Here is a 72089-nt window from a genome sequence, read left to right on the forward strand (position 1 = left end):
GAAGCTCTGATTGCTACCCCACTCCCATCTTCCCCATCCTTCACACTCCACCTTCTTCCACAACACCGCTCCAAGCTCCTAAGACTGCTGACCTATATCAGGACAGCCTGTCCATAGTAAAAGTCCCAAATGTTTACTTCCTCAGGAGAAGGAACATCAGGAGATTTTATTACAGTGCCCACTCCAGGCATTTCTCCACCAGGAAGAACAGCAGATCACATAGTCTCAGTCCCAGATCTGGCTGAGAAGCAGCAACATTCAGAGCTACTTCCAGCAGAAGAGGATGTCTCCCCAAAGGACGACGTGCCTATTGTGATTAATGGTGGAGCAAATCCTTGCAACAGCGCAAAGGAATCAGTCCAATCCCTCCAGAGCAGACACCAAGGAAAAAACAGGGACGGACCATTAGTGTCAACCCCTTCCCACAGCAGATCCAGAAAAACACTCCCATCCCAACTGCTGTTTCCCACGGTTACAGGTTCTCATCTCTAGGTTACCACCAAAACAGATCGTCCAGACTGAGCACAGGGCACTGGCATCCATTCCCTCTCCACACTGAAGGATGTTTCGCAGTAGTAAGTCATGCCAGTAAAGGCCCTTCTCCCAATAAGCTAAGTACAGATACGGGCAACAATGCATGTCTTCAGACTAAAACAATGCCTCACCACAAAAGCATCTGAGAATTTAGCCTCACCTGCTCCCAGGCTGGTGCCTACAATTCAGCACGGGTCACCCAGCAGCAGGTTGATCGTCAAAACGTTGCAAACAAGAGAAGAAGGAACAACAGAAAAACAGATTGCATCATGGGCTGCATTCAGAGGAAGGTCATGGGTACCAAGAAAAGAGCATGTTTTGGTCATGTTTTCTAATCTGAGCCTCCAACCCCAGAAGACCCCACGGCAAGATACTTCTCTGGCCCCAGAGGAAGAGCAGGTGTCCGGGAAACAGCTGCCCCGGCAGAGGCCAAGTGGGCTGCCACCAAGACAGTTGGCAATCTCTTCCCAGTCTCCTCGCCACACACAGGCTGGCTGGATCCTTACCAAAACTGTAAAAATAAATCTTAAAAAACTGTTTGTTTGTGTTTTGCTGAGAGCCTCTTCTAGCTCCTACTCCTTTCCCAAACAGCAAGCTTTTTGCCAAGAAGGCAGCCCACATAGAAGGGCTGATGCAGAAATCGAGGCTGCTAGACAGGAGAGGTATTATGGAGGAACACTTTAATCTCCATAGGTAAAAGGCTGGCAGCAGTAAAGAGAAATGCCCAGAAGCCCGTAGAGGTTTGGTGGTGGCTAAAGAGCAGCTTTCCAGGCCTGTAGAACAGGGGTGACCTTTATGAGGATTAAATGGTCTGGATAAAAAGCAACACACTGCTTATGCCTTGTATTCTACAAGTGTCCTTATAAGCGCCCTTATACACTACAGGATATTTTGTGCATACAGCGTGCTTTCACCATGGAGAAAAGATCGGTGCATTAGGCAGGGAGACAGAAACAATACAGATGAGTGCAACGTCTCGTTGTGCTAGAAGCGAGGCAGGGACGTTTGGAGAAAGGCAGCCTCGGGCAGGGCTGAGCCTGCTGACCCCTACCAAAGAATTCACTGGGGTAAACCACAGCTCTCTGCTCCCTACAGTGATTTCAAGCACTTTGCACTGCTGGCAGAAAGGCTGTCCCACAGCATCCTCCTCCTGAGTGAGATGACAGAAAACACACAGCATGTCAACACTGAGGAGTCAGGACCCTCTCAAAGCAAGTGCATGAGCCTCTTGGTTTCCTGGTAGAGCTGAATGGTAACGAAGAGCACGGATTCACACGCTAGTACCCTGGAGGATGAAGTTTTCTTTGAGGAGCAGAAAGGCATCTTCAGTGGAAAATGGCTGAGGTATAAAAGCTAATTTGTGATGCAAGCTGTTGCTGCAGAGACACACAGCAATGATCTTCCACAATGGTTCACAGGGCCTGTAAAGTGACAGAATGATAATTATTAGTTAACACAATTGTATTATGAAAGCTGCATACAGGGACGTGCACTCCTTTTCAATTGTTATCCCCATTATGGACCAAACTACACTGAAAGTGAAATATGGCATCACAAGCTCAGGCCACAAGCAGACGGTGGTCTGTCTTTGAATCGATTCCTCACTGACCAGTGCAAGTGAAGGATTTCCAAGATCCAGAGGGCAATGCCAATGCTCTCTTCCAGAGGAATGAGTTCCCAGGAGACCGTATGCCCCTTCAGCAGAAATAAGAGCACTGAGCATGGTAATTGTAGACAGGTTGCTACCTGCTTCTACACCAGGGATACACAGTGGCTGAGCATCTGTGCATAGGCTCTTTATATAGAGAGAGTGAATAGCACAAGGCATGTCTACATTAGATTTAGTTTTGATCAGGAACGTGCTTCCAAAGCAAATTTCCCAGTCATCATCACTGGTTCCCACTGTGGGCAAGTCCTGCAACATCTGGACCAGGAGCGTACCTACCACCTTCCAGCTGCTAAGGAGCACTCGGTCCAAAAGAGCAGATTAGAACTGGGTTAGGGCAAAATCCCCCGAAACACAGAGAGCTTGGGCGCTGCTTCCTTAGCAAAAGGCACTTCAACAAATCTGCTTCTCATGGTCTGCACTGCTTGCTAACAGGTACAGCCCAGGTGAGTGTGAAACAAGTGGTCCATGAGCACAGGTAACAGCAGAGCCACACTGCAGGAAAAGCAACAGTTTGTGCTGCAGTTGAACCATGGTACAGCCCAGGCAAGCCACTGCAGAGCACAGCAAAACAGAACAGCACGGTCACAAGCCAGTCTGCAACGCTTGGAAGGACTTAAATGCACTCCCTGATAATGCCTATTAAAGGTAGCATAGACAAAACTTTCCTCAGCTTCTTTCTATACTCAAGGTGTGTTTGTGGTGTTCTGTTTTTCTTTAATGGATATAAAAAGCAAATCAGGCTGGAACAGGTCTGGCAATTTCAGTTTCAGCTACAAACTGTTTTTAGTATCAGTTTTTATGAATCCTTGAAAAGAGGTTCAGTTTTACTTTAATAGGATTGCTGACAGATCATATTGTAAACAGTGTTAGTACATAAGATTTACTATCTTACAAATGGGTTTGAGAAGCACACAAAATGTGAAGAGAAGATAGGGACTATATTTCCAAGAAGTTAATCCTGCTCTTAAGTCAGCTATTTTTTATGGCAGAGAAAAACATGATAAAACAGACTAATCTAAGATAAGGTTCAGGTAAACATGCTTTCTAAACAGACATAAACATAACTTTACCAAGAAAAAGGTTATATACCTAATTTCTAAAGTAGTGCTTTATCCTGTCTCTTTGGAGAGTTTAGACTACTTTTCTAACCTATGCCTTTAGAGAAAGACTCAGTACCTTTCCAGGCCATAAGGATAATTAAGTACTAAATAAATTTTCTGTATTACATCGCTGCAGCCCAGAGAACCAGATCTCAGAAATGGCTGAGGGATAATAGTGCAATTTTGGAGGCATCCTAAAGAGTAAGGCTGAATGTGATTATCTCATATTTACTTGTTCTGCCACAGACTTCACGTGCAACTCAGAGCAAGAAATTTACTATAATGAATTAGGTATGCTAGGAAATGGTCTTTGAGTGATTCTACTAAGTCGGTTTTGGCCTTTGTTTTCCATAATAGAGTAATATGCCATGTCATTTCCATTAGTGGAAAAGAACTTCCAGCTTGTTCTTACAGAAAATATCTTAAACACAAGACAGAACATTACAACGTGCAAAGGGTCTGTTTTACAGGTACAAGAACCATCCTCGCCTGTACTGAACAAAGTATTGTTTATATACTCATACACAATAAATAAAAAGCAATTGAACTCAGAATAAAAGTGGGATTTTAAAGTATATAGTATTACTAAATAGGTTTCATTAAAACATAGTATTAATACAGGAAGTCTTGTTGCAAGTTATTATATGATACTCTTGTTTATGGCAGAATTTGGATCTAATTGCATCGGACTAAATAGAGACCATCTTAGATGCCTCCCAGGTACCAAATGTCTTGCTAAGTACCACTACTAAACCATTATGCATTCAGACAACATCCATTAAAAGCACTGCCACGTTAGAGGGCGATGGTTCGCCTGCCTTACTAGCCTGCGTGGGGCTTTGTGGTCATCCCAGGTAAGTCAGCATTATGTTAGCTGGTCATCCTCTAACCTTAGTGGAAGCAGAATTCAGTTGCGTGGGACAGACAACATTGAACAGAAAACTCCCATCTATGTTGGCAGCAAAGCAATGAGCAGGACTGTCAGGTACATTTTTCTGTTGTATTCTAGTACCAGTAACTTTTGCTAGTGTCTTGAGAGAAATTCCCTACCTCTGATGCTGGTTTTTGACAAATGAAGTGTGGTCAGTGTTCTGATGTTTGTGGGTTTTTTTTTTCTAAAGAGGATTCGTATCCCCCTCAAGATCAGGCTAATCTCTCAAGCTTATTTACTGCAGTAAAATCCTACCCGAGCAGTAAATCATGATGTCATCTGCACATGCTGCAGACTCCTTTGGCTGCAGTTCACTTTGTGGAATGACTTCTTACGTGTCCCGACTAACTGTGGGGAATTGAATCTTAGCCATGTCTTACTTCCATGAAATGCTATTCCAGATAGTTCACCTCAAATGATCATCTATGGAAACAAAGCCAAAAGGACTCTGCATTCTTGGTTACAGCGGGTAATTTGTCTCAGAAATAAGGCAACTTCCAATTCAGGATGAGTTTGTTCACTTTAAATGGGAAACATTTAGAAAGTCTTGGTTTGTCAGTCCTCTAAATCCTCTTGTACCATCACTGCTTCATCCCCAATTCAGCGTGGTTTCATACTGCCTGCATCAGACTGACCAGCTGTGACCACCCCCACTAAAACAGCAGCCAGTCAGTTCCCTTTTTCCACCAGCAGGCTATCAGTGACCGAAAACTGCACTTCTAAGAAGTACCAACCCTAATAAAGACACACGATACAGTTGATAGTCATGCGCAAAGCACTTACAAACACAACACAGCAAGTGCTCAGAAACACATGCCTAAACCTTCTTTGATCATACATACAGCATAGAGTTCAGGAGGTGCATGGAAGACAGCCAGAGGCTGCGTGTATGCCCATATGATCATCATATGGAGACTTACAGAAGAGAGATCTACCCGTTAGGATTATATATTGCTTTAAAAGGGCTTATTCTTTATCTTTCCATGTTGTGCAGATCTGATAGCCTCTTTCCATCTGCTTCCTCTCCAGAACATTAAAAATAGCATTCACAACAGAGACGTTAGTCTTATTTTTCAGCTATAACAAATCCCACAGCCACTGGCATCCCCAGCTGCTTCCTCTTCCCCAAGATCCATTCACTGCCTTTCCTGTTACCTCCCTCTGCTAATAAAAAAATCCCCCTAAATCAATGCACTACTTGGCAAGTGCATTTATTGTAGCCGTAGAGGATGGAAAAAACCCACCTGTAAATATGTAGAAAGGTACACTGGCTCACAGCTTCCCAAAGTCTGTTTCACGAGCCGTCGCGAATGAGTGGTTTGGACAGCTTTAAGAATCGCCATCAAAGGTATTGGCAAAAGTGATTTTAATAGGAATTTATAAAAGCGTCACTTCACAAAGTTCGATGGCAAGGTTCACTCTGTTACTTTCAAAAATTCCCCTGGAGTTCAGGGAAATATTCACATCAAATGTCTCGACGCTTTCTGAACGGGCGAAGGGTTAAGCCTCAAGGAGAGAAGGATATCAGCCCTGGTCCCGTCGTCAACTTTCAGCGACGGTCCTCCGATTTTCACAAACTGGAGCGTTTGTGAGCTCTGAGGCGCGTCCCCCTCAGAGGGAGACGCTGGTCGCAGGCTGCTGCGGTCCAGGAGAGCTCAAAGGGCCTCACTTAGGACCGCTGTTTACAGGTTTGCGAGATGATCGGCTTTAGTCATCAGCAAATTACTGGAATTCCGGTAGCACTGGTACCATTTTCACATGAGCTACTACTATTCAGATAAGGGAGGGCTCCAAGGACGGCGGGGATCAACAAAAACCAGATAAGGGGTGCTCCAAGGCTGTCAGGAGATGACTAATGCTCCCGCTTCATATCACCGCCTCCACCAGGCAACAAGAGTCCTTGGTACGGCCAGCGCTGCTCCCCGCCTTAGCCGTGCAGGAGTTCCTGGTACAGTCAAGGGACACTTAACCGCCCAACTCGTGACACAAAAGCTTAAGGCCTAACGGGAGTTCCTGAGGTCGTAGGGCGGCCCAGGAGGCGGAATGCACCACCACATGAGCTAATGGCCCAATTAGGCTACAAAGAGATTTCAGGCAGCCTACACTAAAAAGTAATTTGAAAAAGCACTCAAACGTTCAAGTGGAGTCCCAAAACAGAAAAAGAAAACACGCATAACGTCTCTAAACTGTGGAGGAAACATTTAATCATTGTGTTCCACAATAATCACTGTAGCACCAAGACTGTAAGTACCTGTGGGGTTTTCTTGCTCAATACCTTTAGCATAGCTGTAGTGCTACAGAACATGGAAAAGAGAGCAATGACAAAGAACGAAAAAAACCCAAACCTCTAAATTCGACCCATAAAATATTTAAACCCATAATAGGGCAATGAGAATAGAGCTGTAGAAGGACAGTTATTTGAGGCATTTTCCATATATTGCATAAGATCATAGCTCTGGAAGACAGGCAGAGTTGTGATGGAACACTTTGCAACAAAGACAGCATGAAATTTTTTCAAAGCATTACAAACTACCACGGCTGCAAAACTAACCACCTGCCTCTTGAGCTAAAGAGCCTCCAATGAGCAGCAGCCAGCCAAGATCTAAACCAAAGATCCATTGAGCAAAACTATTCAAATACCACACAGAAGTATTGAGTTCTGTCATTTGGCTCTTACGCCTCCATTATCTACAGTCTTTGGCATTAGAAGCAAATTCATCTCTGTGACTCAAAATACTTTTTAATTATGCTGTTTCATGATTATCATGCCCCACAGCATGCCCTCTGTGTTGTTTGACATCAATAAAAAAACAAACAAACAAACAGATTTTAAAGATTAATATATACAGGACAGTAAATTATGGTAGCTTCTCACCATATGTCTCATGTCATCTATCTTTCAAAGGATTCAGTGCAGAGAGGCAGAATGCAGCACCACTGGGCACCTACTTAGAATCCAAGTGAAGAGCTGTGCTGATATGATGGCCAAGTACCTTATTTTGGTATAACGAAATTCTATAAACATCAATTTGCTGTACTTAAAGTACAGAAGCCTGTATAGACCTGTTAACACCACTGTTTTGCCTTCCAGAACACAGCTTATAATAAATATCTGCCCTAAACATCCAGCTTATATTTCCTGGGCCACCTGAGAACACAGAAGTCCCCTAAGGAGTTAAGTAGTCAAAGACCAGTGGCTCCAGGGCAGAATTCTGGTTGACAAGGAGGCAAAGAAATGCTTTAGCAGCAGCCTTTAGTCAAAATCACATCAGGAAAGGGACAAATACCTTGCAAGGAAGCTGCATGCCTTCATTCAGAAATTTAAAGTGTTCTGCTGTCCAGTTAAACTCCTGCAGTCCTGTTTCACTGACGGCCTTTCTTCAATATGCTACCTGAATTCTTCCAGAATGAACACAGTATTCTGATTTTTATCTATCTTTCCCTGGTCTAATAACATGATGACTTAAAAGGAAGTCATTCATTAATGATGGATGACCAGAAAAAGCATGGAGGCAGAAAGAGTTTTTGGTATTTCAGCCTATGATAATGTATTTTTCTGCCTTCCAATCTGCTTTTTTAAAAAAAAAAAAAAAAAAGTGTATTAAATTGTTTAGTAATCTGCAGACTTCTCAAGTAACAGTTAAGCTTTGGGAATGGAAAATTTTGAAGCTTGTTGAGATGATTCAAACATATTTTTCAGTAAAACACTCATTTTGTATTCTTTCCCCATCCATCCTACCAAGAGGAAAATTAAAAAAAAAAAAAAAAAAAAAGCTTTCCACTTTTAAACCCTTTTCACTTATAAATAGCTTTGCAATTCAAGATACACAAGGAGAAATGGAAACTGATGCAGGAAGGAATTGTAAGAATGAATGGACTAAAAACTATGCATTGTACAGAAAGTCTCAGCAGGTTGAATCCATCCAGCTCCACAAAGAAACAGCTAAAGGATGACTAGATTAGTCTTAAGTGAGCTCTAAGTTTTTCCTGTTTGCTGGTCATTCAAAAAATAATTGATAAATTAATTTCAAACTGAATTAGACATTGTAAACTATTATAAACAGGAAGGTATCTGGAAAAAAGGTCTACAAGGATGATTTTGTTACTGTTCAAAGGCAAAGATGAGGGACATGGCTCACAAAGCATAAAACAGCTGGCTAGGGTACTCCTTCAGGATCCAGGCAAATGAGTTCACCATCTGCTTTGGTTCAGAGCAAGGATCTGAGTAAAGGTCTAACTCTGAGATCTTCTATTGAGCTTATTTATTTTGTACAAGATACACACATTTGTTGCAAAAGAATGAATGACTAGGATTGGCAACTGCGATACATACAGATTGTAGCCCTCGCAGAAATGAGAAGTCAGTATTATGTAAAGTGAAATCAATTTAACAGGACAATGTGAAAATAAGCTTTTCGGAGTATTTACTAGCCCATTCATCAGGGTACTTTTCTCAGATTTGAGCAGGGCAAATGTATTTCCAGAATCAGACTGAGTTCGAATCTTAGCATCCCAGTTGCCAGCTGAATAAATAGCCTTGCAACTGGAATACGGAAAATACTATTAGTGCCATCATCCTCTCAGTTCTGCATATAGTATGACAATGAGAAGTCCTATCTCCAATAACCTGGCATAGATCTACTTCATAAATGAGTTTCTGAAATGCTGACATAACGTGATTATGGGTCTAAGTGTTATTGGAAGAATGCAAGCCTTGGTTACCTAATATGCAATTTTAATTTTGCAAATTATTTCCTTAGTGATCATGTCTTCCTTCTTAGATGTACAAGTTTCATTGTGTTTTAAATAAACTGAACTACGTTGCATTTGTCAAAGGCTAAGAAAACATACTCATTACCACATGCCAGCTGATAGGCGATCACTTGACAAACTGTTTTAACTCACTTGAGATGCCGAACATTAAAGTGAGGCAAATTATCCCATTTCTAACAGAACTGCTCATCGCTTTCTGAAGTCCTTTTGAAAGTGATGAAAGAGCTAACTCCTTTTACAGCTTTCACTTAAAGTCAGTTTATGTGAACAACCCTCCTACAGCAGACATCACAGTTTGGCCTCAAAGGACCTTAACACTTGTACTCTGGTAGTTTAGGGTCCTGTATCATTGATACTACTATAGTACTTCTTTCCTTGTCATCAAGGATGTAAACTGTCAATGTACTGGATTAAAAACACTAGAGCTATCAGGAAGCGCTATCAGTTCTTTGCCGCAGTTCCACGGAAGATAAAAATGCTTCATTCTTTCTCTCTTACAGCCTATGGAAGCACTGTATTTCAGCACTGGTCTCAGGAAGACTCACAGCGTGCCTTAAGTGCTCTATTAATCTTCCTTTCACAGATTTACCGGGGGGGATGAAGTTAAATGAATCTCTGCACTTTAATATTTAAAAGACTATAAAACTCATTTAACAGCCTCAGGATTTATCTTTTAGAACATCTTTGAGACTCTACACTAAAAATTCTGGTTTCGAAGAGAAAACTCATTCAAGACTAGCAAACTTACTCTGCAGCTATATTAGCATTTTATTTTTTCTGGCACGGCTTTTAACTAGAGAAAGAGAGAACTTCAACGGCTGAGAATCTGGATAGGACAAGATTTTTCAAGATTAAGTGTACAATATACTTTCTTCTAGCAGCACCCAAATACATCACCTCTTCTTGTAAAATTGTATTAAACCCTGAGAGCATTCAAATACAAACTTAAGAGACATTAGAAGAGCAGCCGGCTCCCTCGCCCTCCATCTCTATTCACTGCTCTGGTCTCTCCTCTCCAGGACAGTCAGCGTGCCTCTTAACTATTTCTTTTTGCCGAGTAGCTCACAACCCCTGTCCTCAATATTTGTAAGATCAGGCTGCCTGGGCCTTTAATATGCAAACATCTAACAGCCTCACCTGGGAAAGGGGCAAGTAGCTGAGCAACTGCACGTACCTCACTCTACCTCCGGAGAATTAGAGCCCCAGACAACAAAACCATACAAGAACATACCAAAAACCAGCTTTATGCCAAAGCACTCTCCCAAAGTTGCTTTCTTCAAATGTTGGACACAGCTGTGAAGTTCATCATGGAGTAACTTTAAAGCTTTCCCAGAACATCAGTCTCATATGCCTGACTGACTACAAACATCTTGAAAATGTTCTTTTTGTCTCAGTAGATGATATAGTTTATGACTTTCTTCCATGCCTTAAATAAAATCAGAAAGCCAAAGACTGAGAATTTTATGAAGAATTAAGTTATAAGTAGAAAAACAAGGCAAACTAATGACATTTAAGCCAAACCAACATAACTTGGCTATGAAAGATACTATAAGCAACTTCAGAATTTGATCAAATGTACTCATCTCCATGTGCAGTATCTAACAAATTAGACCTTTTTTTATAATAACATTTCTAGAAGTATGAAGGATTAAAACCATATTTTCATTAAAGATTAAAAATAGTAGAAAGATTGTCATTAGAAACTGGATGTGAAGAACTATGCTTGCTGACTTACAGGTATCTTAAGACATAATATACAGGACCAAAATCACATCCTGAACACATGTTCAAATATGTTTGGTACAATAAAGTCACTGAATATAATTTGGATATGCCTTTTCTGGTTGTTGTTGTTGTTGTTCAGTTTTATATTCTAAATTATGCAGTTGGTAACTTCTGATTTTTATTTATTTTAATATATCCACCAATAATTGCTATTAAAGAAATATTAGTTTTGGCAATTTACACCAGGTGAAATTTAATACTATTCTCATTGGAAAATTATCTTTGTTTTAATAAGAAAGTTCTCAATGAAAGTTAGACAAATAATTTTAAGTTTGTGTTTAATGGAATCAAAACAAAAATAGCTGCATCTTTGTTTTAATCTACCAAAAAAAATCCTGGCACACAGGATAAGTATTAGACTTTTTCCATCAAAACTATGTAACATTCTCAGGATGACTTAGTTTCACAGAATTTTTAGAATCGATTTCATGGGGGCTTTTTATCACTTCATAAGAGTATCACTACATTGGAACAGAGGAAAAGTGAGAATTTGTGACTATACCTCAGCATATTTTTTTCAGAGTAAGACATTATGGTTCCTGAAGTAAATTATTACACCTTTGAGTTTATGTGCAAAACTGATGGATTATTCATTTGTTTTAGTTTAGATAACTGCCACTTTATATTGACAAATGGCCAAACCCTTCTGGAAGTATCTTGGCGTCTATTTGAAATGTGTCTCCCACTCAGCCATGTGCATTCTGATTTTGTAGAAACAAGGACACTTACTTTTAAGAGGTATTTGAGATGTGCTCTGTGTCATACTGTAAGGACTTCTGATCAGACTGTGTGTCACTCTCGAATTATAAGCTACATAACTGAAAAGCTTTATCTGCTCAAGTTCCTAGTTTCCCAGACTTTTCTTCATGTGTTTCAGTAAAAACACACGCAGTTTTAAGTACACTTATTTATTCTCTAATCAGTCTGCATATTCTTACATTACTGTATCAGTAATAATCTTACATTACATACAGACACCTGTATGTTCTTTATCTGCAAAAGAAATTAAAGATCAGCATATTTCACAGGATTCAAGGTACCTATTCCTTAGAGGTCTACACAATAGCACAACCTGTGAGTGGGAAAGCACAGTGACACCACCTCTTCCCAAACTTTTCTATTAGTGGAAGGACAGAAAAAGAGGGAGAATAAAGAAGTTAGCCAGAAACAGCTAGTTCTGTCAAGCAGCAGTGACTTCCATTGACAACATATTTGGTCTTAAACATCTTTTGTTCCACTGCAGTTGAAGCCAGTCAAATTTCAGACAGCACATTCTGATCAGCATATATTTATCTTTCTTCTGTAACAGCTGCTCTGAAATTCCTTTTAGAATTGAGGCATTACACTACAGAAATATAGTTCTACTATAGAACTGTATTTCTACACTGTGGGATAAACTCCCTTCTTAAAATCCAGGAAGCAGCATGACCAAAAATGGTTAGGATTACACTATTCCATATGGATCTCAACCCATTGACTGCACTTTAAAAAATAATCTGAATTATGCCTTAGTTCAAGCAAATTATTACTAAAACTGCTCAGTGACCCTGATCACTGCTGTGTCACGCAACAGTCATAAAGCCTTTCCCCTACCACAAAAAAGAAAAACACATGCAGAGCAAACCAACCAGAAACACCTTGTCTGGAACCATAACCAACTGAAAAGCACTGGGCTCCTAAATATGCTATGGATAAAAAGCTTGATAAATGCATTTTAACTCAGTCATTTTTCAATACAGCATATTTTAATTACTTGGAAATATAACTGATTGAAATTCTGCTCCTAGCTTCCTCTATGTCAAGGCAGCAAAAACTCCAAGCACTGATACAGCTAATGAGTGGTAAGTTACTCTTTCACCAGTCTCATCTTCCTCATTCAAGTGCACTCTCTCACAGGCTATGAATTATTCAAAGATGAGCTGCTTTCAGCCTCTTGTTGCACCTTCTACACTTTTTGCAAAATGAAATAGCCAAGGATTTGAAGTTTACAACCTTGGCATTACTCTTTAACCCACTGCCTCTTAGTTATTAATATGAAGTACAACAACTTCAGGAGACATCCACATAGCCAGTATCTTGGTAGGGTTTCCTTTTGCTTGATTTGGAACAGAAACTTATCCATTCATTTTCCCCAATTCCAAATGCATACTAGCCATCATGCTGTTCAACATGCTGCAGATAGATCTTTTTTGCTCCCTATGGTTTTATGTAGAATTTAAATCATGAAGCTGCTAATTGCGTACATGGAAACAGAAATTGCAATCCAGAAAATGCTATGCTGTTCCCATGCTATGATGCTGGGCCTTGTTTTAGTTACTAAGAAGTTACTACGTTTAACATCAAACTTCCTCCAAATTCAATAGGTAGCATCATGAAGCCAAATACCAAATTTTCCAAACCACACTTCCTCACAGTTAAGCCCCTTAAAAATAACTACGTTTAATGATGGCTGCATTTTCCTGAGAGACTTCAGCCACAGACAACATGCTCACAAGACCACAGGGGCTGGAGAAGCCTCCATAAGGTTATTATTCCCTACATATACTAAATATAGAATATTTTAAAAAATCTGAAGCAATATCTAAGCTAGTAGAGGGAGCTTCCTTGCGTAAGGCTAGAAAAAGCAGTTTGTCTGGATACTTTGTATGAAGAAATTAGGTGAATGGAGAACTGGAAAAGAAACAGAGGCTCAGATTGCTGAGGGACAGGACTGTCTTTCTCAGACAGTGGCAGACCTGCAGGATTTCCTCCATTTTCTGCAGTGCTCCGACTGAGAAGCAGCCTCCTGACAGAACAGAGATGGAGTGAAGCCTTATTACAACTGCAGTGAAAACTGTGTGGCTCCCACCACTATTGCACATAAATCCTCTTGTAGCTTTTTCTAGAGCAGTGGCCTAGGCTGACAACTTCCATCTCAAGACAAAGATTGATCAACTAGTACACAGCATCTATAAGGAAACACACCTGCTGTCCGCTCAACAAGTCAGAAAAGACAAGCTTATTTGCCTTGAGTAGCAAGCAAAGTTATGTAAATACTTCAAAAAACACCAGTTTTGAAATTCTAAAATTCTCCAATTGAAGGTGTTTGGAACAATGGTAAAGGAAGAATATTTAGAGATTAATCAATAATCGATTTATGCTCATTTTCATTTTACTGTTTCTTGCACAAAGTTTTTTTATTTACTCTTGACTTCGTATCCTCTCATTTTTACTACCTAGTTTTCTCCATAGGATGGATCCAAAAAGATTTCCATCGGCACATTTAATGAAAAACATGTCTTTCAAGCAAGGCACAAAATTTAGATTTATTTATGTAATTTGATTGATCCCAATTTTTGTTTTACATTAAGTACAAAACCCAACTTGAACATAGGTGTAAATACAATTTCCACAAGGTAGTTCAATGAGATTTAAAATCAGAACCATAAAGCACAATTAAAAGCAGCCCAGGATATACAGATTGCTTACCGTAACTGTTGAAAGAGCTCATAATGTGTGAATATATTTAACAACCTCCAGTAATAAGTTATCTCCTTTCTAACCTTTCATTTGAAACACATTTAGCAATTCTGTACCTAACACAGGAAGCATTAAAGAATAAGAAGTACAGATAAGTTTTACTCAAGCTATCTGAGGCCTAAATGAAACACATACACAATCAAAAATTAAATAACAGAACAATGACTTAAATATTTTGGTTGAACTTTTTTACGAACATAAATGCTAAGATAATATAGGAAAAAAGCAACAGGTTCAAAGGCTTATTTACTTCTCTAAGAACTTATGGTGTACTGTAGCTGCCTGAAATATTTTAACAATTGTAGAAAATCATATTTCCAAGTTTGGTACGTTTGTATTTTCTAGATGACGTACATTTAAGACAACCATCCATGAACTTATTTACAAATAGAAGCTTATTTATTTTAAAATCTGTATAAAAAAATCAGTTTTGGCACTACCCATAAGGCAATGGATGATATGTACCTAAGATAGCAAATCACATAATGAAAGCATAACCACAAGAAAATCATATTCTTTAACTTATTATTTAAAGAAACTGTGATACTTTAATTATAATTAAAGAGGAAATTAAAAAAATCAGCATTTGCAAGTAACTAAAGCACCCTATCCAAAATACTGCAGATTCTTTTTATTTGCAACAGGAAATTACTTTAATCTGTGAAGCTACTGTGCCATGTCTTGTGGGAGAACCTGATATTTCTATGGTTATTAAATTATCAAACTAGTTTTATCAGAAAATAGCAAAAAGTTTAAGGAGAACATGATTTTACTTCTTAAGTAAGCAGAAAAAATACTACTCTGAAGTCCAGCCTTTCTTAACGATCTATAAAAAAAACCCCAAAGGTGATTTTGCCGTTCACTCCACTGAGTAAAGACCACAGTTTCAAACTTTTTTATTGATATGGTTTTAACAACTTCCTTTTTGCATTTCCATCAGCTTCAATGATAGTTGAACCTTAAAATTCAATTTCTCAGTGTTGCCACATTTGTACTGCAAAGACTGCAAGCCCAGATTTCATAAACTGTGGATTTCATTTAAATTTAAAAAATAATCTTTGCATTTATCTTAAATTTATAAAAAGATTGTTTTTCAAAACTTAAGGCAAAAAACAAGTTTTATTGGTTATGTTTCTTTTAAGTCTGAGCAGGTGTATGAGGCTGTTTAAATATCAAAAAAGCTAATGCCATATACAGTATTACCAACAAAAGAAAAAGGCAGCATGCACCCTTAAGATGAAAAGAAAATTTAATTTTACAAGATGTTTAAATAATCCAAAGGCAAAAAGTGTCTGTCTCCTCTAAGAGTATCTTCATAAAACATGGAAATTTTAGAGGACATTGAGTTACTAAAATATTCCGTTCAACGTTTATACAAATACATTACTACAATTATAAGTTTACATACAATCAACTGACATCTCAGTGTTAACTAATTACTTAAATTTACAAGACAAACATAAATAAAGCTGTTAAAACAGGCAAGTACAGTACTGATCTATCATTCAGCACAATGTATTTTGTATTTCTTTCACCTTGAAAATAATCAGATTAGAATTGTGCGAAGTCGTTCTCCAAACCTAGAAATAAAATAAAAGAGAATTAAGTATATCTATGTAGGTCTTACACAGCATGGGCATATTCCAAATGCCTAAGTCCTGTTTTCAAGCATGTAATTTACCATTTAACAACCTTTTGTCTGTTCTCAGAAGAGGCCACAGTCTTTAAGGTTATTTTTAATAATGACATCAGTTACAGCATCAAAAACAAACTGCACATTTTTTGTGTCTGTGGCACATGTGAAGTGAGTGTAGATTTCTTTTGTGTCTTTTCTCTTGTTCAGATCTTCAAACTGACATTGAATGTAAGCAGCTGCTTCTTCATAAGTGTTTGATCCTAGAAGGAGAAAATTGCTCAGTAAGGAGGTTTCAAACTGAGAAAGAACAAGATGCATACTATATCTTTGAAGGAAGTGGTTCTTTGGAAATAGTTAACCTAAATGTGAAGAAGAGTAATTCCACAGCCATTGCTTTAAGATACCATAAATAAATCTTGAAGGAAACCTTTTGGACACATTTTTAAGAATAAAAGCTAAGGACTCAAATCAATTCCAGCTGCAGGAAGAGTCTTGGCATTTACTTCAAGTGAAAGATGGAGTAAGTCATTAATGATCCACCACTGTTCCCTAGATTTTGTTTCCTTCATGCAAGTTACTTGCTTTCAATTTTTATGTTTTAAAAAGTTTGGGGTTTTCCCAAACTCAGAGACATTTGGCATATATATTTCTCCTAAGCTTTTTACCTCCAACGTGCTATTTTCTGTACAAGGAAGTTATACAGTGAAAATGATACATAAAAAAGATAAGACTTGTTAAATGAAATCATCCTCTTTTGCTATGTATTTCCTGAGTAAGCCACCTACTTCTAACATGTATGTACACTCCCTGTTCAAATAAACTCTCATGTATCCTCAGGGATTCCTGCTAGTGAGAAAAATTACATCTAAGTACAAAACCAGGAGGACATCAGAAAAAAGAATGGGCTGAATAAATTAGGCTTAAAGGAGTTGCAGCAGTAACATGTAAATGCTATCAGTGGACCAGCATTATTTCACTTGGTTAGAAAGATGAATCTGACTTAGCACTATTTTATTTGTGATCCATAAAAACACCCCCCCCCATCTTAAACTTTCCTTCATTTAAATATTTTAGATACCTAAACTTCTTATGATTTGCACATCAAAAATGAGGTAATTTAACCAAAAATTACTTGACACCTGCAACCCCCTCCAATACCTGCATATTCAGGGTAGCAAATAGTGAGAGGACTCCTTTTGATTTTTTCTTCAAAGAGATCTTTCTTGTTCAGGAAAAGAATAATAGAAGTGTCTGTGAACCATTTGTTGTTGCAGATACTGTCAAACAATTTCATGCTTTCATGCATCCGATTCTGTAATTGGAAAAAACACCTTGTATTTTAGCAGACCTTAGTAGTAAAATCAGGATACATATTTTTTTATATAGTTACAAGTTAACCAGATAAGTTACAAAACTAAGTTTCTAGCATACAGAATCACATTTTACCACAGGGAAATACAGAGAAGCCAAGACCACCACAAAGAGCACTTTCATGAGTAGAGTTTAAGCAACTACTTCCCCCCCCCCCCCCCCCCCCTCATTTCCAGGTTTAAGCTGTTTAATATTTTAGAAATTTTTGGTGGTTTGACATTTTAAAGTACAGATATTCTACAAGAGTTGCTGAGTAACCTGAATTTATCTTATACTGATTAGATCTTCTGGAAATTGAAAATTAAATTTTCCATCTAGCTAAAATCCCAGCATAAGAACGAGAAAAAAAAAAGGTACATAGAACTAGAGAATCAAGGGAGCAGGTTTTTTTTTCCTCTTGCCCTAATTTTTAACTCTGTAGAAAAATTATCCAACATGTAAGTACTTTGGCCAAGTTCCAGTCATTTAAGTAGCAGGATGTTAGCTATGACCTTCTTTGACTATATTTGACTTGATAGGGTTTTTTTAATTTCTCTTTCCTCCCTCAACTGTATTTTATAAGAAGTTGCGGAACATGAGGAAAAGCACAGAAGTTTGTTAATGAGTCTCACACAATAGATAAGCATCCTTTTAGACCACTCAGTAAAAAGCATGTACTCTGTGCATACTGATATGGGAAGGAGTCACACCATGAAAGAGGAGAAAGGAGTGGAGGGAGTTAGAAGGGAGTTGGAAGGGAGAAGGAAGGAAAAACTTTCTACAACTAAGGAAAGAGATCAGAGAAACACATTTAGAAAGAAACAAAAACTGAAGACTGAGGAAGGAAAGGAAAACATGTGGTAAAGTAGGAACTAATAAGTCAAGCAATTTCTTATTATATACTTCTAACGTCCATAAAGAGACTAAAATGTATATTACTGACAATCTAGCCTCAATTTACGTGTCCTTTAAAACATGAAAGGGTGTAGCTGAAAAGAATACTTGTCTCACAGTATTCCTTCTGAGAATACGACAAAATACTTTGAAACCTGAAAACATGAATTCTATCACCATTTCTTTGAGACCTTTTACACAAAACCCATAAATCTTATAAAGCAGTAATAGTCTAAAAGATGTATTTATAGCTTTCTTTTCAAACTTATTTAGTTCTATCCAACAACTATTCCCTTCTCCAGCATTAAGGTACTTGCCATTTCCTCATCTTCAGCCAAGACCAAGTCATAATCACTTAATGCCACACAAAAAATAATTGCTGTAACACCCTCAAAACAATGAATCCACTTCTTCCGCTCTGATCTTTGGCCTCCAACATCAAACATTCTGCAAAACAGAAGTGCAAAGCAGAGAATGAACTTTGGAATTTCTAGCTTTCTGAATGTTAACCAATAAAATCTGAAAGTATCAGCTGCGTAAGTCTGATCAAAAAATTTTCAAAAAGGCATTAAAATCTGCAACATTTATTACTATTTAATGTCTCAGTATATGAAAAAACCCCCAATTTTAATAAAGCCTGAGAAGTTTTCCTATACATTTTACAAAAACTATTTACAATACTATATTTCATTAACTAAGTTAACTGTAATCTATAAAAAATAAAAATAGTTAGCTTTACTACATGTAAACTAGATGAAAGTGTTATTCAACCTTTAGCCCAAATGAATAAAAAGTCTAAAATAATTAAAAGTATTGATCAACAGTGTAAGATTCCTTAAGAACAGAGTGGTATCTGTTTTAATATTTGGAAATAATGCAATACTATGGAAGTTGGATACAAGTAACACTGACTTTATTAGTGTTGTTTTAGTATTCTGAATATAAATATATACAATCTAAGTTTCCCTTTTGCAAATTTAATCTGGAATCTCCAAATCCTGGCAGGTTTCAGCTCTTCTCTCTCCTAAACCAAAATGCAACTTGATCTATTTTTCAATTATCCATGTTTAAGTGGGATTTTTTTTTTTAAGAGATGCTAAAATTATTTTCAAAATTCTCTTAAAAAACAAAATAAGCATTACATAATAAGAAACAATTTTCCTCTCAAATGCATTTTTTGAAAATGCAGTTAAGTGGGAAAACTGAGTTATAAAGATGAGTCTTGTTTCTTTGGCATTCTTAGCTTAGCAGAAATAGAGCAATAGGAAAAGACCACATTCCAGAATTTAACAGCAGATGATCAGCAAATTAGCATGATATGAATGAATTTGCCTTTCTCTGCTATCTAAATGCTTTAAATGGCCATTTACTATTATGGGCTACAGCCACTCTGAAAGACAGAACTTTCATTAGACTTCATTAGGAACTTCAAGTATTTTGCAAGCCAAATAAACAGCATCCCGATACAATGAACAGTAAATCATGGTGTGGGGGGACAGGACCAACACCAAAAAAAACCCCAAACCAGACAGAGTGGTATCCTGAAATTAAGTGACAGATACATCATAGGATCTTCTCAGAGAAAACACAGACTTTTTTTCTACCTGTCTTCTTCCTATCACAGAAAAAGAATACTGTTGTCTCAAATTTTTGCCATGACTTATGGCTTCAAAACAATGCACGTGTCACATATTACTTTCCTCACTATGTCAGTCAATATTCTATCATGCACAAATTTAGTTTTTCCTCCTACTTACAAGCAAATGCAATTATTCCTTTTTTTTTTTAAAGAGGCTTGACTTGTCTTCAGGGGTTTTCACAAATAATTTTAAATTTTTCTACATTGTCACAAAAAAAGAGCTTAGAATTCTGTAGATCTATAAATGTTCAAATGGGAGGAGGAAAAGAGAAGAGAAAGAACAGAGGACAGACCAGTTCTTACATCACCATCCTCTTTGCTCTAAGTAGTAGAATGGCCAGCTCTACCATGAAAGCCTTATTTGGGTAAAAATGTCATACAAAACGGAAGAGAAATCCAGACTGGAACAACAATTGTTAAGATGCATAGTTAAAATTCTTGTAAAGGTATTCCAGCATGGCCTAAAATAATTCAGAATTATATTAGTAATAAGATTATCACACTGAGGGCTTTTGATAGACAGTAGGGCATATAGGGTTGAACAACAACAAATCTCATACTTTATAGACCAGAACAGAATAAAAGACAGAAATTTACTCAGAAACTTAACAACAAAATTGCTCCTTTTATTTTTTTGTGGACACCAGCTTCTAAGGAACATGAGAAACTACATGCTTTATACTGATGGCAGTACCGTAATATCAATCTGCATGGGTCTCACCTAGTTCAATAATATCATCTTATGACACTGCTCAATGCAAAAACATTATTACTAAGATGATAACTGAGAGGTACTAGAAAACATGGCACAACTTCCTGTATTAATAAAAAACTGTAGTAAAAAGTATTCTTTCAAAGAATAGCAAAAATACGTAAAGAAAATAGGTCTGCACAAGAGGCACTGTATAGTTTTGGCTCGTTCAGACTATGTTGCTAGCATGCATCCTGGGAAGGGAGGGAAAATGCAGAAGACAGACAACTGCTAGAACATAGAAGAAATGTAATTTCCAGTCTGTACTCGCAGATACTGATTTTAGCCAGAAATGTTTGCTTCAGTTCAGAATAGCCTCTCTCCCAGTGGTGTATTTCACCAGTGATGCTTGTCTCTTTTGGGGGTTGTCTTTCTAACTGTGCACCTGAACTCCCAGTTCTTTATGCAAACCATCTTTTTGCACTCATCTTTGAAATTTTTATATACTAAAATCTAGTACTGGATGAAGTTTTGGCATCACAGTCTCACAGTGAACACCTCAACAGCAAGTAATAAGAACCTGATGGATTGTTTTATGTAATGAAGCTTCTTCTCCATATGGCATCTGTACAGAGAAATACAGGCATACAGAAAAAAATAAACAAACAATTATTTGGCACACAAAATTCTTAAAAAAAGATAAGGCTGCAAGTATCTTTAAGAAAAATCAGCCATTCTGAACAAAGTGGTCTTAAAGTTCTCAGGCTTTCCATCTGCCCTGTTAGAAGTCATACTGAGACCTGTTAGGTCACAGTCCCAAAAGACTGAAACACTCAAATAAGCTGCTTAATCTGCAGATAAATTTTAAAAAGTTTTATAAGAACAATTTACAGATTCAACCTTCCAATATGGGAGAGTAACCTGGTTTTGGCTGGGATAGAGTTAGTTTTCTCTCTAGTGGCTGGTATAGTGTTATGTCTTGGACTTAGTATGAGAAGAATGTTGATAACACACTAATGTTTTCAGTTGTTGCTAAGTAGTGTTTATACCAAGTCAAGGATTTTTTCACCTTCTCATGCCCAGCCAGCAAGAAGGCTGGAGGGGCACCAGAAGCTGGGAGGGGACACAGCCAGGGCAGCTCACCCAAACTGGCCAAAGGGGTATTCTGTACCATGTGACATCATGCCCAGTATGTAAACTGGGGGGAATTGGCCAGGGGCAGGGGGGGTGGGGGTGGGGGGTGTGTGGTGTTGCTGCTCTGGAACGAGCTGGGCATCGGTCAAGTGAGTAGTGAGCAACTGCATTGTGCATCACTTGTTTTGTATATTCCAATCCTTTTGTTATTATTATTGTAATTTTATTATTGTTATTAATATCATTACTAGTTTATTCCTTTCTGTTCTATTAAACTGTTCTTATCTCAACCCGTTTTACCTTTTTCCTTCCGATTCTCTCCCCCATCCCACTGAGTGGGAGGGGGGAAGTGAGTGAATGGCTGCGTGGTGCTTAGTTGCTGACTGGGGTTAAACCATGACAGAAGGTGTGCGCACAGGGTCGTGTGCAAGCCCATCTTTTAAGCACTTGCCTCAGGTGCTAAAATTCATAGCACCATCCATGGTTTGTCTACTCAAAAGAACCATATTTTGTTTATGAAAGGTAAGTCAGAGTCTACAATGGACTAAAAAGAAATACAAGGCAATGCTGAAAGAATTGAAGGTTGTAACAGCTGAATCTACCCCCCTTATCTAAAGAATGAAGGAATTAAAGAAATGCTTTAATGACTTTCCATTCTTTTAAGAAAACAGACTTCTCCAATGAGATTACAAGGTGACTATGCCACATTAAGACAGCTTACTTCATTGAACTAAATGTAAAGCATTAAAGACACTTCTCCAGTCACCACTCTACTAAGCTGTGTTACTTAGATATATTAAATGGGTAGCTTTCCGAATAGTTTATCTGCAATTGTGCAAATTTAAGGACTTATGCAAGGTCCTTTCATTAGCACAATATGTTTCTGAAAGCTAGTGTTGCCAGATGTGCTATGTTCTGCTTCTTTCAGACTATTTAAACAAAGAACACGATTCCAGTACCCATACAAAATGTGATATGGGCGAAAAGGACACCGGATATTTATTATGATTGCTTTCACTTCTTTTTTAAGGTAACACAAGTTGTTCATTTCAGTCCTCAGCCTTGTGAAAGACTCTGAATTCAACAAGTATTTTTTTGAGGCAGGGTGTTTACAAAAGTATGATACATATATGGGAAATCTCACATATTACATACTTATTAAAACGGACCTGGATTTTTTATTATCCCCCTTCCCTGTTTTCTCTGGGCTGTAAGATTGCAGAGGGGCAGGTAGATTAAAAAATCTACCGATTTAATGTTAGTGTACTCTATGACCAGGTAGACTGCACTTGAAGGGATTCAATTACAGTTATTTTTAGAAGTCTTCAAGTGGTGAGTTACTACATTCTTATTAAAAAAACCACAGTAAAAATAAGTAGAGAAGGGAACAAATTAGAAGAAAAACAAAGACCCTTCACTTTCTGATCAAAAACTGTCAGAAACATGATACTCTCTAAAGAGGTCTTCTACTTGGGTATACTATTGTACAAGCGACAATGCTCGTTGCCCATTTAATGTTCTACAATGGAATAATACCATCTTAAAAACATTTTAAAAATTACTCCTGTTAGAATTTAAAAATGAAAAAAGAATTCCTTAAAAATGTTCTTTACCTTCAGGATATCACCCTATATAAATGCAAGTCAGCTACCTACTCCTACTTAGTTCTCAAATAATTAGTGATGTTTGTACCCATAGGAAGATATTTTGTACTTGTATACCTTAATTAATACCTTAAATTTTAGTGGTTACTTCTGTCAATTCTATAGTTGGTTTTTTGGTGTTTTTTTTTTAATTTTTGGTTTATAATTTTGTACTATGACCTGAATTTCCATAAGAATTTGTTAAATTATCAGAACATTTCTACAAAATAAGGTGTTCTTTGAAGACAAAAGTAGTAAATCATCAGAGACTCAACTTCTGAAACAGTCTATAGAAACAAGATGAAGAGGACTTGCTATTTGCATTTTAGATTGAATCAATAATCAAAGCTATGCTAAGCACTTTATAGAGAAGGCTGAAATGAGGCTCAACCTCAAAGAATCTAAACACACTGCAACACAGGAAAGATAATGAAAAAAATTGAAGTACCCAATATTGCACAGCTAGTCATGTTTATGTAGCCTCATCTTGGTATAATCAAGCCTTTTATGCCTTTACTTCACCATAAAAGTTCTTTTCAATGTTATGTAAGAATGTACTTCTTCAAGCCTTTCCAATAACTCATTAAGCCTATCTCCTAAGGAACCTAAAAATTAAACACCTGTTCTACAGGTGTTTAAATATACAACATTAGAGCTGAATACTTCCAAAGGCCTGTCAAAGTTACACATTTTACAGAAGTGTAATCATACGGTCCTTGTAACAGTCCTATTAATCAGTACAGACTGGAAGTAGCTACCTGCATACAAATTCATTGAGAGTATAGAAGAATTTAAACCCATCTACAATAGGGAACTGAACAAGAAACATTAGAAAGGGAGTGAGAAAATGGATAGCTCCTCAGAATACTGAAGAACTCTCTTGAGGCTTAGCTAAGGACTATTCTCCTTAGGTTTGCAAGAGATTCATTCCCATTTACCAGCTATTATTTTATGGATGAATACAAATTTTGTATACTTAAATCCTAAAACAAGGAAACGAAATATATTTCCACAGTACAGATGGCCCTGAAGCATCCATATTACAGTACTTGCTATGCATTTATATGAAAAAAAAAATATTTTCCATGAAGCTACTAAACAAGTACATTGTATAGACATGCTGACAACAATCTCTGCACAATCTAAATGCAGATGCAATGTGAGTTTTACTGAGTTTTCTTCTCATTCTTCCTGATCAGTAGGAGGTAGAATATTATTACATTTATACTATCCTATGCTTTCATCATGAATGTCTTCAGACATAAAATGTTCAGCATATTAACATTATCTCGTAAATCCTGCACCACAAGAAACGTAAGTCACATTCTTTCATCACTAAATAAAGCGTGAATAAGTGTCGTACCTTAAAGTACGACACATACTTGAATTCAGTTCTTCATGAAAATTGATTTACTCTTTCATACAACACCAGCAAACATTTATAAGCCTCCAGCTCTCCAATTAATTTTAAAGGGAAGAATCTGATAGAAGAACAGCTATTTAACATGGCAGAAAATGGAATATTTTGAGATTAAACTTACATATAAAATATCTTTACAAAAAGCTTCCAATAAAACCAAAACATTTATTACTTAATATCTGCATATTTATTCTGAGTTATTACAGGAGCTCCAACAACTCCCACATCCCTTCAGAAAATTAAGCCAAGCATGAGGAATTTTCTTCATGAAAGGGGGGGGGTGGGGGTGGGGGGGATCAAAGTTGTCATTAGACAACTTTGTTAAATTACATCATTGAAAGTTCATCTTCTAGAACTTTACAGAAACCATAACAGACAGATGCACACACAGAATGATTTACATACTTAAAATGAAGATCTTTGAAAGTAAAGTGAGTTTCCACTATTCCTGTAGTTTTCACTCTAGTCCTGAGAACATCCTGTTGCGTTGGAATGTAGCTGGTTTGTGCTATCCTGTCCAAGTCATTCAAGTAACTGAAGGTAAAAATAAATACTGCTTTCAGTTATTCATAAAACAGTAGCAAGACAATCACGAAAATTTACAAAAGTAGTTCTAGGTCTATTCTTTATATTGTGCTTGACTTGTTTTATAAAATAGCTTTCTCTGAGAAGACAAAAAGCAAGACACATTATTCCCCTCAATTTTCCAAGTTTTTTTTTAAATAAGCTTTATAGAGACACAAAGATATTTCATCCTAGAAGAAAGAAAACTTATGCAATTGACTCCACTACAAAGAATTCTTCTTTTGAAATCCCAAAATGCAAACATGGTTCCATGTACACCAATGTTATTAGCACTAACTAGAAGAACACCTTCATCTTTGTAACCTACTGAACTACAAGTTACTTTAAACTATAACCAAAGCCCCAAATTACCCTGGATTTGATAATAGGTATGAAAAGAACAACTCAGTGTTTTGGTCAGAATTCATGAGTTTAAGAAAATGCTTGATACATAACAATTAACTTTATATTGAGAATTTCTAATTGCACACATATTTTACAATAGTATAATTTCATTGCCAGAATTCTTGCAATGCAGGCCAAGAAGCCCAGCATTTCTAAAACCCATACAAATCTTATTTGTGCTTTTTCCATAGTAAATAGGGAAGGCATTATGTTCTTTTTTTAGTGTAACCATAGTAAGCAATTTTAAGGATACAATTGTATGGCTAGAACAGTTTTCTTATGAACCTGGAGGCAGAGGTATCTAAAAGAACAAAATAGAACAGAGGAGGCTACCAGAGGAAAGCAAGTGATCCTTCAAAAGAAGTGCTCCATTTTGAAGAAAGTTTATACAAGTGCTGTCTCTCAAGTCAAGAGATCTGTCACCCTGAGCTCAAACTTGTTGCCATCTACTCTCAGTACCCTTAGAACAACCTCAGCAAATATGTAACAATCATGCTGGAAGTATCAGTCTTCTTTTGATACAATTTCATCACATTTCTATTCATTCAGCATGCCTATAATTACATTATTCCAGCTGTCATCTTATCACAGTTACCTTACCCGCATGTTGTTTATTTGTGTACAGTTACTCTGAAGAACCTTAATGAAAGTGAAAAACACCTTCAAACGCTACCAATTAATTCAGAATGACAGACATTTAAAATATTGCTCTATAAGGCCAGTATCACTGCTATGCCATTCTTTACCACATTACCTCTCCCACGACAGACTCTTTTCTGTGACTGACTTCCATTACTTCCTGCCATCACATCTTATTTCTCACACCCTTGATTCCTTACTATTTTATTTTTTTATGAAGTACCCTATCATAGAAGGCACATCCTGATTGTTACCTTTGCTCAACACATTTCTAAAAGAGACCGTTAATTAAGAAAGAAAATGCAGCAAGGCTGTATCATAGGAGAAACTCTATTATGAACATGAAAGTAGTATCCTTAGTAATACAGATCCACATTACATAATCAAGTTTCCTAGACATGTTCAGATACTGAACAGGTACTTGAGTCATGTTTTTTTAATAAAAATGCTATTAAAGCACCTTAAAGCATTTTTTGTCTTCCTCAAGAAGAAGAAACAACTGGTCAGAACACGACTCCAATTCATAATTATACCACACCTCTTGCTTTCCAACCTCGAAGCCTAGAGCTGGAGCATTTTGACCCAAGGAGACAGTATCTTTGTCCAGATACTTCTAAATTTTCCATCTACATAGGAGCAGAATTCCTCAAAAGATGAGACTTCCCTTATATTCTTTTAGCTACTACTTACAAGACAATCTTGTTTGTCACACAGTACTTACTAGGCAGCAGAGTCATTAAGCTGGTATTCTCTAGATCTGTTGAAACAAGCTTGAACTCCACTGTCTTTCCACAGTCTCTTGATAACTCCAGCAAGCTCTGCAGTCATAAATCCTTCTTCTGCTGCTCCAGCTAACACAAAGAGTTGACGAGCATCATCCTTTAGGATGTAAACAGAAAGTGGAGACACAAACATTGAGAAATACAACAGAGGAATTAGCACCTAAGAACTATATTCAGCACATAAGTTACTTTCTTAACCTGGTAAACATGAATGTAACCAAACAAAAAAACGTGAAGAAAACCAATTGGGTTTAGTGTTCTGCACAAGATATTAATTCCCACATTTTTCAATAACAGAAGATGACCAGTAAACCAAATTTCTCATTAGCTGATGAAACTTTTTCTGGTCTGTTTGTAACTTGAACTAAGCTTCTAAACAGAAGCAGTAACATATTTTGTACTCAAGTCTCAAGTTAACCTTATTTGGTTATCAAAAACCACAAACTGAATAGAATGGTTACAATGCATACTAGAACCTTCAGAAATGCAGATGTATATTGATTGACTGAATTAAAACACATTAATCACTTAAGCTTCAAAAAGCATTTTTGTTTGTAAGTGACAAATGATCATTTTCTTCCCAAATCATCCATCAGGAAATAAAAAAATACTTTCCAGATAAATCAGTTACAAATATCCATTACCTTAGTTATTCTACAGAGACCAAGTTTTCTTGGTAATGCAATATCAAGCAAACATTAAGATTTTTAAGAGAGCAAATGCCAGATTTTAAGACTATATATGACTGCCTTTGAGAGTGAGCCTAATGGAGTACAGGATGTCGGTCCACCAGTCTCCTTTAACAGAATTTGACCAGCTGGCTACCTTCATCCAATTTTGACTGAGGAAAGAAACTTAAAAATGTTAGACCTGTAAGGCATTGGAAAAAGCAGATAGCAGCTGGGTAGAGGAAAGAGATCCACATTAGTACTCTCCTGTGGGTAGCTGCTTGACCTTGGTTATTAGCTATATGTGATCTAATGCCATGGTAAGTCAGCGAGAAAAATCAGCATGCTTGTGGCTTGTAACTACTACCCACAGTGTGTACTGTTTGTCCAATAATTAAAAGAAAGAGAACAGATGATACTGGACAGGAGGAAGGAGAAAAGAGAGACTTAGGCATATCAGCTGGGAACTGAAAGTATTTCAAGAAAGAGAAGGATTAAAAAAAGCAACATGTAAAGTTATTCTCACAAAACAGTAAGTGAAGATACAGATGCAAATCTGTAGAAAAATCCAGATCTGTCACCTTTGCTGTTCAAACAATAAGCTGTGAAAAAAAACCAAGGTCAGAATAAGCACAGAAAGTAGTGATTGTTCTAAAGATATTGTTCTCTGTAGACTTAAATAATCAAAGATTATGACAGCTAACCGGAAAATTGTTTACAGATGGATTGAGTAATACTGATATTCACAGCTTGAAAACAAAAAGCGTGCAAGTTCAGTCAACTCAAGGCAAGCTTGAAGAGATTTATATATATGTATACATATGTAGTTATACATATGAACAACAGGTATCTGATATGTAATTCAAAAAGACTTTTGTAAGCTAGAGTAGTGACAAATCTAAAAACGAACATTTATCAAACAAATTAACAGAATACTGACTACCGTACATGCTCAGGACAAAGTGTGGACAATGGATTGCACTAACAATTACATAAAAAACCCAAAGCAGTAAAGATCAAAGGGTTGAATAGTCAGATCTCACAGACTGTAGTTTAAGCTATATGCCTGCATAAAAGAAATCTGAATGACAATTCTGGTCTTGAATATTGCTTGTGTATGCAAATGCCAAGAACCTACAACTCATAAAAGCAGCAGATCTCGAAGAGCAGCCAAGACACTCGGTATGAACAGCTTAGAAACTGACTGTCCATTCTGTCATGAATGATTACACCATTTTATACCTAACATAGTCTGACTTTCAAACATACAAAATTTACTCTGTTTCAAATAGCTCTAATCTCTACATGGTCTAAAATGAGGGGGAAGGGGAAATGGAACAAAAGAATCAATTTCAGCTTTTTAAAAGCCTAAATGTTAAAATAAAAAGTGGTCTCTGCTTCCCCCATACCTCCTTTTCTAAGGACAGCAAGTACTACAGACACCCCAAGTGAGGTAGTATGCAATGATCAAGTCCTATTTTCATTATTAACCAATGCTAGATACTTTCCTTTAATTATACTGGAATGGGGCAGCTTCCTCTCTAGGTGTCACTATTTTTATACCAGATTTCATAAATGAGATAATGTAAAGAAACTAATTTAACCACCTCTCTAGCTAATTACAGTAAATCTCACATTCAGAAAGTGGTCCACAGTCCTTTAAAGCACATTCACTAAATGTCTCTCGAAACACAGTTTCTACTTTAGTACTGAAACATCCTGTAGGACAAAGAAAGATACACCAGTCTTGAGACTGACCATTAATGAGGCTGCTGGTATAATCTGTGCTCCCTTGATTCAAGAGCTTTAAAAAAGAAAACATTCAACTCACTGCTTTACCATTAGTCTTATGACAGAAATAAGAGTATATGATTTTCCAAACAAACTTATCCCATTTGGAGTAAAATCCTCAGAAATGCCCCTCAGAAATTTAAGGAAAAGAGTCTGAATGCAATGGTTTTCATCAGGAGTTACAATTTTGAGCTTTTTTTTTTCTGAAAAAATTACAAATTTACAATGAAATAGAATAAAATTTAGAAAGCTATACTGTAATAAGCAAGGAGCAACCACACTTTTTTTTTTTTAAGTGAGACTGATGTATAACACAAGCTCAGAATTCCTATCTTCATTTCTGACTTCACAATTGGCAAAAATCTAGTACTGACATTCCATAGCAGTGTTGCTCTGAAAAAAAAAGAATTTGGACCACCAAGACCTGCCTAAATGCAAAGGGATGGACAGCTGTATTAAGATTACCCCTGACAAAAGTTTGCCTCATCATTTATATAGCTCTCGGAAGTGAAGAAACTCAGATGACTTCAAATTAGTATCATATATAAAACAGCCCTCAAAATCTTCTTGTTAGTCATTTTATCTGCTAACACCTAAATTTACCCCTCCTCCGTTTTCTCTTACTATGTATTTAGTAACATGAGTCTACCATCTGCCTCTTTCCAACATTAACTGCCAGACTCTAGAGAGTCCTCCAAAGAGGACTCCACTGCACAAATGCTGAACTAACATGCAGTAAGATACTGTTGCTGCCCTGGAAAACTTTGGTCTTAAGGGAAGACAACAGCAAAAATAAGAACAAATGTAGAGAGGAATAATCAACGAAAACAAAGCTTTTACTAGTTATGTTTACAATTGAAGAGGTTTCAGGCAGAATTAACACATGTACATAAAATAACAATTATCAAAGAGCAAAATGAAAATCAACTAATAATTCACAACTGCCAATCAGATTTAGACTTCAGATACAACTTTATGACCCACTTTACATGATCTTATGAATGTTTGTCTTCCTTATGACAATCATACATAATACATTTCACAAGGTCAATGAAGGTATACTCTCTAATATTTATAAATTGCTTTTTAAGCAATCAGTAAGATCTTAAACACAAGACTGTCATGAATGAAGAATTTACATACCGTTTCTTATTTTTCAAGACCCTCCTCTCCTGCCAAACTGTAATTCAACCTTAACATGACAGAAAGAACTTAACCATAATAAAATATCCCCCTGACTACCTTACAAACTTATTTCAGTACATGAACAGCAAAAAAATTTCTTCCATCTTTCCTGCAAGACAGACATAATGTGGCTAGTTCCTGCTTCAGAAACTGTACTCATGAGCATTCCATATTCTGACATTGATTTCTATGGAAAGAAAATAAAAGCACACATCCCGAGCTAAGTTTCAATCCTATTCAGACTAACAACTTTGGTGATCAATTTCAGCACTGCAACTGAAAACAAAGCAAGAACACTTAAGCTAAGCATTTTACGGAGAGATTCAGGGCATCTAACCTCCTGACCAGATACGGATGTAATCAGGGTCACCACAGGTAAGAGTATAAGGTTAGGACTGGAGAAACAATAAGCCAAAAGAATCAATTCTGCAGACCAGCTTCAATAGGTGGAATGGCAAATAGACCCATCAGGGGTTTGTATGCGAGACATTAGATGAAATGAGACAGAAAAGGTGTGGAAAAGCTTAGAAAAAGGTCTCCTATTTCTTGGGAAAAATCCTTAATCCATGTGGTATCATGAAAAAATGGGATACCAGCAACAGGGCTATGGCCATGTCTCTGCTTTAAGTAAAATAAAGTCCTCCACACCGGAAATCAGTATGAAATAGGATCAAGCTCAGAGGCTGGAAATGTTTTCGGCACCACTGTGCCTATGACCTAATAGAAAGTGCAGACAGTAGCTAGATGCCTACCTATTTAAGCTGTGTTTTTTAAGGAACAGAAAGATGTCTAACTTAAATGACTTATAGAACATAACAGCCCACAAGTCCATACAAATAAAAAGACATGACTGCATAGTTTAATACTTTTCAAAAACTCCCTAAGACTCAGATGATTGGCACTCCAAATTTAGATAGAATTTGGAGAATTGTATCTAAATCAAATAGTTGTTATGAATCAACCCAGCGCTGATTGCTCTGTAGATCACTTTGCCATGTAACAACCAGGGCCATTTAGTTTTCAATCAACCTTTTTATCCTACAGAGATTTTTGGATATCAAGAGGGTTTTTTTAAGGAAATAATAACAGACAAAAATTGAAAATGAATGGATATTTCAGCTGTATATCTGTGTGTGTACTTCAATACTCACAGCCCTGGTTGGATCACCAAAGTCTATCTTCAACCTCCCCATTGCTCTAATGATAGCAATAATGGACTGAATGGTGTTACTGTAGACAACAGCTTTGTACTGTTTACATTCTTCTTCTGAATAACCAGCTTCATGGATAATCCTACAGAAGGGAAAAAAAATAAATTCTCTATTCAAAGAAACAAAGAATTTCTCTATCGTAGTATTAGACCATACTTACTTCATTTGTTTGACAATTGTGCTTTTCCCTGATTCACCAGCTCCTGAAAAATAAATGTGTGAATATTCATTAGAGTAGACTTTTATTAATCTTTGAAACTACATTTAGTTTCTACACTTCAAATACCTAACCAATATAAAAACCTTCAATAGTTAAAAGTACATTTGTTACAAACTGATTTTTAGTATCAAAATGCAAGTGTCTTGAGCTGGAATTTTCAAAATCAAGACATTTTAAGAACAAATCATTCAGCTCTAAAAAGTCTTTACTTTTCTTTTTACAGAAGTGAGCATAATCTTTACACAGTCTGCTGGTGTTTCTAATGCAAACAGATGATCAGTTGTTCAAAGGGGTCTTAAGTTCAATTCCTCTAACTGCCTTTTAATCAACATCCAACCTAAAACCTCCTTTATAAGTTCTTCACACCGTATTAATGGTCTTCAGTGTTGCAAATGAACATCTTCAAACTCTTCAAGGTTCTAGCCCTTGTAACAATTTTTTGCCCCTTGCAAGAATAAACTAACACTAACATTCTCAGACTACTTGTTGTATTGCATGAAGTTTGCCAGACATGCTGACACCATTCTCAGTGCTCAACAAATTAAAAAACAACAAAAACAAAATCCAACAAAACCCCCACAACATTAAAATACAAAGCTTACAAAAACAATTCATATGTCTGTCAGCAAGACGGGGGAAAAAAAAAAACATTTACAGTTTTTTGCTGTCAACAACCTTAATTTACTTTACCTCCACTTTCTTTAGTCTGCTTATTTCTCTGAAAAAATTATGGAACTCTTAGAGTTGTGACCTAATCCCTTTAAACAGCACACTCCCAGTTTGTCTCTGACTTGTGCTGAATTATCACTCTTACAATTCCTTTTTCTCAATATGGTTTTGCAGAAGTGAGTATAACCTTCACACAGTCTACAGGTGTTTCTAATGCAAACAGATCACCAGTTGTCCAATTCCAATACAACCAAAGAAAACTCTCTTCTTTAGAGTCACTGTGACCACAGGAAGCCACTGATAAAGACTGTATTTATTCATCTTCAAAAAAGGGCAAGAAGGGGGACCTGAGGCATTATGAGACAGTCAGCCTCACCCTGATCCTCAGACTAACTATATAGCAAATACTCCTGGAAGTCATTTCCAGGCACATGAATGAAAAGAAGGTGACTGGGAATTGCCATCACGGATTTACAAAGTGCAAGCTGTGCCTAAATTGATAACTTTTCATGAGGAAACAGGTGGTTTTGGGCACGAAGGACACCAATGGATGTCATTTACTTTGACTCTAATAAGGCTTCCAATGCCACCTCCCATAGCATCCTTGTACCAAACTGGATAAATATCAACTTCAGGATGTCTGAAAATCTGCCTAGACAGCCAGACTTAAAGGCTTGTGGTCAACAGTTTAAAATCTAACTGGAAGCCAGTTAGAAGAGGCAATCTTCAGCAGATGATACTGGGCTAATACAGTTTAACATCTTCATCAGTGACCTGAAAGCCAAGATGGAATACACCCACATCACGTCTGCAGATGACATCAGCCTAGGAGGCCAGGAAGTGGTCACGGCGCTGGAGAACAGAGGTGCTATTCAGAGGATCCTCAACAAACTAGAGGACTGAGCTGACGGGAATCTCATGACAGTGAACAGAGACGAATGTGAAGCCCTGCAAGCAGCACAGAATAACCCGTGCAACAACAGAGACTTGGGACTAATGGGTTTGGGAACAACCTTGTGGAAAGCAACTGTGGGAATCAACAACAACCTGTAGAGTCAGTAGCAGGCCCCTGTGGCAATGAAGGTCAACCACGTGCCAGGCTGCTGCACTGGGTCTGGCTGGGATAGAAATAACTTTCTTCGCAGCAGCCCATATGGTGCTGTGCTTTGGATTTGTGGCTAAACCAGTGTTGGTAACACACTAGCGTTTCTGCTAGTGCTGAAAAGTGCATGCACAGCATCAAGGCTTTTTCTCTTTTCCACCCTGACCCCACCCCTAGTAAATAGGCTGGGGGTGGACAAGACACTGAGAAGGGACATAGCCAGGACAACTGACCCAAGTTGACCAAAGGGACATTCCACACCATATGATGCCATGTTCAGCAGTAAAAGCTCATGGAAGGAAGAAGGAAAGGTGGACATTTGTGGTTAAGTTGCTTGTCTTAACCTTTGTCATAATCTTGGGAAGGATGGTTATGGTGAAGGGCCTAAAGAACAAGTTTTATGAGGAGCAGCTGAGGGAACTGGGTTTGTTTACCTGAAGAAAATGAGGCTGAGGGGAGACCTTATCACTCTCTACAAGTACCTGAAAAGAGGTTGTAGCAAGGTGGGTGTCAGTCTCTTCTCCCAGGCAACAAGCAATAGGACAAGAGGAAACGTCCTCAAGTTGCACCAGGGGAGGTTTAGATTGGATACAAGGAAAAAATTGTTGACTGAAAAGTGTTGTCAAGCATTGGAACAGGCTGCCTGGGAAAGTGGTTGAGTTATCAGCCCTGGAGGTATTTAAAAGATGTGTAGATGTGGCACTTAAGGACATGGTTTGATGGTGGACTTGGCAGTGTTAGGTTAACAGTTGGACTCAATGATCTTAAGGGCCTTTTCCAACCTAAATGATTCCGTGATTCTTCCCACACAATGATTATGTATGCTGAGGCCCTGCCTTCCAGGAAGTGGCCAAACATCTGCCTCCCAATGGAAAGCAGGGAATTAATTCTTCTTTTTGCTTTGCTTGTGTGTGCAACCTTTTGCTTTCCCTATTAACATATCATTATCTTGATCCACAAGTCTTCTCATCTTCCTTCTATTTTCCTCTTTATCATGAGAGAGAGTGATTAAGCAGCTGTGTGAGTGTTTGGGTTGACCCCAGCCAACAGCTACCATGGCTGCACTGGCAAAACTGCAGTCAACAAGTCAAAAGAACCTGTTATTCCCCAGCAGTCAGCATTCATGATGCTCTATCCAAGTACTGCATTCTGTTTCCACCCTCAGCACCCAAAAACTGAGATACTGATAAATGAGACCAAAAAAAAAAAAAAAAAAAAAGAGGGTCACTTAGTCGATTAGGGGGCTGGTGCACATGGCATACAAAGAAAAGCTACACAGAATTGGGCTTTTTAATCCTGGAAAGACTACTAGTGCGCAGGGGCAGGAGGGTTGGGGGCTGCGGGTGGCAGTGAGGTGGGGTGTGTGTCTAATTGCTATCCTCTCCATAAAACCCACCTAAAGACAGCTGAAGACAGAAGCAAACTTCTCAGAGGTACACAACAAAAAGATGTGAGGCAATCAAGAAGCTGCAGTACAGACAGTTTCAGAGAGATATAAAGGGCAGAAGGGAACCTATCCCCATGTAATAGGTTAAGCACTGGAACTAATTGCACATAGAGGAAGTAGAAACTCAGCCTTGGAAATCTTCAAGATTCAGCTGGACAAGGCTCTCAGCAACCTTCTCTATTTTGATGTTAGCCTGGCATTGAGCCAAGGGTTGAGCTAGATGACCTCTAGAGGTTTCTTCCAACTTAAAACATTATTTGATGTTAGTCTAACAGTATATTTCTACACTTTGACTACTGTATAGTGATGCCTTTGGGATATTTCTCCTATTAAACCAAATATGTAGCTTCATGACAGGCTCAAGCCAATTTAAGACTGGCTGCCAAAAGTTGTCCCACCTCCTCCTCAGCATTGCTGCTGATGTGGCTAGACTTCCCTTCCTCCAACACACAGCAGAATGAGTGTTAACTGCAACAGGAGCTACTGTGCTGCAGAATTAAGTAGCCAAGGAATATAGCAGGCCTGTCAACATCAATCTAAGATTGCTTAATGCCATCTTTAGCTAATGTCCAAGTAAAACACTTATTTTTTATAAACCTTGAAGTTTCTTTAGAGTACCAATAGTTCTCAGACTCTGAGCTGCCATGGAAGTTCAGCATAAGTATATTAATATAAACAGAAAACAGAGACACCAGTACAAAAGTCATTTGTTATTGTGACACCTGATGCATTTATAAACCAAATTAACACTCAAACTGTAAATACCTAATTATGCGCTTAAGCACAAACAGGTGACAAAAGTTTAAAGATTAGCTTTATTAACAAAATTTCTATAATTTGCTTTAGGTTAATATTTTCCTTCAAACAATCTGAAGAAAGTATAAACCCCTGCATTAAACAGCAACTTTGAAGATATTAAGAAATATTACTACAGCATTTAACTTACATATCCTCGTGAAGTGCTCTTCCTGTCAAAAGTTCACCACATTTGACTAACCAAGTAGGTCAGTGTCAGGGCTAGTCACAGTATCAAAATTTAATTATTTTGTGATACACTTTCTACTCAGTTTTTCCTGAGTCAGATATGCAAGTTTCTCTATGGTGTTAGAATTCTATGGTGTATCGAATACCTATAATTCTCATAAAAGCCTTCTCAGTAACATAACCATAAACACTCATAATACATATGAAAAAAAATTAAGTCATTTATTATAGAGTACCTAACACCAACAGTGAGTTCCTGGAACATGCATTCCTCTCTTCTATTTAATGGAAAATAGAAACAGTTGTATTTGGTTTGCGTTTCTTCTTTAACTGCATGCTAAAATGGCTGCAGCTTGCCTAATAATCTTTGCAAAGTATGTAAGAAAATTACACCTTACTGTCCCATAATGAAGGGAGATTCATTGGTTTTGCACTCCTGAATGCAGAGCTCAGCCAGGTTTTCTGATGGATGCGTTTTTAAAATTTCCTCCTTTATCTCAGTGTGAGTAAGTTGTCCACACGACAAAATGAGAAGTAACTCTGTTTTAGAAAGTTTTAGACAGGAGCAAGCAGTATTAAATATTTCATGTGACAGCTGCATATAAAATGTCAGAGCTAGCTGTATTGTCACAACCAAACCCTACCCAGATTTAGACAGACTTGATTGTATGTTCCTCAATCATCTAGTAAAGGATGCTATTTATTGCCTGCTAAAGCGTGATACTTGATTTCAGCTTCACTACTCCCAATAATTTGAACAGACAGTCTTATTGGCTCAGTTACTATTTACGTAAGCATAAAAAATATTAATAAAAAGACATGACGGTTCTGCTCAGACTAGATCAGTTCCAAATGAGAGACTCGTGAGCATTTTTTGTCTGCTTAGTTTTAAATGAAAGTCTAAGCTAACTGCTTGGTTATCACTTTGACAAAAGAAAGTTTTAAAAACTGATGAGTATTTTCATCTCCCTTGCATACTGTGTCCTTCATGCACAACTCATATAAAAAAAAAAGAGGGCAATACATGCTATGAAAATCCAATTTAAAGCACAGAATTTTAAAACTTTTATTCACCTAGCTCAGTAGGAATATAACTTCAAAGTCTAACACTCTTATTACACCTGCTTGCCAAAAAGCAGGTAGATCCTTATGCTTCATTATGTAGACTGACAAAGTGTGGTAGCAAAGCATGTCCAACTTAATCAGCACAATTTAACACAGGAAACAGCAGAACCACATTTTCCCCCATATATTCTACTATAATCTGAAGAGTTTTCTGCCTTCAAAGTTTAGTAATCAGGCTCTACCTTCACATGTCAATACTTCCACAGCTAGTATTGGGGCTATCCAAAGCAGTCATTTACCTGGATCCAGCATGAGTTGTGATATCACTTGGTGAATTCATACCTAGCACATAAACCCAGGCCTGTACTAGCCCTATCATACCATCCATGGCACAGTCAATCTGAAGATCAGCTAAATAAGAGGGATTAAATTTGTATTATAATTTTTCTTTTCAACTTTGGAATTATAGCAAAAAAATCAAAGCATCTTCATGCTCAAAAAAACAACCAAAAAGACATTTAACAGATCAACCGCACATATAGTACTCTGAAGGAACAGAGTAGGGCTAGCAAAGCTCAAATAAATTTAAGAAACGGCTAAAGCAATATTTTATTCTCCAAACTGCTATTTGGCCAGTTATACAAGAACTTACTGAAAAATAATAAGACAGACTCATTTGGACTCAATGATCTTAACGGTCTTTTCCAACCTATTCTATGATTCTGTGACTCACTACTATGAAATTGTAGCAAACATCATTTTAGACAGATTTAATATTCTTTTACTTTCAAATGGAGCAGGTCTGTATTCAAAAAGAATTGAAATAAGTATTTTATAATTTGATTAAAAATAACAGGTCAGCAAAAATGTTACTTTAAACTACTCATAGTGTCTCATGATTTATTATCCCACACACTGCCTACATAGCAAGCATTCCAGAACTACAAATTTCTGGAACAAATGTTTTATGCACCCAAGCACAGAAACTGCTATTTGTAAGTGCTGAGATCTTAATAGTAACATTTCTAACTTATAAAGCATTTACTAATTGTTTACTGAAGAAACTAATCAAATACCAAAATAAAGAGCAATGCAAACTTCCAAGTTCACAGTATCCCTTTTTGGGGGAAACCAACTGTCAAGTACAACAATTCCTAATAGCACAAATATACACCTTGCAACACTAACACAGAAAAAATTGTACATATGTATTTTTTCTTTTTTTTTTGGGGGGGGGGGGGGGGGGGGGAGGGACCAAAACCTAGATTAAGAGAAGAATTAGATAAAAACTTAAGAGTAGAACAGGGCTGGTTTTGAAGCACCAACTAAGTTGGACAAAGGAACAGACTGCACAAGCAAGTAGAATAGTCTTGTATGTTGGCAGAAGAAAGTTCAAGTATGGACAAGAGTAATTAATATAAAACTTTCAATAGCTGCTTGTCAGCTTTTCAGAATGTAAAACAGGAGACTTGCACCAGATCAACTTAAACATAAACACATATGTGAAATTTAAAATAAAACACATTGACTCAAATTGTTGGATTCACCTACTGTAAAGTCCACTCCCCACAAATCTCCTATCCAGTGTTCTGTCAGATGTTAGTATTTCACAGTAGAAGGGGCAAGATGAATGGTGCCTGTTCCTCAGCTGTCACTAGTCACAGCGCAAACTAAATGACCAGTGATTTCTACTGTTTCTGCTATAGGGCCAGTAATCTCTTACAAAAGCACATGGCAAGCAGATAGCTTGGAAGTATAATCTCTCAAATTTATCCCCTCATGACACATTACCAGACATGAATTCAAGCTGCTAATCATTGTTACTATATTCAAAATACATCAATGCTAGCACAAGAAACACACAGTGGAAATTTGTTGCTACACATCTACTAGCCAGGTTGACCACTAAATTAAACATTCTCTCACACCAGCACCCACACCGCTCTATCTCCCTGCAAAATTTATTTTTTTTGTCTTCTGTTCCCACTACCCCTTTCTGAAACCACCCAGCAGTTACACTTGTCTACCACCATCTTGTATTCTTCTAATTCTGAGACAGCTGCTGCCACCGATAGAGTTTATGTTCCTTTTCCCCTTCCCAACTGTTTTCATATAGTCAACTGAAGGTTGGCAGTACTCATTACTTAAAGGGGCATTAGTCTTTGAATTTCCATAGCTACTGGAATTTCAATGTGCCAGGAAACTTTGAATGAGTTAAGAAAGAAGCTGTGTGAATAATATCTGGAAGAAAATATTTCAGTAACTTAGCCATGTAGTAATAGAGTGTGAATCCCCCAGATTACATCACTGGTTGAAACCACAGGAGTGACAGATTCTAAAATTCTGACACTGACTCAGATAAAAGATCTGATATAATCTCAAGGTTTCAGTAGCTGCATGCTGGCTTAGTTCTACAGAAGAAACCATTTAAACCTGTAAGCCACTGTCACTTTTGTAAATTCCATAACAAATCAAGAATTAATTACAACTAATTATTTCTTTCCTAGGTCTTCAGTACTGCTCTTAGAAGATGTTTGAAATCAATAGTATACAACAAAATAGTAAATTTATTATATATAAAGCATCATTTAAGAAAACTTAATATAAAACATTGTCTCTAGAAATGCGTATTAACTCACATTAGCATCCAACGTGTCTATTCAGGTCTAGACCTCCAATAACTGCTTTAAATTTCTTAGATACCTAGGCTATTACTATAGTAAACTCATCAGCAAGTGGTAAAGACTGTATTAATTAGTTTGGTATTGAAACAACAAAGAAAAAAAGTATGGTTTTATATTTAGTATAACCTCTGGAACTCAAGGAATTCTAAAAAAGCTTATGGTGAAACGAGCACACACTCCATTTTGTAAACCTTAAGTTAACTTTCATTCACATCTTTTTAAGGTTTTATGAAATCTTTGCGCTTAGAATTTGATGCATGTGACAAGCAGACACCTTAGCAGAAATTTTTTTTGGTGCAATTTTATGTACAACACAAATGCATGAAGCTTTCAAATACAAATTATATCTAGCTTGTAAAAAATCTTCTTATATTTATATTCCTCCACTGTTTCAAATTACTAACTGTACAGCTACTGCTATATAGAAGGAACCCTTTTATCGTTATATGCATCACTTCTAGCATAACCATATTGTGGACTCATTGTCTCACTATAAAGGAGAACAATACAATCCAAATTGTCATACTTCAGAAAGAAGATGTATCTGTTGAGAATATACAAGAGATGTCTTAAAAACAATATCATTGCCTTCTAGAGGGACAATGCCATTGCACTTTAAAACCTCTGAAGCATTTTCTTCAATTAAGATACAGGCACAGCTTCCTTTGTGTGAGGTGCCAAACCCAGCAGGATTGTGACAAGCTGAGACTCAAAGGTTTGGAAATAAACCTCTTATGCCAGAAATTAAATAAGGGAATGAATGCACATTTAGAGATGAAAACCACATAATAATCATGCTTGCTGCCTGACAACTATATGCCACATCACCAGTGGCTAAGAAAGTTTGCGGCTCCAGGTCTAACATGTCAATGCTGACAGCAGCTTGGCAAGATTATCAGCCGACTACTTAAACGTATCAAAGGTCAGCCCCCATACTACTATCCTCTAAAAGACTTGGGAATTTCCTCAAAATCCAAAGTCCAGAAACTTGTTAGTGTTTCTAATGGAACTTCACTAATAGCAAATAACTGATCTTCTCTTCAAAATCAAGATAAGATTTAAATTTGTTACTTAAAAAAAAAAAAAAAAAAATCAGTGGTTATCTTCTTACATAGTAGCATGCTCAGAAACAATCACTACATAATTTAAAATCATGGTATTAAAAAAAACATGATTAAAGACCTTCTAGAACATGAGTTTGAGTGGATATTGTATATGACCACACTACATGAGATAAACGCTGAGTGCTCCAACAGAAAGAACCACCTCCTTTGCTCTTACAATGTTTACCGAGAAAGTTACTGTCAATTTCTGCCAACAGAGTACAGCATGCCTCATCCAGACCTCCACATATAGATCTAATAAACCTTTAGAAATCCAGAGTGCCCTGACATTTTTCTTGACAGTGTGGTTGGTCTTCATGGCCTTTTACTGTTCACTGAGCTATAAATACGGTGTGGAAAGATGGTAGGTTCAGTGACTGAGATACCAGAGAGAACTTCTGCTACTCAGCAGACTATCATTAATCACAATCAAAGACACTTTACAAAAGATTCCCCACTGCAACAGAGGCATACTTTATGCAGGTTATTCTGGTGGAGAGATACAACAAAAGAACTTGGAATTCACAGCACATTTTCATCTCAGGCCTCAGTGCAATTCAGAACACTACTACTGTTTTATTATCTGCAATTGTGACAGATCTGACTGTCCCTGCTACCTCATATTACCATGTGACTGTACAAAGAGTTGGGAAAATCAGAAAGCAAAGTGTGTGCATTCCTATCAAAATAGGAAAAATACCTCTCATGTAAATCTCAACTGATTTTATTCAAAGCTCTACTTGCCATGTAACACTAAGGTATTATTATAAATAGGTACTGTCAAAGTTTAGTGTAACTGCATTTGCCCTGGTATAAAAGTTAGCCCATTATTGTAAAAGAAGTGCAATAAACTTCAGTTCACATAAATGCTCAGTCTTCATCCACACCTAAGTGTTTTTATCTTGTAGGTCAGGGACTAAGATCTACAAAAATAAGGAGAATAAGCATATTAACAGTTGACCTAAATTCACTACAAAAAAGTCTCCACCTCCACCAAAAAAAGTGTAAGGACTTACACAGTGACACAGATTGAAATGTTAAATGAAAAGATCTAGCTATCCAGACTGATCTTTTTCAAAAGCAAATGTTTTCAGAACACTTACTTGTATTTGAACCAGGAAAGAAAATTCATGTGTATACTCAACCATAATCTTTCGTTACACGCACATGCATTTTCCACACTAAGCTACCTAAAGGTAGATTATTATTTGTAGTTAACAGTAGTAAAACAAAAATCTGACTTTTTTTTTTTGTTCAAACACTTTGTATTTAACTGGTCTCAAATTAAACTGAGAAAGCTTTGAAGCATATAAAAATTTCAACCCATTCAAACAGGCAGTTGCACCCAATAGGCCCAGAAGGAAGGACTAAGATAGATAACTATGTAAACAGCAGCTTGTTAGGCCTCAAACAAGTATGTTGTCAAAGCCTGACCCAATCTAACCCCAAAAGGTCCTATGTTCCAGAAGAGCAGACAGAGAAAATAACCTAAGTAGTCTCTCATCTAGGAGTTAAATGAGAACCTTTGCTAGCAAACACTGAGGCACTAAAGCATATTAGAAAGAATCCCTGTCAATGTCTTTAAGAGCTTTAGAAAGCATATAATGGTTTTGCTAAGAGTTTACCGGATTTATTAAGGATCAGTAACTGAATCTGCATACAGCTGAGAAATCCACTTTCAAAACGCTTCAAGAAATATTTAATGCATCAAGAATACAGACAACACTTAAATGAGACTTAGCAGCTTATTTTCAGTCCATCCTTGTACAGTAGTATATCACTGGTAGATTCTGAAATCAAAGAGCACTCAAAGTAACATTTGATTAAATAAAATCTATAAATATTCAAGACAATTGTCTTGTTTACTCCCAATTTTGTTATTGCCAGACATTTATCGTCAGTCATAGCAAATTTTAGAATTGCATTCCAATGCTACATTCCCACTGTTTAATATTAGTACAACTTTACTGTTTTAACTGGAGACTAATGTCTCCATTCTCCTCTCTACTGTTTGGACACTGAGCTGGCAGTTACGCTTCTTGTCCACGACCATCCTGGATTCTTCCCAAAGTGCTAGGCAGAAGAGGATTCTTCCTAGTCAGCCCTACAACCTGTAAGTTAGGATAGCATAAGGAAAAATAGGTAAGAAAGACACTCCTTGGACTTGGAATGAAGACAAACTCCTGCCTCCATTTTCCAATAAAGTGCCATAATCAACACACTCCTTGAGAAAGACTGGCACCATCTCCTATTGCAGCAATGAAGTTTTAAAACAAGTGGGTTTTGAATAGAATTTAACATGTCTACCAACTGGACCTTGCAGCTGAATACAATTTCACCTTATTCCTAATCCAATATTACAGTAAACTGTGACACAGAAATGCAGAAATTGAAAGAATCCTATTCTGTACCCATATTCCCCTCCACCCACTGCTATGCATTTCCAGTACTCCATTTGCATAAAGTGTGTATTTCTGCTCCTCATCATGCTTTTATTCAGGTCCTCACCAGACCATTATGAAATACCAGTCAAATTGACCACTCTACCAGCAAACTAAGTCCAAACAGCACAGCCAATTTGCTATTATTAAACCAGCACAAAACTGAATTAAGCATTTAAAAGTGCCAGGGAGAGGGCAAAACCATTCAGCCAGATGCTGCAAGAGCACTCTCCTTTTTAGCAACACAGAGCTTCTAGAATGGCTCAACTGCTTATTAGACAACATGCACTGCTTATTTCCAGCATTCCAATATGGATTTAGAAAGTAGGCAAGAACATCTTGAGTTTTACTGAAAACTATCAACGCCCCCCCGCCCCCATTCAGAACCCCCTTACAATCATGATGGGTAACAACTCATATTATGAGCCAAACAACAACAGCTTCATCCATGCAAAAATCCAACATATAGTTGTATGCAAGAAATTATTTTATCAACTTTGCAAAGGGAAGACGGGATACAGGCAGCCATTTGATTTCAATAGTATTTTCATTTCAAGAAACCAACCATATTAAATTCTAGAAGATATTAAGAACTACAAACCTGCTTCACAGCTTCAACAGGAATTTTCATTACAGTACATTGATTTCTTCTTTAAAAGCAATCTGTTTAGAGCAATTATTGTAAAGACTTCTGTCCATTCTGGTTGCCTAGATACTGTTATATTTCACTAAAGATTTAATCAGGTACCTTTTCTAAGTATATTATGTACTTCAAATGCAATACCACATTTCTAAGAAGCATATATGAAAAAGTAATGAGGTACAGTTTATTTCACCAATTGAAGTACTGTATATTCGAATGGTGTTGATTTCTTTAAATAAGTAGCTTTACAAAAAGCATTTTCTAATTTCAGTATCAATTTATATAGGTACATATAATATTGCAGTTTACATGCATCTCTAAATATAAACACATAGCGGCCATATTAACATATAGATATATGTCAACACCACTACTTGGTTTATTAAGTTGATACTTAAACATACATGAAATTGTGTTATTCAGAGTTTCAATGACCTTTCAATTACCAAAGGCAGGAAAGCAATTTATTTGCCTATCATACGTTTAAAAACAAATCTCTTATTTAAAGAATTGGTTCTTAAATGCTCTATGTCAATTCCCCCATCAGTTGAGATCCTGAAAGAATGGTATCAAGAGAAATTTTAAAAAATTACACAGAAATATGGTTTTCAAGGAAGGGGCTAGCCATCAATTAAACCAAAATGAAATAGAAAGTCAAAATTTGACCTGAACATACTTTCAAATCAAGGAATAACACATATGGGTATCTGTGACACCAGGTGATTTTTAGGCCATTTTGCTGTGACAGCATAAACAGATACATGATACTTTACCTACTGTTACTTATTCAAACCATAGATAATTCCAGAGATTTTGAAGCTGGCTCCACAGCTTTGCAAATTCCAAGGGCAAAGCCATGATGAGGGGAAACACCTACCAAATCCCCAACTCCTACCACTTCTTACAGCTACACCATGAAAGGGTTATGAACAGTCACAAACATGGGTAATTATTCTATGACATCATATCATTCCTTCATTTCGCACCCTGATTCTCATTAAGAAATCTTAGTTTGACTTGTCGACTCCTACTTAATGGACAAGGAAAACAAAATATGTTTAGCATTAAGAAGAGATGAGTTCAAATCTTTTATTGCAAAAGCATACATTCCCAGTATATAAAAGCGTCTCAGCAAAAATTTATTTTTGTCTTAATCATCTAATAAATTTCGGTGTCTTAATTATCCTTCTGCTCAGAAAAGTCACTAAGTTGTGCCACTTCAAAAACTCTGCATTTTTCTGAATAGTGCACTTAAAACTTCTTGCTCTCACAAGTTCAAAGTTCTGATTTTTCCAACTGCTCTCTATATACCTTACCAACTTAAATGTTTGGATACAGAATCTCTCAGGTGAAGCCAAGTAACTTCCATTTACAGGATAACAAAACAGTAATTTACGTACACAAAGCCTGAGGTAACAGTAGGACACTGAGCAAATGAGGGCAATAAATAGAACAGCTGACCTCAGTAAAACTGGACAATGACTAAGACTCAACCTCAGAATAGCAAGTTTTCATCAATACAGGTTCACCTATACATATCTTGGAAAAAACTTTTAATAGCTAATTATCAAGTCAGTTCAGATCTTTATTTCACCGTTTCCATGGCAGAAAAACTTCACACTTAACAGAACATCTTAAATATCTCTTTTTCTACTTCCAATTTTCTACCTTGACATTTGCCAGATAGCGATTACAGGAAACGCTGCAGACATCCATCAAGCTCAGCAGCAAAACTGACTTCAGAATTTCATGCCCTCTGAAGCCAGACTCATGGCTTGGTTTCAAAATATTTAGCCATACTTTAGGATGTGCCAACTACTCAATTCTTCCTTCTCAGAGGACCAAAACAACTAAAGGGTAAAATGTGGCAGCAAAAGAACAATCCACTTTGCAATATGATTATATAAATCAGCACAGCCTAACTATAGCACAAAGCCCAAGTTCAAGTTGTGCCAACACAACTATGCAAGGAGCTATACTGCAAACTTTAGTTCTGAAGTGAATTAAAAATAACTTCACAAAAGGAGGTTAGCTTAAATGCATGATCATTGCATTAATATAATCTATAGGACTGAAGTAAACTGTCACATCAGCACAATGATGATAGAATACTGTGCTGCCACAAAAAGTAGCAAGAAACTGATTAAGTCAGTGTATTACAGAACTTATGTGTAGTCCTGAGGCACCACTGATGCTAGGAGTGAATGGCTTACCAAAAAGTACCTTACCAGAGCTTTTTTGGTCTCTAATTCAGGAGGGGGGGGGGAGGGGGGGGGGAACAAAACAAAACAAAGCAGCATTACATTGTTTTTAAAACACAACTTCAAGGAAAATCTTTTTTTAAGCTTAAAATGTTTTCTAACTCTTAAAATAAAATATATATAAAAAAACCCTTAATGCCTGATGCCCAAGATAAGTTAAAGTAATTTTTACATAACCATAACTACACTTTGTAATCAAGAGACAAAAAAGCAAAGTCACTATTACTGGTACCATGACATGGTACAAAATGTACAGTTTCTCTTTAGCCCATTCTAAACCAACATGTACTGAAGCAAATTTTCTCCTAAGAATGTTAAAGAATAAAAATAATGATATAAACATAAATGGTGATTTTAGAAAGAAACTTCCAAAAGGAAGATTTAAAATAATAATGCAACAGATGACCTGAAATCACTACATATAACTTGTATTGTAGTGAAGTCTATACACACATTAAAGACCAATATTATGATGATGTAAATTATTACACCAACATCCAAATATAAAGATACAAGCATAAAAGAACCCAAACTGCAATTATACAGTCACAACTGTAACTGAATGGCTGTGTTTTCTGTACATCCATGAGCCTCCTTTCACAAAAGCAAGGGGGATTATTACACTATGGGAATCTAGCAATTTTGACTTTGTTCTTTTAAAGAACAAAGTTATATTTATTGTTATATTTAGTACAAAGGCTTCAGGATTTCATTTACTTAACTATACAGTCGGATATAAAAGTCCACATAAATAACATCCTGATTGCCGAAGTCCAACTCAAAATGCAAGAGAGCTCCTAGTTCAGAATTCCTGCTAAATATAAGCAGACAGGCAGAAAATCAGGGCTGGTTGTGGGAAGGGAGCAGAGGCAGACAGACAAGACCAACAAGCAAAAAAACCCCAATCAAACCCACCCAAACATTAAACACTTCTTTTAGGTATCACAAAACAGCTTTTAAATAAGAGGTGAGCTTTGTAAATATCTATATAGTTGTCTCTAAAGGTGATACAGGAAGGGTTTGTCAGAAATGTTTTAGACTAGGCTGGCATAACTTGCAAAGATGAGGTCAACATCTCTGAAACATGCAATAATACTTGTTTGTGAGAACAAGGGTTTTTTGACAGCTCCCATAAGTTCAGGCTTCTAAAGTCATTTTTATTTGCAAATGTGGAGAAAGACAGTACTCTGGAGGAAAGACAAGAGAAGTAATGGTACAAACAGCATATATATATATATATTATTTTTTAGTCCAATGTGCAGTCAGGTCTGGAGGAAGTCAGGTATTTGCAAGGACTGCAAGGATCATGCTGTTGAACAGATGAATGTGCAGTGGGAGTCAGTTGACTGAGCAGACAGAAAGATGCAGGTCTGTAACAAAACAAAAGCAAGAAGAAATAGATGCCCAAGATGTTAAGATTTAGAAGAACAACTGAATAGAATTGTTCAAGTTACTGCCTTAAGGAACAGGAAGAACTGCAATGAAAAAGATTAAGAGCAGTACTCTGTCTTAAATTAAAAAGCAGGTATCTTCACGATCGCGACATGCCAATGTTCCAGTACGAATCACAAGGATCTATTCAGGAATAGAAAAGTAGTTCTGTTGGTCACGAGTATAACGGTATCCATTGAACTTAAATCCACAAATGTGATTATCTATGAAAAGACAGATAATTACAGTTGTCAAATATATGGTCTGCGGCCTCCTGGATCACCTCCTCCCAGGATCCACTCCTGAAGGATGTTTAGGACCTATCTATTGCCTTTTTCATTCAAGACACCAAGAACTTGAACACTGAATTTTCTATATTAGGTGAAGAATGTGATAATTCACAACACAAAGTGCTAATAATCCTATAAACTCATGCTGCCGGTTTGAATGTATTCACAAAACCTGATGAGTTAACCTCATACCAGAAGGTTTTCTACTAAATGAGGTACTGCCTGTTCTCCTGCAGTTGGCATAAATTCAGTCTTATGTGCTTTAGCTAATTCAACAGAAATGTACTTGCAAATCCACACCTGATCTGGATCACATGTATATTAATGCAGCACACAGATCAGTCACACAGAACAACCGTCTCCTAAGATGAGTAGAATTACATTCATTCTGCAAGCATTACTGGAATTTTTATTTGTTGAACACTAGAAGTTAAGATGAGGAACCATGGAAGAGAAAAACTATTTGGATCTACTACTTTCTCTACTTGGAAGCCAGCCAAAATATACATTGCTTTTCAGAAATCTCACTCACGCTAAGTATATGAGCTTATCTATAAGAAACAACAACAAAAATACAATAAAACAAAATATTACTTCAAACAATTAGGAAACAGAAGTTTGGGAACTATCAACTTGACATGAATATTGAAGTGCTTAAGGAAAAACACTTTTGTACGTTGATTTTTTAGTGTGGACAATATACTAGACTGCACTTAAATTTTTTGTTGAGTTCCCATGAAATTTAAGTATTTGTCACACATTGAAAATAATTTTAAATTAGAGAAGCTCATTTATTTAATGATTTTTAAAAAAGTAAAAGCAGCAAATTCCATGTATAAACGAGCATTTTCCATTTGGCTTACAAATTATATGCTCAAATTCAGCTTACTTCTACTAATGAGGATGGCGCTCAGAAATTTTCCAGAAAAGGTTCTCCTGCTGTTGGGATAGCATGTTGAAGTGCATAGAATTACAAGGTTAAAATATTGTTATACATGGCTAATGTTCAGAATCCCATATTTTTATTCCAAATGACCTGCAGTCAAATTTGTACAAAATGATGCACCAGTTTACAGGTATGACAAAAGAATTTAGATAATCCAGGCCAATAGTATTTTGCACAGCTTAAATATGCCTGCTTCTTCTTAGAGAGAGAACAACAAAATATAACTGATCAGTGATATTGTTCACAAAGTCATTATTTAGGTACAGCAATGTCACATCTATCTCTTAATTAAATCACTGCAATTTCCTGTTTTAGAAAAACCTTTTGAAAAGAATATAATGGAATAAATTAAATTTAAAGGCTAGAAATAGACTGATTTTATAAACACATCTTCCCTCGGTTGAGCATTCTAACTCAAGATTCAGCAGGATTCTCTAATCACCACACAAAAATATAGTTTTTATAGATGCTGGAATAAATCTGTCTTACTGGGTCAACAGGTATACAGCTACACGCTCTTTTTCTATATAAGCAAGGTATTTCAGATGCTTCTCACACATTGTATTTTCCTGGCAACAGACCACAATTAGTACTTTTCCTTTTATTTCAGTATCTTTTTAACAGAACAAGCCCATAAATAGATGTAGGAGTACAACCGAGTATATGATAAACTATGACATATGGGCTGAACAAGCAATTGGGAAAGTGAGCACTGAGAAGAAAGTGACTCTAGTGGAAGTAACTTTAAATAGTTTTGCCATCAGATAAAGTATTCACATAACATTTAAGACAATCTGACACACTTGCAAGGAAAAGTAACAGAAAAACTTTCATTCCAAGACGTGAAATAAACAAATGCATCCATGGGTGTATATACAAAGCATCATTCAGAGTTCAGTAAACATTTAGGTAATTTTTGTTTAAATAATGATTCAAACAATGGTCCTAAAAGAAGTTGTTAGCCAGCTAGTTTTCACAGCTCTCTAACAGGGGAGGGGAAGTACTAAACCAAGCGAGCTACTGCTTAGAACACTATGAGAAAACACATTTGAACATTTGTTCCATATCCTAAGGTTTCATGACATTCCAGCAGATAAATGTACATTCCTCAAAAGCTTTTCTGTATTAGAAACACAGAATTTATAAAATTTGAAAATAAAAGCTCATAACATAGGACTTTGTACATAAGAGCATTAAACAACTGAAAATAGCAACAAAATTAATTCTCAAATTCAATGCATCTTTCTATAGATGTGGACTTTATCCATATCCACAGAATATGATGAAAGATACAAAGATGGCTACCAAACTACACGTACTAAAAGTTCCATACAAACCAGCAAAATACTGAAAAAATAATTTTAAATGCTTTGCCAAGAAACATATAAAGCATTACTTTGCCACATTTGAAAAAGACAATAAGATCTTCTGCAGTACTGCTACTGATCACATACAGGAAAACCTTTCCATGCAACAATCTGAGGATTCCAAAGGCATACAGGACTAGGCACAGTACCAATCAAAAGCCTAAGCTTTCTGGAAAACAAATCAAAAAGAAAAGCTTTAATTGTTTCTCTCACAAGAAGGATTTTAAATCTATAACATGTTTTAGGACATTTGCTTTTCCCATACTAGGTTTATTTCATCTCTTCATGCAAGCGCTTCAGTTTCCTGTACCTTTCTGGAGGTATTTGAGAATTTAGCAACAGAAAGAAATTATTTAAGAGGTCTACTACAATGTTTGTACCGAACAGAGCACTGTAGATGAGCAGTGTAGCAAAACCAATGTCTAGGGGAGTAACAAATTGGTCAGTCATTTAAAAAGCTTGCCTGAAACTATAGCTCTGGGAGGGGAAGGGCAACACGAGGAAAGCTGCAACTCAACAGCTTTTTAACTCCGGATTAGAAGGATCCAGTCTGGCTTAGCTAGGCGGCATACACTGCAAAAATCCTTCTCCCTACAACATTAATACAACGCAAATCTTGTGGCATTCAGCTGTCCACAAGTTGTACAGTAATTTTAGTCCTGCACAAATGTATTTCTAATTAAAACCCTTGCTTCCTTTTTTCTTGTATAGTAATTTTTAAAAATAATCTTACTTATCTTTACACAAAAGCGTATCACTTAAAACATACAGAAAAGCTAGTTTCAAGTACTTGCGAGCAAACCTCAAGAACACATGATAGCATACAATGTGAGTCACTGTATTATATATTTAGAACCTCCATCAAGGTTGTACTTCCCGCTGTAAGATTTCAGCAACATAAGCAACTTCCACAGAAATCAAACAATGCAGAAAGTTAAATGGTACTTTGCCTTGTGTTCCTTCGATGCTTTCTGCACTTTATTCTTACAGCGACAGTTTAGGAGATGTTCAGGTCTACAAGAAACGTTAAGAGCAAACATCCTGCAACCTAAAATTTCCTTCCTCTGAGCAGAGGTACGCAGAATCCACGTCAAAAGTTCGAGACCTCATCCCCTCCGTATGGAAGTTAGGGTCCACCCTAAACAAAGGCCCCGGGACAAACTACGCCGCGCCGTTTCCCCAGAACAACCCTGTCCCTAACCCCGAAGGAAGCCGAGGCGCTCACCTGCGTTAACAGGCTGCCGTGCCTCCCCTCACCCCGAAAACTTCTGAGGGGCCACGAGCACACCCCCCACTACGGCAGAGCGGCGTTGCCTCTGCCACGTTACCTGAGGAAAAGCATCCCAGCGCCCAACCACCCTCCCCGCCCGAGGCGCGGGGCCCTCTCTCCTCGGCCATCCCCGGGTGCCGCAAGAGCTGCGAGCCGGCTCGGCGGGCACCCGCCCCGCCCTCGCTGCACGGGGGCCCACATTACCTCAGGGCTGGGAGGCGAGGGGGCACACCCTGCCTCAGGGAAGCTCTTCCCTCGGGGCTTCTGGAGGGCGGGGGGGGGGGAATTACTTCAGGGGGACCCTTACCTCACGGGAGCCCTTACCTAGGAGGAGCAGCTTGACCTCCCTGGCCGCCTTCTCGCCATCCTCTCGCAGGTTCCTGTCGATCATCTTGCTCCTCTCCACCGCTGCCTTGTCCTCGGCGCTCAGCGTGCAGCCCATTTTGGGAAGGGGGCTGTGGTACCGCGCCGGCAGAAGAGAAGCAAGGGAGCGGCGGGGTTTCGCGCCCGGGGCCGCCGGAGAGGCGCTGAGGAGGGAGGGGGAGCGAGTGCCTCCCCGCTCTCTTTCTCCTTCCCCCCCTCCCTCACCTGAAACGCAACGGCGGCGTAGGCACCACACGCCGCGTTCACCTCACACGCAAGCAAGCGGAGAGGAAGACAACGGGGCGGGGGCGGCGAGGGGAGGCTTGCCCGAAGCCGTCCCCAGGGGAACGCGGAGAGGGAAGGAGGCAGAGGGCCGCCGACGGAGGCCACGCACCGGGGACCGCTGCCGCCGGCCGAGGGGCTGCCGCTCCCGCCGCCGCGGCCCTGGCGCTCCCGCCCCCCCCCCCCCCCGGAGGCGCTCAGTCGCGCGCCCCGCCCACACGGCGGCGCGGAGTTGGGGGGCGGGGGGAGAGGGAGGAGAGGGGGCGAGCGCGTACGCGACGGGGAGGGCGGCGCGGCACGGCGCCACTGCGCGTGCGCACGGCATCGGCGGGCCGTTGCGCGGGGGGGCGAGGGGGGCGCGAGGGAACCAAAGCGTGAATGAGGTTAAAAGCGGGCGCGGGAGGGGGGCGGCGCAGCTTCCCTCGGCTCGCGCTGCAGTCTGTGTGACGCCACCGCGCTCGCGGGGGCGCGAGCCCCGGGCACCTGCCAGTGGCGGAGGAGGAAAGCGACCGTTGAGGGCTCGAATTTAAACGGTTTTGTGCGGGAGGTTCCATCCCTCGGTGGGGCGGGGGAGCGCCGGGCGGGGCTGTACCAACGCCCGCAGGGGGCGGCCCCAGAGGGTGAGGGCGCCTGAGGCGTGGCGGGGAGCGGGAGCCGGCGGAGGCGCCCGCTCTCCTCGGTCACGGCTTCGCCCGGGGGCCGCCTCGGTCGCCGTCGGATTCCGGCGTCCCCGCCTGCCTTGTGCTCTGTTCCCGCCGGTTCGTTGCCGAGATCTGTCAAAGGGCCTGCGGGCCCAGCCCCCGCCGGCGCTGGGGGGGTTGTGGGCTGCGGGGCGATCGTCCCCTCAGGAGGGGGAGGCCGGGAGGGGCCCCGGGGCAGCAGCAGCAGCGGGGCTTCCAATTCTCGAGGCTCACCAGTCAGCAGCTTTTTTTCGCCCACGAAAAGAAAGCCAAACGAAACGAGCCCACGCCACGGCTCAAAAGTACTCTGTCAAGTTTCTTTTCGCGTGGCTGGCGTACTTTCTCAGAGCTCGAGTGCGGGGCTGTCTGCGTATCCGCATCCTGTCCGTGGGTTGTTTTGTTGCTTGCTGGCTTTGGTCTCTAAAACAAAACCCCTAAGAAGACTACGTGCAATGTGTCCAGCTCTTTCCCCACCATGCACGCGTCGAGTTGTTTGGATTACAAAAGAGAGTTTCTGTTACCGTATAATAGGATCACAGGAAAACTCGGGTTGGAAGGGACCACAGGAGATAGCCGGTCCAACCTCCTGCTCAAAGCAGGGTCAGCTGAGTTTCAGCGTGACTCCGTATCCACACCGCTCCCCCCCCCCCCCCCCCCCAACTTGTAAGCAGAGTCAGAACAGCCTGCACGTGAGATGAAACTTGGTGAATCTCAAGAAAAGTTTCAGTCAAAACATTTCATTAGACATAAGAGTCTTAAATTAAGGTTCATCTTCCCCGGTAAGACCTTAGGATTTTTTGTTTCTATAAGCTCTTGAGAATTTCTGCCCCCAGAATGAGCTCGAAAAGAGCACAACTTTACAGTACAAGAGGTGTTTTAGCATTAGAGTACAAAGACTTTGTCAGACTCGGCTATTACTATATTCAGTAAATTAAAAGATTTTTCCTGTAATACTTAATCTTAATGGAGAAGTGTATCAAATGTTCAATTTTTATTGAATATGTTGGATTTTCTTCTTTACAGGCATCTTTGAATGCTGACACTGAATAAACCGTAAGTAATGATGTAAAATGAAGTAGGTAATGCTCAATTAAACTGCGACATAAATAATTTTAACATTTTCTGGTTGGTAAGCATGCACTCAACTCTAGCAAAGTATGGTATAAAATCCTTTCTTAAAGAAACCGTGGACAACATTAACTCTTAAGACTTCATAAGACCTCTGAGTCATTTTATTTGGACATCTCCGTTGTGCTGCTGCTATAGAGAGTGGCTGGGCAGCTGAGAGGTGTGATTTGCTTTTCTGCCACCAGCCGTTTGCCCTCCTGAGTGGTTCACGTACGCAGTCCATTTTGTGTCTTCTTGTGCAGACTTCCACACTGGTCCCATGGGATTGTAGCGTTCGCTACATATCAAGGTGCCACGATCAGATCACTGGTCGACCCGGACCAGGGAAAGAGACAGATAACACACACGGTGTGAGCGCCAACTTCCGCCTTTTATTGCGCAGTTAATTATACTAACAAGGGCAGGCAGGGTTACAGATGTGTCATAGGGCTGCGACTAACCCTCCATCTTTCCGTAACATCGTGAGATCTTCCGGACGCCGAACCTTACATGGGATAAGAGTTTTTACAAAACAGTTCACCTCACGTATGGGAACCTAGTCTTGTTTTAGGGTTCCTGGTGTCTCCTGTGACAAAGTGGCAGAGGTATTGGTATAGACGGCTGCTCAGGAAAGAATGGAGTGAGGGTAGAGGAGGGTTAATAAGCTTAGTGATAGTTTTCTGGTTTGGAAATAAAGGATAAAGAATGATTTCTGAAATAAACAACACGTGGTTTGGATATTCGCAAATGAAAGTGTGCAGATTAAGGGATAAGAAAGTAGTAAGCAGTGATTATGGTAGATGGAAATATGTGATAATGAGAGAGGTAGATGTTGTAAGGATAGAGGTACTACAAATAGGACACCCCAGCTTTGCATGGATTTTGTTTCATTTTATCATGTGCCCAGCACACACATTTTTATACTTTTGACTAAGAGTGTCTCCGATGGTTCTGTCTGCCCTCTTGCCTTTTTAACATTGTCACTACAGCCATAGGTATAAAGGGTGAAATAGGCCCGAGTTCCTTTTCCTTTTATCACCTTGTAGCAGGAAAACAGAATTGTATAGTATCTGCTTTTTTTATACATTTAGCTAGTCCTAAATATGTTATGCTTTACAATAAATAATGTCTTACATGATGTAAAGTTGTAGAACGGTAGAGGCCTGAATCTATATCTGGGGCTAGTATAGATCTGTACATGATGCCTTAAAGTATTTTCTTATAATCTAAAATATTCTACTGAATAGTAAAAGAAACTATGATTAAATAGTTAAATATAGTCTGTATTTGGGCAGTACACCATCTATCAGTTTTATTCCAAAATGTCAGGAATGTGTTTGCTCTAATGCATTGATTAGAGTTGCTTCTCAGCAGTATGGTTATATGAGGGAGTATATTTCATCCTTGTAGTTAGAATTACACAGCTTTTCCCTTTATCTGACAAGTTGGGAGATTGCTTAGAAGCTGTGTGTGTGTTTTGTGGCCTCGTTCCTGAGAGGATTATTTCAAGAGATTTTGTTGTTTTGCTTGCTTTAACAACAAATAGCTGTTCTTTGGTATGACCTCCTTTCGAGTCCCCATCACCTGCTCTTGGGCTCATTTTTCTGTAAGATTATCTTTAGCTGCTACTGCATGGGTTTAATAGATAGAGTTTCTTGTGTGTGGTATGGAAAATATAGTGTTTTGTGGGGATAATGATTAGCCTTCAGCCTTCTGTTTTGCTGTTTTTCAGATTTTAATTTAAATTATCTGATTCAGCCACCTTATTTGCTCTCATCTTTAACCAGACACAGTACGCAAAATTATATATGAGAAATTGAATACAACTGTTATGAAAGAAATAGAGGAAAGTGGGCAAGAATTTGAATTTCTATCTCTGGAAAACTGAATAAACCAAGGTAAAATACTTTCTGAAAAAAAGCATGTAACTATATGCATAATTATAACTCAATGGCTAAACCAAAATAAAATTTTATCAAATTTATTTACTTTCTTTTTGTGCTAAGAAAACAAAATGTTCCCAAGATTCAGTGCAAGGTATCTTCTTCCATACTACTGCTTCAATTTTAAGGTATGTATATTGCAGTTTTGCCTTTAGCCAGCTTCTTGACTTATTTTACAGTTCTAGTAACCCCCATTTTTTTCCAGATTAACTAGGCGCCTCCCATGTGATACTGTGGTTCCATGTGGCACCATATCTAAACCATTAGCAATGGTAAGAAACTGTATTACACTAATTGAAATTTAAACAGATGAAAAAATGGTAAACAGTCATCAAAGCAAATACAAATCTACTGTATGAATTAAATGTCAAATGTCCCTCTGCCCCATTGCTGAGTCTCCTGGCAGAATACATGCAGTTCACCTTCAAGGACCTTCTGCATAAATGAAGCTGATTCTCCTCTGGCGTTAGTGTGATTAATTAATAGATAGTGGATACTTTAGATGTTAATTAGGTATGATAACGTTACTGTTCAGCGATGTCACTAATAACAGGGCAGACTTCCGGTGTCACATGCAACACCTCTGTTGCAACACCTTTCTGACTAAGAGATTTTGTATGCTTAATTCAAAATGAGATTTTTCTGGGAACCACAAAACAAGTTCAGTTTTAAAATTTCCTAACACCGTAGCTGAACAATACTGAATTGATTAAGCTGTAACTTGGTAGCATACTAACACCTATAGTTCTTGTTAATATGGATGCAAGTAATTATTCTTAGTGCCTTGGGAGATTCCAAGGTGTGTGTTGTGCGAGGATGGTGCTGTTGGGAGGGAAGAGGGGCGTATGCCATGTAGGGCAGTGAGTACTCTGCACGACCTAGTACTAACTGCTGCCCTGAAATACACAGTGAGGATTCTGTTAATTTTAATGAAGGCAGTGCTAATTACACTAATGGGGGAGGAGAATCAGCTTTGTGTGTGCACACAGTGTAATCCAGAGGTTCTGGAAGGTGGACTGCCTATGTTTTGCTAGGAGAAGGCTCAGCAATGGGGCAGAGGGGAGTTGAACATTTAATTCATATTATGTTAACTTTTTAAATAAACAAAAGAACTCATTGAAAAAAATTGAGCATGTTATTAATAAAGATCATATTAATTTGTAGAGAGAGAGACACACACACAGATACACATTTGTTTCCGTAGTGCTAAGAGGCCAGCACAAAATCATGTAGAACTTCAGAACATAATGCCTTTAGTATACCCATGGCAAAAATGAATTGTACATAAAATAAACTGCAAAAAAATCAGGTAAACATGTAATATTATGAAATACAAGCCTCTTTGATGTGTGGTCCAGGCAGTTATATTATTCTTTGTTTCTTTGTAGGTATGGATAAATTTAAATTCTTTCACAGTAAGCGTGAAACAGCACTGTGAACCACTAAGTGTTGTGTTTGTAAATGTCATTGCATGTGAGTAAAAATTAGATACATAAATATGTGTATTCATGTGCAGTTGTCACATCAGCAAAAACTATAGAGTGGATATCGTTCTATTTGTGTAAAGCTTTAGTAAATCTTATTTGTAGTGACTGTTTCAATTTTGAATTGTAGGACATAAACATCAGTGTATATGCAAAAATATCCATCAGTGTAATGTTTACTCTTAACGATGCTAGGTCATCATAAATTGGTGTCTTTTTAAATGAATTTAAGATAAATATCTTTATTCAAGATCCGTAAAAGTATAGCGAGTGAAACAACTACGTAAGATGTTATACTAAAAAAGATATTCAGGAAAACTACTGCAGGAATGTTCCATTTTTCTCTCACATAAGCACAGAGTAACAATAAGAAAACATAACAACTTTTTGACTGTCATATCTAGTGTCTTCACATGTACTCTGAAAGGCAGCTCTTATGGGTAGGTACCTTGAATAGTCTGTTTTCTTTTACTGCATAGTGAATAGAATAGATTCTATAATGTATTAATACAAGGTTTTAACTCCTAGTTATAAATATACTACAAATCCAGCAACCATTTTGCTGACAAAAGATATCAGCAAACCAAAGAATGGGACTGATTACTTACAGAGATTCAGAAACTTTTTCCATAATTACAAATTTTAAATAAATTGCAGGTAAAGTCTATTGATTGAATAGATTATGACCATGTTATCCAATAAATATTATTTGTTTTCTTGCAAATGAAAGGTACATGATAGTTACATGGAAATGAAAAATATTTTTTTAATAAGTGGTCCTTTTTATTTCTGCAAACATTTATGTGTGAGTTATGGTAGTAGTCTTCCCATTTCAGAATGTTGAATAACTGTGAGTACTGATCAAGAAATACCAAGTAAAATAATTTTGAAATATGTATCAAAGTGGGTTTGTCTTTCTCTTCCCCTGACATGACAACATAAAGTCTAATACTAGACCTTGGGATTCTATTACTATGACTCTATGGGATTATTTTGATTACAAAAGGTGGAGAAGAAACGAAGTTGTAAAATTGTGCCCTTTCAGTGATTATTACGGAGCAGCAACGTGAAGCAGGTCTGAAAGAAGGCCTTTGCCATGGTTTTATGTTTACATGTACGCTGAATCTTCAAAATGTTCCTGTTCGTTCTCAGTCATACAAGGTCCCAGATTCAATCCAGAGTTGTACTTACCCCTGTGCTTGCATTTACTTTTAGCTTGTAATTAGCTTTGAATTCTGCTGCTTCGTTTTGTGTGCCCTAAAGCTTGTCTTTTTTTCCTTAGCTACACCAGTTGATATAAATAAACCAACAAGCCTTTGTTTTAAGCAGTTTACTAGAAGCAACAAAGTTCATGGTTCAAACCCTGGGTACACTGAAGTCAATGGAAATGTTAGCATTACTATTACTTTACTGTTACTGTACTTAAGTATAGCCAGAATTTCTCTTTTGGAACTGCTCAAGTGCTGCAAGTTATGCATGTGTTTAAGTAAATGCATTCCTGATCTACAGCCAGGGTGCTCAGCGGCTTTCAGAATTCTTACATAGTTAGACAGATTATGCTGACAATTACTGTGTTGCAAAAACATTGTTTTTATTGGGTAAATGAAGTCATTATAACTTTTTGTCTAAAATCTGATCCTAAATGATTTGGGAGGAAAGATATACTCATACTTTAGGCCTTGAAATCGTAATATCTAAGTTAATTTCCATCTCCATTCAAAATGTCGTGTTTCTGTGGACTGAGTAATTTTCTCATTTAAGTTTCTCCTTAAATTGCCTAAAAAAAGCAGAACACTTCCTGTCATCACAGAGATGTGGATGAATATGCAGAATGTTCTCTAATGCGGTGGCAAGATGGGTTGTATTTTGTTGGTTTATATGAAATGAATAATTACTCAGAGCAAAACAGATATTAGCCTCATTACAGGAAATGGCGGTTTCTAATGCTTCTTCCTTTATCTTCTGAACAGGAACAAGTAAACCCAGCACATAGTTGGTTATATTTCAGTGCTCCTTTGTTTGCTTTGGCATTTGCTTCACTTCTATATAAATTAGTCCAAGTTGCCTGGGTGATGTTATCCATTCTATTGTTTGTTTACATGTTCAATGTCCTTAAAGCTTGTAGTAATAATGGGCTGCTACTTTTTTTCAAGTAGACTAGTTCACTTTTTTCAATATCTGTGCAGAATACAGAAAATCAATAGTTACAAAGTTAATTAATTTTTAATTTTCATTGTGAATTGAATACCATTGTGGTGTTTAGCTGAATAATACATTATGTCTAATGGTGCCTAGTATTATAAATTACCTTTTGAATATAATCTTCCCTTTGAAAGCTAAGAAGTTTTGCCTTGGAGTATTCTGTTGATCTGTTTAAATCTCACCAAAAAAAAATAATCACATGTACCAGAGAAGAATTCTGATGGAAGATTTTTTTGTCCTTGAATAAAGTTTGTAGAATCAATTTTGTTAACAGAATAAAATCAAGTAACACAAACTTTTTTATAAAAATACAGAGTTGAAACAGGCATAAAATCTATTTCTAAAATAACAAAAAATATTTTCATTAATATTTTGTCTTAAAAATGTTATGGGTAGCAATAGAAATAATATATTATTATTACCAGAGGTTACTAATACCAAATCCCAGATCCACTGTAAGGAACGAAGAACACTGTCAGCAATATCCATAAGACTTGGTTGTAACTTTGGATTACACAGCGTTGAAGAAAGCGGTAAAAGAATCTATAAATAAAAACCTTGCTTAACAAAATAATTTCTTCTCCTCTCCAGAATGCAAAAATAATTCTTCCTTGTCCATCACAAGATCATCTGACTGAATAATCTGGCAACCTATTCTATGCAGTTTATTCTGTCGAGTTTTGGCTGGTGTATCTAGGCTTTATTCCCAAGAAAGTAGAAGTTGCTTTCAGCTTCTCTCATGAGAGGCATTTGAAAGATCCAGATATTTCCCTAACTGAAGCAGAACTATAGAACTGAGTTGTGAGCCTTTTGCTGCAAGAATTTGAGGAACCCAGATTAAGAAAACTATGTATTGGTAAAACTGTCTAAGGGAACAAAAACAGGAAATGTTTTTAGATGAGAAAGAGCTATCAGGAATTTAAACAGGAAAGACTCAGTGCTGTTTGTAACTGCAGAATGCTAACGCTGTGTGCAGAATGACCACTGCCCTAATGATTAGAGCTTTAACAGAAACTCAGTCCAAGGTCAGGCAATCCAGGTCGGCAGTGCAAAGCAGTCCACAGGGTAATTTGCTGGTTAAAAAAAGATGAAAATGGAACTAGAGACAAGGGAGTCAGATGCCCAACTATCCCCTAAATTAGTAAGACCAAGTTGCAAACAAGAATTATGATCAGAAAAAGATCTAGGGCACTCTGAAGAAAGCAAAGTATTACAGCTAGGGTCAGAGAAGTCCAATGTAAGCTGTGAAGTCCAGACAAGCAGTGAGCTCCAGCTGGAGCAGAGCGATACTGTATAGATACAGTCATCAGGAGCTGATCATGAATGGAGGTACAAGCAGGTATGGTGCCTGGCACACAGAGCGGGTTTCCGTCCGTTATCTGCAGGACGGAAAGCCTTGAAAAAAAGGAAGATGTGGCAGTGGTTTAAATGCCATCATGACAGTGTGCTTTATGGTGTGACTAAAGAGCTGCACTTCCCACGGGTGTGGCAAGGCAGGTAGACTACGGACAGGCACTTGTTGGGCGGACAGGCTCCCAGTGCTGCTTATCACCGGAAAACTCAGAGGCTTGCAGGGCTCCCTGCTCACTGAAACTGGTCAGTTGAGAAACCATTACGATTCTTAGCAGCACCTTTGCTGATGGATAAGTATCATTATGTCATTGAATAGCTGCAGTTCACAAGTTTCACTTCCTGAGGCTCACAGCAGTCCCTCTGTCTCCCATGGGTGGGCTGGGCTGGAGCCTGAGGCTCTGGTTGCAGAGCAGACCTGCAAGCAATGGGCAGTTTTCCCCCAGAGCGGTGTCTTAGACTGAAAACAGATTGGTGGTGAGCAGAACAGTTTGGAATGCACAAACTGCATTTTTACAAAAACAAAACAACCAAAGAAAAAAACCCACAAAAAACCCCGAAGACCTTATAACATTCTCATAAGTTCTAAACTGACCCATTTGGTAGGTTTCCTTCATCTTAAATAAGCCTTCTCTGTCACTGATCTATGCTTCCTTTGCATATTGGAGCAAAGTAAGAGTAAGTCCCATCACAACCCTAGTTTTTGCTAGGCATGGCATGAGTTTGGGCTATATTGTGCTTTTTCTTTTCCAGAGATATTCTGAAGCATGTTCAATTCATGTATAAACAGTAGGTTTCTGCAATGAGTTTCTGTTCCTACAAACCCAGATCTGTTGTTATTGTATTATCTATTAAAAAGTAGCAATGAGATGATACATATAGAAATATTATTAAAAAAAATATTATGATACTAACATTGAAATAGTGCCCCAAGATATCCCCTGCTGCAGTAGGCTGGTCAGCCTGAGTCAAAATAACAGAAAACAGATATACAATTCACTTCCTTACAAATAAAAAGGTAGGAATAAAATAAATTCCAATCATAGTTTACTGAATTTTATTTTCCAAAAATAAATATTTTTAATTTTTTGATGAAAACCTGTAAGGTATTTGATTAAGTATTCCATGGCATTCAGATTGAAAATGCAGCAATATGCTTTATCCATGATTTAGACCATAGAGAGATTTGAGCAGAGTGAGCTGGCAGATTTTTAAAATATATATAAAATTTTGTATCGTTATATAGATATGTATTTTTGTCGTTTGTGACATTTATGTAAATATTATGTCCAGATTTTCATCAATGGATGAGATTTCTAGAAGGGCCTGTAGAAAACAGGACTCATTTCTGTTCTGTTCAACACTGTGCTTGATAACTTTGAATTAATTATCATACCATATCTGATAAAACTTGCATATGACACACGCCAACAAAACATTAAGTAGTGGTGAGGCTAAGGCAGTTATACAGAGTGACCCAGAATGATGCTAATGCTGAACCCTGGGGGGGGGAAAGACGTTTATACAGCTAAACAAAGAATAAGTGTATGAAGAGGTAAGATTGCCTCTTCTTGAAGTTTTAATGAGACCAATATTGAAATGCTGCTTACAGAGCTAGTGTGGATGCACCAAAAAAAGGAAGTTGAAAATCTTCGGTCAATGTATAAATCATCATAAAAATGCCCAGGGAGAATTCTCTAATAAAAAGGATGAGGAGCGTGAGCAGCCACAGAAGGAGTTGGCTGCACCATGTCTCACAGCGGCTTGGACCATCTCTTCAGAAGGCACGGACACCGGTGTTTCACCAAGACAAAGGCGTGGGTTCAGAGCGGTTGCCTCATGCCAGGCAATGCACTGAGGAGACCGTTGAAACCTTCTTTCTTAAATGACAAGTACTTAATTTACGGGTCAGTGATAGATGGAAAACCAAACTAGATAATCTGTACTTCCTTAATGTCAGCATACCTATGACAAAATAATTTTGGAATGAACTGTAGCAAATTCTTCTAATTAGACATTACAAACTGCCTCAGTGTGATCTTGCGAAGGATCTCACAAGTGAAGCTGATTCTCAAAACGGCATGATTGTCCCTTAGTTAAACTAAAGATGTGTGACTTGCCACAGATAGCTGTGATACAGAATTCTGTAATTGGAATAAAAGGAACCTTTTAATTCATTACAAAATGTGGTAGAGATGCCTGGCAACTTTCGTGTTCGTTTGAACTCCTTTTTAGCTCATTGCCAGCCTAACGGCTGCTTGGCCTTACAGTTAGAGTTCAAAGCCTGATTTATGTTACTGATTAAAAATCACCTAAAAGCCGTTGGAAAAGAGAAGTATGGGCACATAAGTATGCAGTACAGGTCTACCTGCCAGGTTTACCAAGCCTTTTACTGGCTGCTGAATTTTGGTTCTTACTGAAGTTTCAGATCTTGGTGACTGGCAGAAAAGAGAAGCTGGTGTTGGCATTAAAAAATCACCTTTGTAGTTATGTTATTGTGCCGAGTAGTCTGACTCTTCAGTCTCTCATCTGATATCTAAACAGGATACTTTATGTAATTGATAAATATGACAATGAGAACTGGGGGGAGAACAGATAGTGCTTTCCAGTTATGACATCGTGGGCGAACGTGTGATGCAAATATGTGACTTGACCATGGAGATTACAGACACAAAGGACACTCTGACCAGCACTGATAGTGAGTTGATTTTACACGGAATGCCCACACTGTGCAGCAGTCAGGAGCATGGCAATTTCTGAGCGACCAGGGCCATGCAAGAAAAACACTTTGCATTACTGTGCTTCATGGAGAGCTTATAAAGGTCAGGAGTGCTGCAGTACCTTGCCTAAACCGCAGAATTGGCTCCCCAGCTCCTCTGGCTCCTCCGCACAGTTTGAAAGTGTCTGTGTGACCCAGACACCCTCTACTAGTGTCCGCAGTACAAAACGGTAATGAACGTTCATAGCTTGCTATGCTCTATTTAAGGCCATAATAAGATAGCAAACCAGCCAGATTTCAGGGATGAGGAACCATAAACGTATCACAGAAACGTGGCAGTTTTCTCAGGAATAGGTGTTGCAGTGCTGACTTGGCCACACTAGCCTATCCTATCCAAATATAAATGTTATTTTTCATACCAAGCTTTTTCATTTTAACTTCCCCTTTATGTATGTATATATATTGTTTATTCACAAGCATGTTACAGCTTCTAGTGGGTTGAAGCAGGCGGTGGGGTATCTCTCTATTCATACATTTCTGCTCTTTAATAGGATCTATTCAGAGCAAGACAAAAGCCTGATTGAATGCTGGGAAAAATTTTGTATCATAGAGTCATTTAAATGTGAACTAGGACATTCTCTGGACAATTACATAAAAATGGCAAGTGACCCACTGTACAATAGTTGCTTTCAAAATGATTCAAGGCCAAGACAGGCTTTTGACAATTACATAATGCAGATGGGTCACGACTGGCCAACACAGAAATGCTCGGCATTGTGCAAAACGAGAATCACATTTAACGAAGTTGAAACCAAAAAAAAGACGGACAAAAAAACTTTCATTTTCAGCATGCTGATCAATTTTCTAATTAATAATATTAAACTATAGAAATATTTATTTGTAGTTGGAAAGCTAAATACTAATAGGAAGGTTGAAAAAGGCTGAAATAAGAAAGCTGGGAAGTCTTCAAACTTGGACACACCTGTTTGCAAAAACATCAGTAATATATTGTAAGTGGTTTATGAAACTACAGGTTACTGATCATATATGGTATTGATCTATATGGAATACATATATTTTTATTTAGAAATATTTTACTATGCCTCTAAAATAGCTGTAGACAAATTTACTTATAAAATTGAATTCTGGAATTTACAAATCCAAATAATTTAGCTCACTGCTAGCATCCTGCCGCCTCTGCTTTCCTTCCTGCTTTTTCCACTGTAAAAAATGTTGCTTAGTACTTTGTGTTAATGCTTGTTTGTTCTTTCTTCTACCTAAACAGTAATTTCACAGAAAAATATAAAAAATATATCTGAAAAAATACACTTGCATCGATAATCACCACATTGCAGCAGTGTGAATTTTGTCTTCTCTCAATGGTAATAAGGTCTTAAAGTACATGGAATTGTGGCGTTTCAGTGTACTTAATTTACACTGTAAAAGCCAAAGGCTTTACAAACAGATATATGTATCTATCTATCTATCTATATATATATATAAAAATAAAGTACATTGAAAAGCCTCATATATATATGATTTTATATATATAAATCTGCTGCAGGGAGCTATAGCACAAGCTTCTTTGCTATCTCTACTATTATTTTTTCACTGTAGCCTGAAGAGAAATCTGTTGATACTAAGGACAATTTATGGTCTTCCTTTGCATTCTCTCATTCGCTTGCAGGATGAGACCAAGAATGTTAATTACTGACATACAGAAATTGTAATATCATTTCAAATTAATTATCCTTTTGTGGTATCCCTTCTTTCAGAATAGCTGGCCCCAATATTCCCCAGTAAATATTCCAAAATACTCTAATGGACAATCTTGTAAAAACAAATCAATGAGGAAAATTTTGTAAGTGAGGCTAGTAAGCGTTTTGTTTATAGAAACTGGTGTTGCAAATATTAGTATCTTGATTTTGTGTGACTAAAGAGAATATTTTATTATTCACTCTGTTGTTTTTTTTTCCTGCTTAAACCTTCTTATATCCCCAAAATACTTCATAGTAGTGAGGAAGTGAATTATGAGTTGCATTAAAACCAAGATTTCCATGTCTGCCCTTAGGTTGCTTTTAATATGTATAAACTGAATTACAGTGGTGAATTTTATCAAGAAGCAGGTTTTTTGTGCTAAGTCATAAAAAAAGGCCTCTATTACTTGTCATGCAGCCTTTTCTGCTTCGAGGCTAGCTAGTTTTGGTAGCTACTTCTTTTTGTCAAGATGTATGCTGTCCATCTGTGGAGCTAGTATACAAAAGGCTGAATCTGAGAAAAGTGAAAATTAAATTTGATTTAAAACAATACTGAACATTGAACAAGTGTTGTTTAATAAGAAATGTTTTTATAACTTAAGTTGTCAATCAGTGCCAGTTACCAACATGATTGTCCTGAATTTGATACTAATTAATCTCTTGAGGCTGTTTTTTGTCAGAGTTTTTTTTCCAATTCCTAGTTAGGTAGGGAATTATCCCAAAATACTTCCATCTCTTAATGCAGTAAACATGTAAAGATTTAAGCTTTAATTCTTCCATGGAGCCTTCCTTACTATTAAACCTATTAAATAACAGCAAAGATAAACCATAATTTGATCTTGTTAAAAGTGGCTTGTTTACAAACCCTCTTTCTGCTCTTCCAAGCTAATTTCCTCCTCGTGGGCTCTTGTGTGGATAGGCTGCTGGGGAAGCAACATAAGTAAGTAGAGATACATCTTTTTGCAGAACTGTGGTACGTGGTCCTTAACTGAACCAGTGCATCATCTCTGCATACCAGTGTAGAATTATGGAATAACAGGTCCTTGGTAGTAGTATTGAATCAGTTCATTGCCAAAAACACATAAAGAAGTGATAAAGCAGTCAAGCACTGGTTGACAACGAATAGTCAAGAACCTGACAGGTTAATCATTCCTTCTTTAATTTTGTTTAATATACTCATTGATTAATAAGGACCTCGCCAACTATAATATACCAAAATCTCATAAAATTTGGTAGAAATTGCGTAAGAATAAACTGAAAGATACAGAGAGGAAAGCAAGGTTTTCTTCAAACTGTAGTACTTTTCAACAGAAAGGATATAAATATCTTACTTAGACCCTTAACTTGATCCCACTGAATTTATAATGAATATTTAAAGAATGGCAGTGAACTTCAGATAATGCTCTTGCTGGACACAGAGTATCTAATGATAGTGGGCTTTATTTACCTCAAGGCAAAGCAAAAGTGCAAGCCTACAAATATTTAATCCTTTTAATTTAGTTTGGGTGAATGAACCTGTGTAGACTTTGAGAAATAAGTATAGTGTTTAATAACACAGTACCCTTTGCTGTGTTTTTCAAAAGTAAGTCTTACAATGCTGGCCAAACTTCACTTTGGGTCATTAGCCTCCATTTAAATTTCCCCTGTGGTTCTTGCTAGTTAGAAAATGTTGTACTTCACTGAGCTTTTTGGGGGCATAGCTTCCTTTCTCTCTCTCTCTCTCTCTCTGTCTCTCTAATTGTATATAAACCTGTCTGCCCCTACTGTCATGTTTCTACATAATGTTTAATTAAGGCTCCTGCTAGACACCAAACTATCCAAGGCATAGCCTAGAGCTCCCTGTGTTCTAAAGAACCATCCGCACTTAATTCACTCTATAAATAAAAATACCAAATACATTACTATGTTTCAGCTGCTATCTAGCAATGTTGCAATCAGTGGTAAATGTGTACATTACTCAGCTTAGTTCTTTGTAATAAACTCTAAATGTAGGGTGCCATTTTTGTTAGTACACAAAGACTGAACATGGAAGCAGAAACAACATCCAGTCCCTTGGATGACGTTCTTAACATACACATACAAAAATGTATTCTTGCTCATAAGTATGGGATTAGTTGTGAATGATTCAAGGAAAAAGATGTATACTAACTGTTGTTGGCTGTGGAGAGAAAGCGATCTTTCTTCGTATTAACAATATTGCTTTGTTGTAAAAAAGCCAAAATGATAGTAAAGGTATGGCAAAGGTTTGGGGGAGAGAGTCCTATTCACCTGTTATCTTGGGAGTTTAACCAAGTGGTTTCCCCCCACATTATGGGAAGAATAATTTGCAAAGATCTCTTAAGACTTGCAGTGTAAATGTAAAATTGCATGAGAAAAGCAACCTGATAAGAAGAACACAGTGTTATTAAGTTCATATTGTTAATGTTTATAAAATGTGAGCAAAGCCAATGTTAAAATAAGTCAAGTTAAATGAAAATTTGCAAATGGTTGATGAAACATGAATATGGAAAAAATAATGCACACAGTGATGGTATTCAAAAGTGTCAGAAATGCCATATCCCCTGCTGTTTTTACTCCTGAAAGCATTCAAATGACACCTTGCATCTAAAATCACAATTACCAAGCCTCTGCTTTTGCTTCTGTGCTGAGGAGAAGAGAGGGATTGCTATGGAGACAATATATAGCTAATAGCTGGAGGGTAGGTGGAATAAATTCAACAAATAAACAGTCACAGCTGAAAAGAAGGAATGAGGGATGACAACCAAGTCTGACGAAAAGCTCCTGATTTTATACTGAAACTGAAAAGGATGTAGAAATCAAATACTGTCACTAAAAACTGACAAAGCCATTGAATCAATCAGGGAAAAACATCAGGAAATAATGTACTGTTCAAAATGAGAAGCTAACAGACAATCCTAAGACTTTTTACTAAACTCTAGAGCTGTTTCCATGGCTTTGAACTGGTCATTTATATTATTGCACTCTCTGAGCATCAGATTACTATGAAATCCCTCTAGGTTTCCAGTCTGGGCATTGTGTGAACACTTGCCCTATCTATTTAGCCATTTGATTTCTTCCTGTGCTCTTAAAAACAGCAAAAAGCTGGGCTGGTATGACGAGCCAACTCCAAGGGATACAATCAAACAATCTTACAAATCACCTGCTGATTTTAAAAAGCAATTCTATGTCTGAGAAAGGTCATTAAATAATGCATAGTATGGCAGGTGACATAGAGTTACATTAATGGAAACACTTAACACTGTTACCATGGTTAGTGTGAAAAATATGCCCAAAAGGGGCCAGTGCTGTTGACTGCCACTATCGATTCCAGAAAACCTCATTAGCTCTGCTTCTCAACAAGTTATGAAATACTGGAGAAATGCCTGTCATTGTTCTTCTGTCGATTAGAATCAAATATAACAAAAGTATAATCTGGTTTTTGTTACCCTATCTCTGTTCTGTATATAGCTCCTGCCCACAGTATATTATTTACTATTGAGCAGCAGAAATATTTTAATGGTGGGAAAGGAAAACTCTGACTGCAATCATTACCTTCCAGTAGTCTTTCTGTGTACCCGGTCTGGCTTCCCACCTTTCATCGCAGAGCCAGATCATAAATAATTTTCCTTTAGAGGCTTTTCCCTTTTCAATCAGATGGTTTTTCATGATTAACTTGTGTAGTTTTATGCTGCCTTTCCTCAAATTCACGACCTGGTTCTGATTCTGCCACGGGCCATGTCTCACGTCCCAGGAAAGGAAGAGGGTCTTTTTGGTAGAGGTGGGGAGGAGGGGAGGATGGAAAGGCTGAAAGGTTTTTGAGGTTTTTTTGCTAGAGCCTCAAATTCTACATATCTTCTGTCCCAGTTGTTCATCCAAACTGTAACTGATCAGCATGACAACTTTGTTAATTTTTGGTGTTATTTGCAAGAAATTAACTTTGTCCTTTTTATTAGCATACAGCCTGCGTATTCCAAGTTTGAGTTCCTCATTACTCTTCTGTAAAATACCACATATCTTTTAATAATTTGCAAATACGACTGACAAAGCTATGGTTAGAAGATTGTGTTCAGCTCATTTTTCTCCCTGCTGTCGCCTAGTATCCTTCTAATCAAACGTGGCTGGCAGTGAACTGTAGCAGTTGAGAAGCTGACATACATTAACTTTTGCTCCTCCTATTGCAGATGCAATAACGTACTGCAAAGAAAATATAGTGACTCCTGAGGGCAATAACGTGCTGGCATGACTAGATCCAATGAATACTATTCACCAGAGAAATTTGTGAGCTATTCCCTTTAACTGCTGTCATAATTGGTGGAAGAGATCAAGTGAGTGTGCTAGCTTATGAAGAAAGAAATAGGAGGGATCATAACTGAGAAGCCTGGACTCTTACTGCTAACATGTCTTCATTTTAATGCAAAAAGTATCAAGAGGAGCTATATCACTCAAAGTTTCTTTTACAGCATGTTGACATGTAGCAGATGTGAACAGGCATTGTAGAATTCTGTATATAGAGAAATATAAAGACTCCTCAGATTTTCCCAGGACAATAAAAGCTAAATGTGCACAGTTCAGTGAACCCTGATGTGCAATAGGACTACCGCTATTTTCTGACTGCCACGTGGCTATCTCGGCCTGCACTTTCCATCTCTCTGACCTCTACTCCTGGGTGGCCCGCTAGACGTTGCAGCAGCACATGGCTAGTGCTGAGTTACTCGACCTGGTCTTGGTACCGCAGGAGTCCAGAGCCGGCGCCATCCAGCTGGCCATGTGTTAACCTTCTCTCCACCTGGGGTGGGTTTACAGCGCATGCTGGCATCTGTGCTGCCACAGTGGTTAAACCTAGATCCGCTACATCCAAACTGTGCTCCCATCACTAATTAAGATTTTTTTTCTTCTCATTTTAGCTATCTAGAAATTAGGTATCTAATCGAAGCAATTTATCTAGTTACCTCCATATAAGCAATGGGATAGATAGAAGCTTCTGAAGGACAATTTGTCTCCTATTGTGTTCAGCCATTTGGGGATTAGATGAGTCACCCCTTAGATTTATCAGTCCCTCTACACTGATTACAAAAGCAACCTCTATAACTAGCCTAGATCACGCCACTTTTCAGATGATAAAAGCTTGGAGACAGGAATCCCACCTAACCTGAGTGATGGGGAAATTGGCTGAAAAACTACTTCAGTGAGGGAAGCTGAAACACAGGACTGCATAGAAGCTAAGAAGTAAAACAATAGAAGTGGTAAAAGAATAGCTCTATATGTCATCCTAGTAAAGTAGTGTAAATGAGTTTGCAGTATAGTGAGGCTTTGTTGCAAAATGCCATACTATACCCTAGAAGTGGAGACATTACCCTGTGTAGTGAAATTCTTCTGTTTCCACTGAAAAAAAAACCCTCAAAATTAACTAATGTCACAGTGTTTTATAGTTTTGTTTATATGCACTGGTAATGTTCTAAAATATTTTAATGGCATCAAGCTATGGATGCCAATGTCTAGGCACAAATAACTCTGTGAGCAAATTATCAACTGTACAAATAAACAGAATTCCACTGGTCTAAGTACAGCAATACTGATTTATGCCAACCATGATTTTGAAGCTATGTATTTTGACGGAAAGCTTTGAGAAAACTAATTCCGTAATATAAATAGCGTAAAGAGAAATCTGAAAACAGAAATAATTCACTTCATTTAACTGTCCGAGATGAAACACAGTTGCATCTTTTCTTCCTTTGTGCATTCTTATTTATAGTACACAGTAAACTATCGAATGGAAACAGCTGGCATATTGTGTAGCTTCTAACAGTGGCTGACACTAGTTCAAATAGATGATCTTGACAGCATGCCCAAAGAAATGTTTCAGCTTTACAGTCTAGAAAATGTTGCGTTTCTTCTGTGAACTAAGTGCTTACATACATCATATATAGATACGGGTTTTACATTAAGAACATAGTCTTTCTTTCGTTGTGGCTGCATTGTTCGAGCTTGTGACCCCACAGGGAGGAAAAAGGAGTTCTCGGAGAAATGAATGGAGTGCTAGTTGAACCTGACTTCTCGTCTGAAATAGCAGGAAAACTATTAATACAGCTGGAGTGGCTGACTCAATCCCATGTTTTCATCTCTAAGAATGGTATTAGCTGCCAGGGCTTAGTGCAGGAGGCATGATTAAATTCTGAGACTTCCCAGATGAGGCTGTGTGAATGCTCTAGGTCTGCACCAGAACTGTGGCAATGCATAGGCTGCAGCTGCAGGGTGGCCGGGGATCCGGCTTTTGGGTGTTGTATGAATGCATGTGAATGCATAGGTCTGTGATTTC

At 37.9% G+C, this 72089-nt stretch overlaps 1 protein-coding gene and 1 long non-coding RNA gene across 4 annotated transcripts; one reads left to right on the top strand and one right to left on the bottom strand.

The window, feature by feature from the left end:
- Positions 1-14061: 14061 nt before the first annotated feature.
- On the bottom strand, positions 14062-52689 carry GNAI1 (G protein subunit alpha i1). 3 transcript variants are annotated; one of them, XM_049813658.1, is made up of 9 exons: positions 52211-52689; positions 32124-32166; positions 31904-32045; positions 27048-27205; positions 25124-25252; positions 18509-18638; positions 17106-17259; positions 16004-16207; positions 14062-15891 (listed from the first exon to the last, which is right to left on the bottom strand). In XM_049813658.1, the coding sequence occupies exons 1-8, from the start codon at positions 52326-52328 to the stop codon at positions 16017-16019; spliced, it is 1065 nt and encodes a 354-aa protein (XP_049669615.1). In that variant the 5' UTR covers positions 52329-52689; the 3' UTR covers positions 14062-15891; positions 16004-16016. The 3 variants fall into 3 exon arrangements, with proteins under 3 accessions (XP_049669615.1, XP_049669614.1, XP_049669613.1); XM_049813657.1 differs by having other exon boundaries at positions 15993-16207; XM_049813656.1 differs by having other exon boundaries at positions 14062-16207.
- A 3366-nt stretch (positions 52690-56055) lies between these two features.
- Positions 56056-56533, top strand: LOC126044292 (uncharacterized). The gene is made up of 3 exons (XR_007507629.1): positions 56056-56216; positions 56325-56389; positions 56467-56533. It is a non-coding gene; the product is annotated as an uncharacterized LOC126044292 (long non-coding RNA).
- Positions 56534-72089: the final 15556 nt, after the last annotated feature.

The sequence above is a fragment of the Accipiter gentilis genome, chromosome 11 (assembly GCF_929443795.1).
Source record: "Accipiter gentilis chromosome 11, bAccGen1.1, whole genome shotgun sequence".
Taxonomy (NCBI): Eukaryota; Metazoa; Chordata; class Aves; order Accipitriformes; family Accipitridae; genus Astur; species Astur gentilis.

Bases quoted from the DNA above. Each gene is read 5' to 3' on its own strand.
- GNAI1 (XM_049813658.1), bottom strand. From the start codon at position 52,328: ATGGGCTGCACGCTGAGCGCCGAGGACAAGGCAGCGGTGGAGAGGAGC. The intron at 18,639-25,123 runs GTATGTAAATCA...TCTGTTTTGCAG, and splicing joins TTCAAAGATCTTCATTTTAA to AATGTTTGATGTTGGAGGCC. The intron at 16,208-17,105 runs GTATTGGAGGGG...TTCTCCTTCTAG, and splicing joins TTGCTACCCTGAATATGCAG to GATCAAACACTTATGAAGAA.